A 70,842-nucleotide genomic window follows, 5' to 3' on the forward strand; every position below is an offset into this window, starting at 1 on the left:
TAAGATTTAAATTTAAAACCTTTGATCTATGGTTAATTTTGTATAATAAAAAACATTAAGTTTGACCATGCATTATATCATACGATGGAGGGAGTATTAGATCTTTACGAATAGGAAAAAAGTCCATTTTTGACCATCCAACTCTGGCCTCGGTTTGGTTTTGGTCATCGAACTTTAAAACCGGGTATCTTTAGCCATCCAACCATCAAAATCGTTCAAATTTTATCATCGGGCTGTTTTGGTGGGTGGTTTTATTTTTTTATTTACAATTAAGTCCTTAGATCTTAAAATTATTGTTACTTTTTACCCGTACCTCTGATTTATGTCATTCCTATGGTCACGCGTTTGTAACGGTGAGCTTTATTTTTTAAAATATTCTTTATACTATTTTATCACTATTTGTTATGTTATTCTTATATTATTGTGTAAAAATAACAATATAAGAAAAGTAAAACAAACAATTACAAAATAATACGAACAACATTTTAAAAGATAAAACTCATCGTTACGAACACATGACCACAAGAATCACTTAAATTGGAGATATGAGAAAAAAATAGTAATCATTTTAAGATTCAAGGACTAAACTGTAAATAAAATAGACCTTGGATCTTAAAATGATTATTATTTTTTCTCGTATCTCCGACTTAAGTGATTCTTGTGGTCATACCTTCGTAACGATGAGCTTTATCTTTTAACATATTATTTTTAATTGTTTATTTTACTTTTCTTATATTGTTGTTTTTACACACAATATAAGAATAATATAACAAATAGTGATAAAATATTATGAAGAATATTTTAAAAGATAAAGCTCACCGTTACGAATGCGTGACCGCAAGAATAACCTAAATCGGAGGTATGGGCAAAAAGTAATAATCATTTTAAGATCTAATGACTTAATTGTAAATAAAAAAATTAAAACCACCAACCAAAACAGCTCGATGGTCAAATTTTTGAACGGTTTTAATAGTTGGATGGCCAAAGATATTCGGTTTTGGAGTTCGATGATCAAAACCAAACTGAGGCCAGAATTGGACGGTCAAAATGAATTTTTTCCTTACGAATAAACACATCCCACTAGGTCATATTGTTGCCTACAAAAAATTGCTCCGTGCTAGAATGACACCGCCGTTGCAATTTGGCCCTTCAATCTTCAGCTAAAAATTCCTGCGCATCAGCCTGAATGTTACTTACAAAGTAAGCCGTCGGTAAAGTTAGAGAATTTTAATAATCCCAATCCCAATAATTAAGCTTTAAAGGCTAAAACTTTAAAAGGGTCGCAGTAGCAAGCCACTGTGTATGGACCATTCCCCATAAAAAAATAAATTTTAATATCGAAGTTGGCAATATCCACTGTGTGATGGACCCTTCTCGATAAAAAAATAAATTTAATATCAAAGTGGGCACATGGCTCATGTATCATATATTAAACTGATAAAAACAGATATTATATTTGATTTTAGCTAAAAAGCCGAGAAAGGTACCAGTTGAAATAAGTTGTGCCTGGTCTCATAGGTCCATTTCCCTATAGTATTGAGTACTCCCTATGTCTAAAAAAATAAGTCATCCTAGGAATTTTAGGACAAAAAAAAAGATAAAATGTTTGCTCTTATATATTACTCATATTTGGTACTAATTGGTTCTTATATGCATATGCATTTTCTAAATATGATAAGATGACTTATTTTTTAGATAAATTTTGAATTCTAGAATGACTTATTTTTGAAACGGAGGGAGTAGCTGCTAAGTGTACTCCGCCGAGACTATATCGCCTGCGCTACGGACGACGACGTAGAGACTAATCAATCAACGCTTCGGTTTTTCCTTCTGCATATTTGGCCCAACAGTGCGGTGTGGCCCATTAGCACATAATTGTTTGACTGTTTGTCTTGTTGCTCGATCCTGAGGTGTGCCATGCCATGTAGTCTGGGCTAACAGTGCTGCTGATTTTGACGGAAGAAGAGGTGATCTGTAAGTCTGGTTCTTCCGTTTCTTTATTTTTATTTTCTTTTATTTTGCTTGTGTTGATATTCCTCGTGTTACTTGTTTCATACTCTTCCATATCCTTTTAGCTCATTTCTCTCCTCGTTGCTTGTTTGGTTTTCTTCCATTACTTTTCCTTTTTTATTTTGCTAATTTTTATACTCTTTTTTATTTAGCAAATATATTCGTGTGTTGTTATGAACAAAATTAGTACAAGTATCGGATGTATGTTAATCTATAGGGTTCTACGTGATCGAGTCTTGGACAGATGACTAATCCTACTTGCATACGGGATGGGCTAAGATCCACCTGTCAATGACACAAGCGAACAAAATCAAAAATTTAGATGGAAACGTTATGTGCTTTAGAAACATGTATAGATTTTTATTTTCTATTTATTTCCTCTTATTTTCTTACTTAATTTTAGTATAGATTGTAGTAATATTTTTTCTAATGTAGATGCATTTTTCTTCATACCAACTAATTTGTTCGCAACACCAAATTATTTGTTTGCTTTGTAGATTAAGTTGTTCCATGACTCATTTGTTCGCGACATCCATTTTTCATTATTATCCTATACAGTCAAATATTCGCGATGCGTAATGTTTTGTTTGTTGTATATTATTATTTGTTCTTTATGTTTAATTTTTTATTCATATAAAATAATCAGTTGTTCGTTGTGTTAAAATATTTGTTCCCAGTAGCCGAAATTTATTATTGAGTATTAAAAAATATTTAAAAAAATACCGTGCAAACATAGGCAAATGTGATCTTGTTTTGAAGATCTTGTTACAAGAAAAATAATGGTGCAGCCCAAATTTAATTTTGACGCTCGGTTTAATACTTATAATTTTTTTCGTTACGAATTTACATGTACGTGGGTGACATCATTATTTGTATCTTTTTTTGCATGAACAGAATCTTTTCTCCATATGGAAGCATGCCGCGTACAGCTAATGAGCTTAACTGTAGCCCAAATTGCTATTCAGAGGTACGCTTAAGGTGATAATTCCAGGAAACATCACCTCCAGCAATATATAATCGCACACCCTGTCTCCCCGTGATTGTCGATCTCTATAGCACAAATGGCGTGCTGTGCATTTGGGCCGAATCTTGCAGCCCAATAGGCTGTACCGTACTAGAGCGGAAGCCTTTTTATTTCTCACTCGCCTATCCAATTTACAATGTGATGATCAATATACACACACGCTCCTCCCGCGCGCACACAAAAAAAAAAAAAGAACCCTTAGCCGCTCCGTTGAGGAGCTCCGTTTCCTATATATCGCACGGCTGTTACACACGGCTGTTACACGGAGATCACCGTAGTACTGGTACTGGAATTTGATATATCGATGTGGAGTACATGCAAAGTTCAAAATAGTGATTATTCTGCATTTCAAGATCGCTTGTGTTCTGTCTGGTCTTCGCTCCGTACGATCAGACCTAACTAAACTAATTGTTTCAACCGGAGCCGCTGGTTTCAACTCAACAATCCAGACATTAATAGCTGAGAGCACAAGGTGAAAGACACATTTGAAGATGTTAAACCTTTATCCTAACAATGGAAAGGACACATTGAAGACAAAATTTGTTACATGATTTTGGTTGGGGTGCGCCATGCCAAGGCAATAGTGCAACGCCAAGGCGATGTGGACCCTCCCCAATAACCATGTATCAGATATTAAACTGATAAGAATAGATACTACGCTTGATCTTAGTTAAAAAGCCGAGAAAGGTACGAGTTGTACAGGTGTGCTGCACCTTCTTTTATAGTGCTTTCTTCCCACGCTGCTGTTTAGCTATTCGATGTGGTACTAAAACAATAGGTCGGTTCTTTCTAATACCGCTGCATCCCGTGTCCGATAATGCTTACTTTCCTGGGCCCAATTCAGCGGCCCAACAATCTAATCGATTTCATGCTTTACGCACAAATGTCGGAACATGCTTCGACCAGCCTGACACTGTTCGCTGGTTCACTTACAGAAACGAATGAATGAATTTTTTACATGAAAATTAATGTTTCTGAAATCATTATCTCTCGTAGCTCGCCAAAGATCCTTTATAGAGTAGTCTCGTACAAAAATGTACAGCAAGCATACCTAGGGCTGCAGCCTATCGAGCAACGGAAGGCGTGCAAATCCTCAGAAAATTTACAAACAACTTCTGACAAATTGACCAACCATTTTTTCACTTGCTAGAATGTAATGTGTGTACGGATCATACATTAATATCGTGTCCCATAAAATACATGAATTCACATGTGTCCACAGTATAGAGCTGTGATGCTACCGTCCACAGCGCCTCTAACAAATCATGTATTGTTGGTAAAAAAAAATTGCTATATCTGCTGTATACTAATCACACAACCTTGGGGTTGCAACCATAAATCCCAAAAACATTCCTGTCCCAAAGAATATCTATAGACTAAGAAACATTCCTGTCCCAAAGAATACCTTGGGGTTGCAACCATAAATCCCAAAGAATATATATAGACTAAGAAATTACAGTGTTACCAGCTTACTCTCCCTTGTGTCCCACCGAGGGCATTCAAAGCATTTGTGTATGCTGTATGCATCTAGACTAAAATGTTTCAAAGGTCATACTGCCTTGAAGGATCAAGTTTCAGCTCCACTAACTTGATCCTAATGGCAGAATCCATCGCATCCTATTACTCAGCACTTTGGTCAGATTGTGCTGGAGTATCCCATTTGTTTGGTTCACCTTGTGTAGCATTGTTGCCATCATTGTCAGGGAAAACTCCTGACTGCAGCACCGGCGAAATATTGTTAACTTGAAGCCAGGTTGCTTCCCACAAACTGTTTTCACCGGTTATTGTCTTTGACAGGATGCCACTTGCTTTCATCGCCATCAGTATGTTCTTGATTAGCTCTGGGATAGCCTCCTGTAGCTTCTCTAACCTCCTCCCTCTCAATTTGACTTTCATAAACTTCTCTACCATTGCAAGGACTTCAAGCCAAAGCTTACCGAAACCACTCTGTGCTGCGAGGTCTTCAAGAGACTGCAAGAACACCTTGCATAACAGTTTTACAGCATGCAAGAGGGACATCTCCATGTTTCTAAAATCTTTTGGTGAGCAATTCTGTGCAATCTCCAACAATTCATCAAGCAACTGGAAGATAATGTCAAATGTCATCAACCATGCTGAAGATGAAACTGATATTCCATCAACTACTAAGCATCTATGCAATGACAACAGTGCAAGGTTTCGCACTTCTTCCCTCTGATCTGTGCACACCTTCCGTAGAGCCTGCACAAGACGAAGCCACATCTCAGCAATTCCTTCCAATATCCTGTCCACCTCTCCACCAGCTCCTTTAACCTCACGTGTCCACAGTGTTAGGCAATTCACTGAATCTGCCATTAGGTTCAAAGCATGAATAGATCTTTCTGTAGACCCAAGCCGAGACTCTGCAAACTACCTTGAGGCCTCCACTGAAAGGACAAAGTTGACAGGTGATAGGTGTGATCCCTCTGACATGATAAAAACTAGGCCTTCAAAACCCACATCAGAAGCATCAGGATGGCGGGCGGTGATGCAGATCAAGGAAATGACAGTTCACCAACCCATCTGGGATTTGATGTGGATTGCATTGGCTTTGACAAGCCGTGTGACCTCCAAGGTAATGTTCTCACAGTAAGCATCAGCTACACGAGCATCAAGTTTCAAAATGAGCTGAAGTGACCTCAGTAGGTCATCTACTAGGTTCTCCTTGTAAGGGAGTAACCTCTGACATATGTGCAGGAGCCCAAATACAGCCTTCTCCACCAGATTGCAGGGCATCACTGTGGACTGAACAATATGGGCTATATGTTCATAAACACCCTGCCACAAAAGAACAATCCTGTCTCTGTTCTTCAATGTGATAGTAATTAGAAGCTCTAAGCAGAAGACGGCTGTTCCTTCATCATCAAGTGAGCTGGTGATCTTCTGAGGTCGTCCAGCTGCCTGAATGAGGGCTTTTGCTAGATTTGAGAGTGAATCAGCTTGTAAGAATTTGCTCTCAGTGAAGATGGCACCTATCTGGCACTTCCTTGCAGTCTCCGAAGCATTCCTCTGAGCAACAAGCTGCTCCTCGGTTGGCTGGGACCTAGGTTCTTCAGGATCATAATATAGTAGTTGGCTGAACCTGCCCATCAGTCCATAAGATTTTTTGGGGGCGCTAACTGGGAAAACTGGAGGTGCTGCTGCAGATGAGGAGGCAAACTTGCTGGTTAACAAATCTGAGGAGTCCTGATCATCAGATGTATTGCCAGTGAGGCGAGCAGGAAGAATGCCAATCTTCTGCAATTTTAAAATGCATTCTACTATACTCGCCCATCCACTGCGTATATGATCACCATAAGTAGTTGCCATAGTGAAAACAGCCTCTGTTGCCATTCTAGCCTTTGTATCCTCCCCAAAAGCTGTTACAGGATCATCAGTGTTGGTACTGTTTAACAGAGTTGTGAACTTACATAGTGCCACAACAAGATCATTCAGCACATCATCAAGATGATAGAATGCAGCCAGTTTTGCCACTGACAGAAAACCATCCATGCATCCTGTAAGAACTTCTTCATGCTCAACATTGTCAAAAACCACAGATATTGCAGCGATAGTTGACCCAGCCATGATAGAAAACAAGTCATGATCAAGGAAAGGGCAGGAGTTGCAAACAATGTACGCTGATGTTCTCTTTGACTTCCACATCAGATGAACCCAACAGCTGAAAGACATCTCAGAACAACCAGCTCCTTGCTCTGGAATGGTTTTGATTTCATTCCGGCAAATAGAATAATAAATCTCTGACAAGAACTCCCTTGGAAGATCATTGCCTCCATTTATACGACGATTGTTCCTAATAAAGTCTTCTTCAGTCATCTTCTTCTTAACCCTTACATTGTGTTGATCGGTGTTAAGCAGGATTACTGAATATGATAACACCAATGCAGCATCAATATTGACAAATATTTGTGGTGATTGTTCATAGTATCGCTCAGAAAAAGCCTCAAGAATTCTCTGTATCTTCTGTGACTCACCAGGCAGCCGGAAAGTTTCCAAGAAGAGCCTTAAAGCAGCATCCAAATTCATGTCCTTGAAGTCAAAGGTTCTAGAAAATTCATGAAGGACCTGAATAGAGAACTCATCGTGATTACCCAGGTAGTCCCCAAGAAGATTCTTGTCTAACCCAGGTGTGTACCGGAAGAAAAGAGCAACATTGTGTGGATCAAGTTTTTCGGGCAAGAGATGAGCACCTTGCAAGAACTCAAAACCCTTCTTTTTGTCCCTATTGAAGATTTCAACACCAACCATTAGCTTCCTCTTGATGCCCTTTTGCTGGTTAACAAATTTAACCCATTGATCAGGATCTTTATTGCTCTCACACTTCAACTGCCAAAATGGAAAATATTCACTTATTTCTGGCACTGTTTGATCATGATGCCGAGGTTCACTATTGGTCCGCTCTGCCATGGCCTGAATGACAGCTACCAAACCATCCGAAGCAAGCACATTTAAGGCCGACAAAGGACTGTTCACAGGGAATGCACTTTTAGACAGAAGATTAGCTAGCTCTTCAAAAATATTTGAGCATTGTAAATCGCAATCCATGTTCACATACATCTCAGCCATAAACTCTTTTTGCCGGCAAAAATCCACTAGCGCCTCCAGGGCGACTTCTTGCTGCTGATAACTAGCTCCATATCTACTCTGGGCTAATCTCAATATCACACATGAGAAGAAAGCCTCTATTTGCAGCTTAAGTTCATGATGCAAATGGTAAAAGAGAGTAAAAACAATGCTGCACACTATCGACAAGATCAAGGGGCTCATTGACAAGCCAAAATGCATTAGATTGTGGAACAATTCATCCTGTACAAAAGCCAAAAGTTTTGGGTGTCTGTGTATTGATGAAGCGGACAATTCAATAGCTGAATTAATTAAACCCAGAGCAAAGAGCGGCACATCCTCATCGAAGTCAATCGGATTCATCCTTGGCTTCACCTCAATGTCTTCTGCTATGTTCAAGAGGGAGCACAAGAATTGCAATATCTCTACCATGCAAGGAACCCCAAACAGCTCCATCATGGTTTTGTCCTGCGCAACACTAGATCCACGCCCCACCTCATCACCGGAGCTGTTCAAACACACATAGTCATTCCTTCCATTATCCAACTCCCCAGCACCCAAAACATGGCCCTTCCAACTGGCAATCTGCAGAACAAACACTATCAGCACATTCATACAATTCGCTCGTTCCTAGTAACATAAAACTAGCCTGTAAGTTAACATTGGCAGTATGTGTGAGGTGATCATAAATTTATAATGCTAGAGTGGCAGCTTTTACTTGGAACTAAGATTCCAAAATAAACGGTGAACCTAAAATGACAGTGATCCGTCATTTGTTTAGGCTGCAGACTGGCACGTGTCAGCATAGTAGGTCGAATTTTCACAATAATCAGTCGCACCTGCTCGTCGGCAACCACGGTGGCATCAAGGTCCGGAAGGCGGGCAAAGACGCAGCGGATAACCTCCTGCATGGTCTGGCGGGAGACGCGCTGCAGCAGCTCCCCCTTGGTCCCAGCCTGCTGCACGACGCGGAAGCAGGTGCTGACGATCGCGCAGACGTGGCGGTTGGACAGCGCGGGCGCGGCGCGGCCGCAAACGCAGGCGAGCAGCACCTGCAGGACCCGCGCCAGGACGGCCTCCTCGGACGCCGGGTCGGTGACCTCGAAGCGGCAGCCGGTGACGGCGTCCACGACGGCGCCCATGGCCCCGGCGACGTTGGGCGCGGCGGGGCCGACGAGGTCGAGCGAGAGCATCTTGTGCAGCGACGAGAGCGCGGCGCCCGTGATGGGCGCGCCGGTCTCGTCGGAGCGCACGACGTCGAGGAAGGGGCGGAGGTACAGGAGCGGGTCGACGTCGTCCCGCCACCGGCACGCGCCGCCGCCGCCGCCCCAGCCGGCGGCGCGGCGGCGGAGGGACTTGAGCCCCGCGACTAGCGGGTGGTTGAGATGCTCGTCGGCGCCGCCGCCGCCGCCGTCGTAGAGGACGCCAGCCTAGCGGACGTTGCGGCGCATGACGGCGAGGACCGTGGCGACCTCGGATGCCACCACGCACACCATCGCCACGCGCGCCGGCGCCGGCGCCGTCTGCGGAGGGTCCGGTCCCGCGCCCGTCGGCGGCGGCGACGGCGATGCTGCCCTGAGCCCGCCCATGGATATGAGCGCGCGGGGCGGGGCAAGCAGCTAGCCTACAAGAGGCATTCGAGAATTGGGATCTGAGGGGAAGGGGATGGTGAGATCTGTTCGTGGTCTGGTCAGTGTGGCAACGAAGAACGAACGAGGCAAGACTCGGAAGGAGGCTTCACTCTTTCCACTTTCCTTTCAAATTCAAATCAAATTTGGTTTCGGCTGAAATTGATTTGGATGATTTTTTGTTTTGATTTGGTCTGGATTCTGAACCATTTGGGTGGTTCCTATCGAATCTATATACTGCTTAAAATGTTGCCGCTGGATTCCAACTGAATGTTGCTGCTGGGTTCCAACTGCAACTATGTAGAGATGATTTACTTCGTGTCGTTTGGACTTTGGATCTTGATTGAGCTGGAAGCAAAGTGACCATCCACTTTAAACGGAGGAGGCAGACAACTCATCTAGCACGAGTTGGTGAGACGTTTGACGTTGTTATGGTCCTATAATACAACTTTAGTTTGGTTTGAGATTTGGTTCGCCGCTCGATAGCGAAATCGACAAAGTAGCTACTTTTTTAATCTCAACAAAGCAACAAGTTTAGGAACAATGCTCAAGCAAATTCGTCCTTCTACGACATTGATTGCGATTTGCATTGAACTCTTTTATTACGTGTGTGTTTGGCGAACGAACGTAGGGTGATCATGGTTTTATATTTAATTTGATCTTATTATCTTGCCTACCACTAAAAGAATATCGTCGGTTTAATCCTAGAATAAATTCATAAAATTGCGAGCACCAGTAACGAGTCGAGAATTCAAACCTTAGTAGTAGATTTTAATTCCCTCAATGCCATTAAAATTTTAGCCAATCCCTTGATTGCCATTAACCCCACATGTCATAGACACAAAAAAAATCCCTTCAATGCTATTTAGTGGCATTCAAGGGATTGGCGAAAATTTCAATAGCATTCAGGGAATTAACTCTAGATTTTACCACAAGGAACCTTACCAGCACCATATAACCTTTTGTCACCTAATGGCTGTTTTTATATGGGTTCATTTAGTTGAATGTTAAGGGACAGAAGTTATTATGAAAATACAGTGAAATTGGTAGGATTGAGAAAGATGGAGCAATTTCTGATGAGCCATAATTATTGTGTTAAACCAAAATATCCTAAGAAATTGTGACCTATGTGTTGCTAGCTACCATGGAACCAGACTCTCGTAAATGTATTAGTCTGTCTTGTCGATACAAGAGAATTTCATTGCAAGACAATATTTTCAACAGTACAAGGTTCATAATATTTTTAACTTAACATGACCGCAATGTTATGTGTTATATTGTGCAGGCGTTTTGGGATTTTTCTATGCTGTAAATTCGATGTTTTTACTAATTGGTAAATAATGATTATTCATAAAGTAATTGTTATATTTTTCAGAGTGGTTGTGTATCATAAAAAAGACTACACATAATAATACCTCCATCTAGCCTTTTTGGAATGGGTAAGGGTCCAAATTACTCCCCTCGAATATGGCCAAAATCCAAGTAACCTCTTTTAACTATCTTTTAGTTCAATTTTGTCCCTAAATTATGTCGTTTGATTCAATTTACATTCTAATATAATTTTTTTATTTCTTCACATACAAGTGGAATCTTAATTTGATATTTTTGCATAATTGTAGTGAGCATCAAAATATATATCAAAATAATATATTATACTTTTTTGTTATTACTTTTCTATAAATTTGTATTATAAGAGCATTTTATTATTAATATTATACACTATCAAAATAATGATAAAAAATTCATGACATATTTTTCTAAAATATTATGATGTCAGCTATCATCTTGCAAAATTGCAACTCAAGATTTTGCTTGTGCATGATAAACAAAAATATTAATCATATTAAGTGGTAAATTGGATCAAATAATATAGTTTAGGGGGTAAATAGAACTAATAAATACTTCTAGTCTAAGCGTTTATCCGGACTTTAATGATACTTGAGTGGAGTAATATGTTTTTTTATTTTGGAATTATGACATATATCAAGTGTTTACAATGATAATAATTATGTGACGAGAAATATAGTTGGCAATCACTTCGAAAAAGCAACATGCGTTCAGCAAAAATATTTTGGTCGTTTAGCAAAGTTTTTAGGTTTTTTGAAAAATAATTAGAAATTTCATATTCTGGTACTATAGAATTTGAATGGATTTTCTAAGAACCAAAATCACATCTAAATCTAAATGACTAAACTCAACAGAAAAGAAATTTAAAAAAATTCTGGAAACAAAACCCCTCAAAACCCTACGCTCTCCATGGCATGATTCCCTCCCCCCTCGCCGCCGCCGGAGGGAGGCGGTCAAATGATGCTATCCCTCCCCCCGTGCCGCCGCCACCTCCTCCTCCGCCTCTGGCCTCGCCGGAAGCCTACCCTCCTCCGCCTCGCCCTCGGCGCCTACTCCGCCGCCCTCTCCACCGCCCCAACCGCCACCTCCGCCGGCGCTCGCGCCGCCGCCACTCCCATTTCCGACCGCCTGCGCACCCTCCGCTCCCTACACGCCGTCGACCCCGACCACCTCCTCTCCCACCCTCTCCCCTCCTCCGCCCACGTCTGCCTCGCCGCCCACCTCGCCGCCCGTGCCCGCCTCTTCGCGCACTCCCGCCGCCTCCTCGCCCGCCTGCTCGGCGCCGGCCACCGGCCCCACCTCGCCGCTTCGCTCGTCGACCTTCTCCACCGCGCGGCACTCGCGCTGGGGCCCCGCCGCAGCGCTCTCCCCTCCGTCGCCGACACCCTCCTCTCCCTGCTCGCCGACCGCGGCCTCCTCGACGACGCTGTCCGCGCCGTTACCCGCGTGCGGGAGCTGCGCGTGCCACCCAACACCCGCACCTGCAACCACATTCTCCTCCGCCTTGCCCGCGACCGCCGCGGCGGGCTCGTCAAGCGGCTCTTCGACCAGCTGCCCGCGCCCAACGTGTTCACGTTCAACATCGTGATCGATTTCCTTTGCAAGGAGGGGGAGCTTGCAGAGGCAAGGGCACTCTTGCTTAGGATGAAGGCTATGGGCTGCTCGCCGGACGTCGTCACTTACAATTCTTTGATTGACGGGTATGGCAAGTGCGGGGAGCTGGAGGAGGTGGCGTTGCTGGTGGCGGAGATGAGGAAGTCTGGATGTGCAGCTGATGTTGTCACGTACAATGCGTTGGTCAATTGCTTTTGCAAATTTGGGAGGATGGAGAAGGCATACAGCTACTTTGCGGAGATGAAGAAGCAGGGAGTGATGGCAAATGTGGTCACATTTAGCACTTTTGTTGATGCATTTTGCAAAGAGGGTTTGGTCCGGGAGGCAATGAAGCTGTTTGCACAGATGAGGGTTAGGGGCATGATGCCGAATGAGTTCACTTATACTTCATTAGTTGATGGCACTTGCAAGGCAGGGAGACTTGATGATGCTATTGTATTGCTCGATGAAATGGTACAACAGGGGGTAGCGTTGAATGTGGTCACGTACACTGTTTTGGTTGATGGCCTTTGCAAAGCGGGTAAGGTTGCTGAAGCGGATAGTGTTTTGAGGCTGATGGACAGAGCTGGAATTAAAGCCAACGAATTGTTGTACACTACACTGATCCATGGGCACTTCATGAATAAGAACAGTGAAAGAGCTTTGGATTTGTTAAGTGAGATGAAGAATAAAGGAATGGAACTTGATGTTTCACTCTATGGCACCCTCATTTGGGGTCTCTGTAATGTTCAAAAGGTGGATGAAGCTAAGAAGCTGCTACATAAAATGGATGGCTGTGGTTTGAAACCAAATAATGTCATCTATACGACAATAATGGATGCTTGCTTTAAAGCAGGAAAAGAGTCAGAGGCCATTGCCCTGCTCCACAAGATGCTGAATTCTGGGTTCCAGCCTAATGTTGTAACTTACTGTGCATTAATTGATGGATTGTGCAAAGCAGGATCAATCGCTGAGGCAGTCTCCCATTTTAACAAAATGAGAGACTTAGGTCTAGAACCAAATGTACAGGCTTACACTGCCCTAATTGATGGTTTTTGCAAGAATGGCTCCTTGGATAAGGCTATGCACTTGTTGAATGAAATGGTTGACAAGTGTATGTCTCTTGACAAAGTTGTATACACTTCTCTTATTGATGGGTACCTGAAGCAGGGAAATCTCCAGGATGCCTTTGCACTCAAGGCCAAGATGATCGAAAGTGGTTTGCAACTCGATCATTATACATATACTTGCTTCATTTGGGGCTTCTGTAATATGAATATGATGCAAGAGGCTAGAGAAGTTCTTTCAGAAATGATTGGGAATGGTATTACTCCTGATAAAATGGTTTATAACTGTCTGATAAGCAAATACCAGAAACTGGGGAACATGGAGGAAGCATCAAGTCTTCAGATTGAAATGGAAAGTGTTTTAATCTCTTGTAAAGAAGATGATACTGTTTCTGGTGGTGACACCTGAGCTTGTGCTTGTACAAGGTATAAAGGGATAGTCTTTTCTGTTGATATAGTGTCAATATTTCTGCAATTGAATAACAGACATCATCACTAAACCAAAAGTGCCCTCGCAGCATGGAAGCACATGGCGCTGTGTGATTCAGTATGCTTCTGATACTTTTTATCTCAGTCAATTTGCTCAACAATCTTCATTGGATGCCAAATTTGAAAAGCAGGACAAATATTCCCATTAGCTTGGATACAGAATCTAGCAAACAAGTGAGGGGATTTTGCTGCAGTCAAAGTAGGGACTCAAGTTTTGAAATGGTGCACCGGTAAGATCAACTGAATAGATACAAATATATAAATGTCATCTGACATGCTACAATAATCTTGCTAAATTTCTTACTTTTGGTATATTTTGAGCAAAAAATATCATGACTAGGTTGCATGTATCTTTATTTATTATCATGTATTCTAGGTAAAACTGTAATCTGTTTACTAGCAATATTTGTCATCTTTTATTTGATGTGGTTCTGAGTCATGGTCCATTGATAATCAAACAATGCCATTTGTATTTGATACAGGTTAATACCATTTACCATACTTGCACTGACTGATACCAGTATCAGATGATTTGAGTGTGCAGAGCATGTAAGTTTAACATACTTGTTATTTACAATAGTTGATAATTAGCTGCTTCTTTGGTCTTAACAGGGTGGTCTGTTCACTTCACTGTTTGAAATATTTTAATCATTACTGGCATTAAAATAAAATGTATTGATTTTTTCTTCTGAGGAACTAGATTGTGAATGGACTGATCTTGGCTTGTAACCTAGTTGTTTTCAAGTAGTAAGATGGGTTGAAAATCACTGCCACAGCTCTCATGGCTGAAGTTTTATAGAAAAGTGATCCTATTGAGATGGTTACTCAAACCAAACACCCTAGATACATCCTTTCTTTTGGATGATCCTTATCATATTTACACATAGACATAGGGAAACAAGCAAACAACATTTGTCTGATATTCCTTGTTCATAAGTCCTTTTTCTTCCTCACTCATTAATGTTCATGCTTTGCTGTTTTAATTAGCATCCATTTACAGTATGCGGTATAAAATATATTAACATCCATTATTTCAAGCCCATCTTACTGGAGAAGTTGTATGATTTTGCAGCTATGGTAATTCACAGAAAGTAATTTTTACTCAAGCAGCACATGTCATCAGTAATTGGTTACTGAATATGGACTCAGTTTTCCTATGGCCCCGTGAGGACCTCATTGTAATTTGGTCCAATCAAAAGATGTCAGTTGATTAATGGACTATACACATACGAACCCTTTCTTCATGTTACTAAAGGAGTCTCACACAAACCTAATGAAGATGTAGACTTTGCACCTCCTTATCTCCTGTCACGTGTTCATCCTTCCATTGAGATCCATCCATCATTCCTAATTGAACTGATCGATGCAGCATCAGAAACAGCAGAGATCTAATAACACCATATTCTTCTGCAATCTGCTATTGGAAAACCACAAAATATTGTCAAGAGTACATATACCGAGTTCAAAAGAAATCAGTATTCTAGATGACAGTCTTTTCTTGGTAGTTTGTACTTCAAACAGAAATATGTTGACTCAGTCAGATCCACACGAGCAAATATTCATTATGAATGATAATTTCTCATGGATCAAAATGGTGAAGGTGAAACTCACTCATGGAAGGTTGGTCAGCTCAGATTTGTACTAGTGACTGGAGAGGCCTATTGGGAACTGGAAGAATATCATAGCGGCCTCAGCCAACTGATTTCATCTTGATGTTTACTATATATGGCCTGCAAGTTCGACCATGATCATTCCTTCATCTTTTGGCTAATGGAATTAGTATCCGGCCTCTGCTACCGCAAACAGCCACCAACCATTCCTTCATGCAAACCATCAGGTGAGAAATCCACCAACACAAAGCTGCATGCATTCAATTATTACTTTCTGTAGCAACCTCCTTTGTTTTTTGGAGGACAGAGCTTTAGTTGTTCTGCTGTTTTTGATGTTTCGAGTTAAACTGCTGCTTTGTCTTATCATGATTTTATACCTTACAGCTGCAATCTCATGCTTGCTCAGGACACAGGAGCACTGTGCTTCAAGGAAGGAAACATAGTGATGCTTGACAATGATATGAGAAACTAGGAATGAGATTGAAATACGTTGTTCTGAAGAAGGATAGTGGTCTTTTGGCGATTGAGAAGAACAGGAGTCGTGGGGGACTGGTATACTTAGTCCTGCAGGTTGAGAGGACGATGGAGCCGATTTTTTGTAGGCTGCCATCTCGTTAGATAATATTCTGAATAACATGTCACAAACATTACATAGATCGTGTGAATAGAGGCGCATGGAATCTGTGCACAGATAGGTCTAGCCGTCCAGGTATCTTCAAATATCAGTTTTGCACATAGATTGATTTACTGCATTCAGTTTCCTTACTATTTTTCTGATTTAAACTTTTCCACTGACCTGTGATGTCGCAAACTGAACTATTGATTGACCTGTTCCTTTTTCGAATACTAGGTCCGAGTATTCTTTTTCTGTGAACTTAGCTGCTGTTAATAACTTTTTTTTTTGCGAAGAGCTGTAGTAGTTATTAGTTAATGGCATGAGCATGTGCAAGTCACAACTTATCTTGCGAGCAAATGCATGTCATTGCTTGGCAAAAAAAAAACTACACATAACTGTTTATTTATTGAACAAGTGAAATTCAGCAATCTTCCTTCCACTTGGATGACATGAGCAATTGCATAACACAATTTTATCTTATGAGCTGACAATGTTCATCTCTCCAATATAATATTTATAAAGATAAATATTGTCCTACTCTTAATATTTCATCGTCCCAAATTATTAGCCATTTTGGTTTTTCTATATACATAGTTTTTGTTATGCATCTAGATATATATCATGTCTAAGCTGCATACTCACAAATTCACACGAGCCTTTTCAAAAAGAAAAAAAAACAAATTAACACGAGTGGCTCAGGCAGGCCTCTCAACCCTGAGATCAGCCCAATAGTTAGATGGACATGGACCGCCCATGAACAGAATAAGTCTGGCCGTACAAGTTTGGGCTGGACTGGATTCTGGCCGAGAGCAGCCAAAAAAACTTGGGACACGTGACACGTCGGACCGTCTTGGCGGCAGCCGCGTCCACGTCAACCCATTAAATCCAATCATCACGGTACAGCGCCAGTGCGCCACGCGAGCTCAGGCACAATCTCCCGCGCCCCCCCCCCCACCCCCACCCCCGGCCTCTGCCTGGTGAGCTCCCGCGACCGTGAGAAGCTTCCATGTCCACCACAGCACCGCCGCTCTTTCCTTCTTCTATAGCTTCTCGTACCTTCCAGAACATTCAATTCCCTCCCCATAAATTACACGGCAGCACCCATGTCTCCTGCCAAAACACCAACCCACACGCACTCCTCGATCGCATCACCTGCCGCCCTCTGCCGGATGGGGCACCCCGCGGCCGTCACGGTCAAGCAGGAGGAGGAGGACGACGACGAAGTGGTGGTGGTGGTGCTGGACGCCGACGCCGACACCGGCGGGCGAGCAGCCGCGGCGCCGGCGCCGGAGCCGTGGCAGCCGCCGGCGGCGCCTGCGGTTCCACCGTTCGTGGCGAAGACGTTCGAGCTGGTGGAGGACCCGGCGACGGGGTCCAACTTCACTGACTTGAAGAAGCGAATGCACAACGATGAACAGTGATATGAGTCTGGATGAACAGTGATCCCTACCGTAAATCACTGTAGATGGCACTGTTCACGAAACACTGTTCAAAAGGGTACTGTTTTACACTGTAGCAGGTGTGCTGTAGCAATCAATCCTGTCCATCCATCTCAGATCGGGCGGCCGGAAATACACCGAAAGTCACCGCTACAGTATTCCCTGACTTGCCTTCAGCAAGTCAGGGAATCCCGATTGCGTGTCGTGGGGCGCGGCGCGGAACAGCTTCGTGGTGCGGGACCCGCACGCCTTCGCGGCGGAGCTCCTGCCGCGCCGCTTCAAGCACGCCAACTTCTCCACCTTCCTCCGGCAGCTCAGCACCTACGTGCGTACACGATGATCCCCTTCACCGATGCGGTCACGAACGCGTTGCTCATGTCTGCTGTTCGATCGTGCGTGCGCAGGGATTCCGCAAGGTGAGCCCGGACAGGTGGGAGTGTTGGTGATATGCCCAAGAGCCCATCATCACAATACGGTTTAAAGGCCCAAGTGGATATTGATCCAAGAGGGATTAGGGTTACTAATGGGCCTATGAGATAGAAGCCCATTAATACGCCCTATATATGAGGGAGGGGCTAGGGGGGCGAGGACCTGAGCCGCGCCACCTCCCTAGCCGCCGCCCCTCCCTCTCTCTCGGCCGCCGCCCTTGCCGTGCGTGCGGTGCTAGCACACCGACGCCCGGCGTTTCATCCCCGTACGTGTGGACTCCGTGGAGGCGCTGCTGCGACTGCTGCGCTGATCGGCTGCTGGGATCAAGTACGAGGAGCTCGGTTCGTGGGACGTGATCGACTACTTCCTCTACATCGACGCGCGACTTCTTCCGCTGCGCTGCACGTCTAGTGGTAACGATCTATGATCTTCTACTCGCAAGTATCTTGAGTTTATGCGGTAGTGATGCTAGCGTAGCCTACCCGTTTCCCTACAGTGGTATCAGAGCCATCTTGCGTAGTTTTTGGTCTGGATCTTTTGCATATAGGCGATATGTTGTTGTTGTAGATTGGATCTATTACTTTTGCACGGTTTGATTAGATCAATTGGTCATAAGGGGTTAAAATTGGAGCGAGTTGATTGCGCGGCATATGACAAAAGATTAGTTTGTGTTCTTTCTCTGTTATGCATACGACATGTCCCTACCGGCTGGAATCACCATCGGGACTAACTGTGTGCATAGTCAGCAGATTGAACCAACAGATCAAGGTCATGTGTAGATGCAGTCTTCTCAAGTGCAAAGTTTGCACGGTCAAGGTGATTGACCTAGTGAAAATTGAGGCATTATGAATGGCTCGGATTTGAGGTGATGCGATCACTCTGATGAGATTTTCATAGGGATTCCATAGATGCGATCTGTGTAATTCCGTAAGGTTTTCAGGGACCGCCGTTGCTTTCTCGCTGTAGCGGCTTCTCAAGCGCTACTTTGGTAGAACACGTCGTACGCCTAACTTGTTTTTGCAGGGTGTGATGTGAATGATATGGCCTCAATGTCATGTGATGATGTATGTGATGATTTGTGCGGCCTGCGTGTCGCAAGTTAACACAACCGGGTTGAGGTTGCACCATTATTGTATAACGACCTGCGTGTCAACTTGTGATGTTTGAATCCTCATGTAATTATTTCACTAGCTATTAGATGTAGTAGCTTAGTATCTTTTCATGGAGGCTTCAATCATGATGGCGATGATGATCACCACAAGACAGGACGGATGGCAATGGAGGTCACCTTGGAGCCATGGCGATGGTGCCCATTGTGATGCAAGAGGCCATACTATTCACAATATAATATGATTATATGCTTGTGATGTTTATTTTTCTGTCATACTATTCTTTCATGCTTTTACATATGGTGGATGCTTTAATCATGATAGAATAGCTTCCCTTAGAAAAGATTGAGTTTTTGATGTCTTTTACCAATAGCTGCACCTATAAATTTTGATCGTTGTGTGGTAGGTTTACCAAAGTAGAGTACCCTCAGCTATCACTTTTGTATAGGGTGGATGTCGGACATTCACAAGCATAGTATTGGTTTACTCAGCAAAGCTATCAAAACAGTTTTGGGCTTTAAGGCATAGGGTTGGGGCCGGGGCATTGTATGCCACCCAACAAACAAGAGTCGCATAGAGATGTGGTTAGTAATTTGTTACTTACCTGTATCACTACTTTTCTAGCCGTGATGCTAAAGCTCACTAGAATTTTAGTGATTATGGATCTTGAACCACTATATGTCATTAGAGGGAAGATGACTTTGATATAGTAGGTTGTCTTTTGTTAAATCAGTTAATGAAAGTCTTTACATAAACTTAGTGCTGAAATCTTGCTTTACTTTAATGTTGTAGATCATGTCTGCCAGTAACAATTCCGCTTTCAATTTGCGTTCTGTTCTTGAGAAAGAAAAGTTGAATGGAACAAACTTTATTGATTGGTACCGCAACCTGAGAATTGTTCTCAGGCAAGAGAAAAAGGAGTATGTTCTTGAGCAGCCATATCCTGATGATCTCCCTGACAATGCAACTGCTGCTGATCGCAGAGCTTATGAGAAGCACTGCAATGACTCACTTGATGTCAGCTGTCTGATGCTCGCCACCATGTCCCCTGATCTGCAGAAGCAGTATGAGCATGCGGATGCTCATACCATGATCGAGGGGCTGCGTGGGATGTTTCAGAACCAAGCCAGGACTGAGAGGTTCAATATCTCAAAATCCTTGTTTGCGTGCAAGCTGGCAGAAGGTAGCCCAGTCAGTCCTCATGTGATCAAAATGATTGGTTACATTGAGACTTTGGATAGACTTGGTTCTGAACTTCACCAAGACTTGGCTACTGATGTTATTCTCCAGTCGCTCCCGGCGAGCTATGAGCCTTTTATCATGAACTTTCAGATGAATGGCTTGGATAAAACATTGAGTGAGTTGCATGGGATGCTAAAAACAGCAGAGGAGAACATTAAGAAGAATCCCAATCATGTGATGATGATTCAGAAGGGGAACAAAAAGAGGAAGCGTTGGACGCCTCCTAATCCCAAAGGTAAAGGCAAGGAAAAGAGTTCCAGTGGTGAGTCCTCAGGCTCTAAGCTAAAGCCAGCACCTAAGGCCAAATCTGGCCCTACTTCTGAAGATGAATGCTTCCACTGTCATGAAAAGGGACATTGGTCTAGGAACTGCAAGAAGTACTTGGAAGAAAAGAAGAAGAAGGGAAGTGAGACTTCCACTTCAGGTATAAATGTTATAGAAATAAATATTGCATTATCTTCTAGTGAATCATGGGTATTTGATACTGGATCGATGATTCACACTTGCAAATCGTTGCAGGGTCTAAGTGAGACTAGAAGATTTGCAAGAGGCGAGTTGGACGTTCAGGTCGGCAATGGCGCAAAGGTTGCGGTGTTGGCGGTCGGCACCTACCACTTGTCTCTACCCTCCGGATTAGTTTTGGAATTAAATAATTGTTATTGCATTCCTGCTTTGAGCAAGAACATTATTTCTTCTTCATGTTTGGAAGAAGTTGGTGATTTTAAGATTGTAATTGAGAACAAACGTTGTTCTATCTTTTGCAATGGTATTTTTTATGCTCATTGTCCATTGGTGAATGGATTATATGTTCTTGATCTTGAGGATAAATCTGTCTGTAACATTAATACTAAGAGGCTTAGACCAAATGATTTGAATCCCACTTTTATTTGGCATTGTCGCTTAGGTCATATAAATGAGAAGCGCATTGAACAACTCCATAAAGATGGATTGTTAAGCTCATTTGATTTTGAATCATTTGACACATGTGAGTCTTGTTTGCTTGGAAAGATGACCAAAGCGCCTTTCACTGGTCAGAGTGAGAGGGCGAGTGACTTGTTGGGACTTGTACATACCGATGTATGTGGACCAATGAGCTCAATAGCCAGAGGTGGTTTTCAGTACTTCATTACTTTCACTGATGACTTTAGTAGATATGGCTATATCTACTTAATGAGGCACAGGTCTGAATCGTTTGAAAAGTTCAAAGAATTTCAGAATGAAGTACAAAATCAATTAGGCAAGACAATTAAATTTCTGCGATCTGATCGTGGAGGAGAATATTTGAGCCTTGAATTTGGTGATCATTTGAAGCAATGTGGAATTATTCCGCAGCTAACTCCGCCCGGAACGCCTCAATGGAATGGGGTATCCGAACGGAGGAACCGAACCTTGTTGGACATGGTTAGGTCCATGATGAGCCAAGCTGATCTTCCATTGTCATTTTGGGGTTATGCTCTTGAAGCTGCTGCGTTCACACTGAATAGGGTTCCAAGTAAGTCTGTTGAGAAGACACCATATGAGATATGGACTGGGAAGCGTCCCGGATTATCTTTTCTCAAAGTTCGGGGATGTGAGGCTTATGTCAAACGTTTGATGTCAGATAAGCTCACTCCAAAGTCAGACAAATATTTCCTTGTGGGGTATCCTAGGGAAACCAAAGGATATTATTTTTACAATAAGGCGGAAGGCAAAGTGTTTGTCGCTCGCAATGGTGTTTTCTTAGAAAAGGAGTTTCTCTCAAAAGGATTTAGTGGGAGCAAAGTGCAACTTGAAGAAATTCAGGAAACACCCGAAACTGTTTCAGCACCCACTGAAAATCCACGGGATGTGCAAGATGTTGCACAACCCGTAGTTGAGGCACCAGCCCCACGAAGGTCTATAAGGGCACGTCGCGCTACTGACAAGCTCAACCTCCTTATTACGGAGGAGCGCCATGTATTATTGATGGAAAATGATGAGCCCTTGACCTACAAAGAAGCAATGATGGGACCCGACTCCGACAAATGGCTTGAAGCCATGGAATCCGAGTTAAAATCCATGCATGATAATCAAGTTTGGAACTTGGTCGATCAGATTGACAGTGTAAGACCTGTCGACTGTAAGTGGATTTTTAAGAAAAAATTAGGCATGGATGGAAATGTTCACATCTATAAGGCACGATTGGTGGCGAAAGGTTTCCGACAAATTCAAGGTGTTGACTATGAGGAAACCTTTTCGCCCGTCGCAATGCTAAAGTCTGTTCGGATTCTCCTAGCAATTGCCGCATATTATGACTATGAGATATGGCAAATGGATGTCAAAACCGCTTTTCTTAATGGACATCTAAGTGAGGATGTGTATATGACACAGCTTGAAGGTTTTGTCGATCCTAAAAATGCTGGGAAAATATGTAAGCTTCAGAGGTCCATCTATGGATTGAAGCAAGCATCTCGGAGTTGGAATATTCGTTTTGATGAAGTAGTCAAAGGGTTTGGCTTCATTAAGAATGAAGATGAGCCTTGTGTTTACAAAAAGGCTAGTGGGAGCGCACTTGTGTTTCTGGTCCTATATGTGGATGACATATTACTGATCGGAAATGATATTCCAATGCTTGAAGCCGTTAAAACCTCATTGAAAAAGAGTTTTTCGATGAAGGATTTAGGAGAGGCGGCTTATATTCTGGGTATTAGGATCTATAGAGATAGATCAAAAGGCTAATTGGATTGAGCCAAGACACGTACATTGACAAGATATTGAATCGGTTCAATATGCAAGATTCCAAGAAAGGTTTCTTGCCAATGTCACATGGCATTACTCTAAGCAAGAGTCAGTGTGCTACGACACCTGATGAGCAAAAGAGGATGAGTACGATTCCTTATGCTTCAGCCATAGGGTCGATCATGTATGCTATGCTTTGCACGCGCCCAGATGTTTCCTTTGCTCTAAGTGTTACGAGCAGGTCTCAGTCAGATTTCGGTGAACCTCACTGGACAATTGTAAAGAGTATCCTTAAGTACTTGAGAAGAACTAAGGATATGTTCCTAATATTTGGAGGCGAAGATGAGCTCCTTGTAAAGGGTTACACCGATGCTAGTTTTCAAACAGACAAAGATGACTCCAAATCGCAATCCGGTTTTGTTTTCTGCCTCAATGGTGGGGCAGTGAGCTGGAAGAGTTCCAAGCAAGATACGGTGGCTGATTCGACGACAGAGGCCGAGTATATTGTAGCTTCCGAAGCTACAAAAGAAGCTGTTTGTATCAGAAAGTTTGTTTCTGACTTGGGTGTTGTTCCTAGTGCGTCCAGTCCAATGGACCTCTATTGTGATAATAGTGGTGCCGTTGCACTAGCAAAGGAGCCTAGAACAACTAAGAAGTCCAGACGTATACTGCGAAAGTATCACCTCATCCGTAACTTTGTTGAGAGAGGTGATGTGAAGGTTTGCAAGGTGCACACGGATTCAAACGTTGCTGATCCGTTGACGAAGCCTCTCCCACAACCAAAGCATGAGGCGCACATGAGATCTATGGGTATTAGATACTTACATCAGTGATTCTAGTGTGCGTGGGAGATTTTGTGTCATGAGTATGTTTATGTAATGATAAATAATTGTTATTTGTTCCATGGATGATTATTTTACATTGATTATCAAGTATGTGACTTGTTCGTGAAACTCTTTGTTGAAAATGATATGATTCTAAATTATCCCTAGTTTATGTCGTTGTGTGGGACAACAACGACGTTGAGACTAGCACATGCATTAATTGATGATCATGTTTCACGGATCATGGATATGGAGATATCGGATTAATGATGTGGACACATGTTGGTGAACATGGTGTTGGATTGACCCACTCCAAGACAATGTTGGGATTGTTATTTTGTATGTGCCATCAGTTGTTCTTGAGTGTTATACCTACTGAATCCTTAGACCTGAGATCGCCATTGTTTCTCACTGTGTGTAGTGGTGCATCTTGGGGCTGCTAAACGCTACTCCGTGACTGGGTAGTTACAAAAGCACCTTACAGGTATGTCATGAAACATGGAATGGGTTGTGAGCGGATCAAGATGGAATTTGCCCCTCCTAGATAACGGGAGAGATATCTCCGGGCCCCTCGAGATAGTTGGATTTGAAAGTGCATGGCCATGCCAAAGTGATTAAAGAGTTAATCATGATGACTAAAGGTTAGTTATGAATAGAATCCACTATTAGATCGAGAGAATGGTCGAGCTATCACAAAGGTGGCACGCATCTCGCTTTGAGCTTGACTGGTATCGTGTGGCAAAGGGATCGGTGTATGAGTATATCTATGGTTCGGCCGATATGATCTTTATGTGTATTTGTGAGTCACTATGCCCTGCTAGGTGCTGCTATTGACTTGTGATTCGGAAATGATTTCCGATCACGACCACCTACACATGAACCTAACGGGTCACACACTTAAGGGGTTTGGAATGTTGGAAAGCTTGCATGTATGATTGTCTCTAGTGCAAGTGGGAGATTGTTGGTGATATGCCCAAGAGCCCATCATCACAATACGGTTTAAAAGCCCAAGTGGATATTGATCCAAGAGGGATTAGGGTTACTAATGGGCCTATGAGATAGAAACCCATTAGTACGCCCTATATATATGAGGGAGGGGCTAGGGGGGCGAGGACCTGCGCCGCGCCACCTCCCTAGCCGCCGCCCCTCCCTCTCTCTCGGCCGCCGCCCTTGCCGTGCGTGCGGTGCTAGCACACCGACGCCCGGCGTTTCATCCCCGTACGTGTGGACTCCGTGGAGGCGCTGCTGCGACTGCTGCGTTGATCGGCTGCTGGGATCAAGTACGAGGAGCTCGGTTCGTGGGACGTGATCGACTACTTCCTCTACATCGACGCGCGACTTCTTCCGCTGCGCTGCGCGTCTAGTGGTAACGATCTATGATCTTCTACTCGCAAGTATCTTGGGTTTATGCGGTAGTGATGCTAGCGTAGCCTACCCGTTTCCCTACAGGGAGTTCGCGCACGCCGACTTCCTCGCCGGCCAGCGCCACCTCCTCGCCAACATCCGCCGCCGGCGCCGCGGCGGCGCCGCTGGAGGATCGCCCAGGACGGCGAAGGCCAGCGCGGCAGGCGGCGGCGACCGGGAGAAGGAGGAGGAGCTCGAGAGGCTGTGGCGCGACCGCGAGGCGCTGGCGCGGGAGCTGGCGCGGCTGCGGCGCGAGCAGCAGGAGGCGCGCGCGCAGCTGCTGGACGTGGAGCACCGCGTGCGGGGCACGGAGCGCAGGCAGGCTGCCTTCCTCGCGCGCGCCGTCGGGGAGCCCGTGGAGACCGGCAGGAAGCAGCGGCGGCGGCGGCTCGGCGCCGACGACGCCGCGTCGACGCCGGACGTGGCGGATGTGGTCGCGTTCGTGGAGCTGGCTCTCGCGGCGGGAGCCGAAGCCAAGGCGGCTCACGTCCCGGCCGCGACCGCGGCCCAGAGCACGGGCGCCGCCACCGTGGACATGATGATGTGGAATGGATTGCTGGGGGAGGAGCCGGTGGCGATCGACGCCATGGTGGAGGAGCTCGCCGCTGCCGCCGTGGAGCCGTGGGAGGAGATGGGCGAGGAGGAGGCTCTCGAGCTGGTGCGGCAGATAGATTGCTTGGCGTCACCGAGTTGCTAATGATAACGTAAGCCATGTTGCTGCTGTCACTGTCAGTGTGGAAGTTGTACAATGTATAGGTGTGGAGCGCCATGTTGAGGTCGATGGATTCAGCAGCCTTCGGGGGGCTTGCTGCGTAGAAGGTTCTGAGGAGATTAGTAGAAGTGGCTGTTTCCGGTTCTTGGAATTTATTCTTGCGACGAAAGTTTCTTGGAGTCCTTCTCTTATTGCAAAGAAACACTGGCATGGCAGCTGTCTATTTTAAAACGAGTGGTCAATAAAACGGAGGTATGGATATCTAACTGGCTTCCTTAGGCTAACGCATGCACAGCAGACGCTACCGCGCGAGCGGAGCGGAAGGCAGAGCGTTCGGCGCGCAGAGTTGTTGCGCCTGCTGAAGATGTTATATTGTGATCCAAATTCTGATGGGAGATTGTTGGAATTTGGATTTGGCCCATTAAAGCCCATGTAGTGCAAACTTTTAATCCCACATTGCTAGTAGAAGTTGAGGAGACCACGTGACTCTCCTATATATCTAACCCATAGGCTTCACCGGAGAATATCAATCCTATTATTCCTCTTGTAAGCCGCCGCTAGGCGTTGTACACAAACACCCGATATAGTGAAGTTCTTGCTGGCTGGCGCCCGTGGTTTTTACCCTTCGCATTGGAGGGGTTTTCCACGTTAAATCCTCGTGTCTTTCTACGGTTTGATCTTTCTATTTTTCATCGTTTTGTTCGCCGTCGCTTCTAACAAGTGGTACCAGAGCCGTGGTTTCAAGTTAGGGTTTCGTGATGGCGTCGATGAAGTATGATCTACCGATGTTGGACTACAAGACAAGGTTCTCGCTGTGGCAAGTCAAGATGAGAGCTATTCTGGCGCAAACCAATGATCTTGATGAGGCGCTGGAAAAATTCGGGAAGAAAAAGAAGGATGAGTGGACCGATGAGGAGAAGCGCAAGGACCGTAAGGCTCTTTCTCTTATTCAGCTTCATCTATCTAATGATATTCTACAAGAAGTGCTGCAGGAAAAGACTGCTGCAGAATTGTGGCTAAAACTGGAATCGATCTGCATGTCGAAGGATCTTACCAGTAAATTGCATATGAAGTTGAAGCTGTACACGCTTAAGATGCAGGAGGGTGATTCGGTGATGGGTCACCTATTTGTCTTCAAGGAGATCGTTGCTGACCTAGGGTCGATGGAGGTTAAGTATGAAGATGAGGACTTAGGTCTTCTTTTATTATGCTCTTTGCCAAGTTCTTATGCAAGTTTCCGTGACACCATACTATTAAGCCGTGATGAACTAACCCTTGCGGAAGTTTGTGAGGCACTCCAGTCTATGGAGAAGATGAAAGGCATGGTGCAGACAGATGGCTCATCCTCTAGGGGCGACGCTTTGCATGTCAGAGGCAGATCAGAGCAAAGATCCTCAAGTGATAACAGCGATCGTGGCAAGAGCAATGACGGTAGAGGCCGCTCCCAGTCCAAAGGTCCCAAGAAGAAATTCTGTAAGTATTGCAAGAAGAAATCTCATATGATTGAGGATTGCTGGAAATTGCAGAATAAGGAGAAGAAGAAAAATAAATCTGATGGTAAGGCTAGTGTTGCTTCTGCTGGTGAAAACTCTGAGTCAGATTGTTTGGTTGTCTTTGCTGGTTGTGTTGCTGGTCATGATGAGTGGATTCTTGATTCTGCATGTTCTTTTCATATCTGCACTAATAGAGATTGGTTCAGTTCCTATGAGTCTTTGCAGAACGGTGATTTTGTGCGCATGGGAGATGATAACCCGTGTGAGATTATTGGCATTGGATCTGTTCAGATCAAGACCCATGATGGCATGATTCGCATACTGAAGAATGTAAGGCACATACCAGGGATGAAAAGAAATTTGATCTTGTTGAGCACACTTGATAAAGAAGGACTCAAATACACCGGTTCAGGTGGAGTTGTGAAGGTATCTAAAGGTTCTCTTGTATGTTTGCTGGGTGATCTCAATCCTTCAAATTTATATGTTCTCAGAGGTTGTACTTTGCATGATTCTGTTTCTAATGCTAATGTTGCTAATGCTGAACCTAGTAAGACTGACCTTTGGCATATGCGTCTTGGACACATGAGTGAACTCGGTATGGCAGAATTGATGATGAGAAACCTGCTGGATGGCTGCATTCTGAGTGGCAAGAAGTTCTGTGAGCATTGTGTATTTGGTAAGCATAAGAGAGTCAAATTCAATACCTCTGTTCATACCACAAAAGGTACACTTGATTATGTTCATGCTGATTTGTGGGGTCCTTCACGTAAGCCTTCATATGGTGGTGCTCGTTATATGCTTACCATTATTGATGATTACTCTAGAAGAGTCTGGCCTTATTTTCTGAAAAGCAAAGATGATACTTTTGCTGCTTTTATAGAATGGAAAGTTATGATAGAAAGGCAAACTGAGAAGAAGGTCAAGGTGCTTCGAACTGATAATGGTGGATAGTTCTATTCGGATGCTTTTAATGATTATTGCAGAAAAGAAGGCATTGTTAGGCATCACACCGTACCATACACTCCTCAGCAGAATGGTGTGGCCAAGTGTATGAACAGGACTATCATCTCGAAGGCTCGTTGCATGCTGTTAAATGCCCATATAAACAAGCGTTTTTGGGCTGAGGCTGCTAATACAGCATGTTATTTGATCAACATATCGTTTTCTATTCCACTCAATAAGAAGACTCCTATTGAGGTATGGTCTAGTACACCTGCAGATTATTCACACTTGAAAGTTTTTGGCTGCACTGCTTATGCTCATGTTGATAATGAAAAATTAGAGCCTAGAGCTATTAAATGTCTGTTTCTTGGTTATGGTTCGGGAGTCAAAGGATATAAATTGTGGAATCCTGAAACTAGAAAGACTTTCATGAGCAAAAGTGTTGTTTTCAATGAATCTGTGATGTTTACTGACAGTTTGTCCACAAATGATGCTTTAGTTGAGAAATTACAGTCACAAGTTAGTGTACAGGTGGAGCTTATGGATGACCAGGAAAATGAAGTTGTTGGTAATGATGTTTCAGATAGTGTTCCTAATACTGTTCAGCACTCACCTCCAGTTTCACAGTCTGATTTGCAGCATGAGGAGGATGTAGATTTACCTATTGCTCTTCGCAGATCAAAGAGGAGTTGTGGACCTCCAAACCGTTTAATTGAGGAGTGTAATCTGATTTATTATGCTTTGAGTTGTGCTGAACAGGTGGAGGATGCTAGTGAGCCAGCAACATATTCTGAAGCCATTGATTCTGTTGATAAGGAGAAGTGGATCTCAGCTATGCAGGAGGAGATGCAGTCTCTTGAGAAGAATGGCACATGGGAGATTGTAAGCTTGCCTGAAAAAAAGAAGACTGTTCGCTGCAAATGAGTCTTCAAGAGAAAGGAGGGTTTGTCTTCTAGTGAGCTTCCAAGATTTAAGGCAAGGTTAGTTGCAAAGGGTTTCAGTCAGATTCCTGATGTTGTCTATAATGATGTGTTCTCTCCAGTTGTGAAGCATAGCTCAATTCGGACTTTCTTTAGTATTGTTGTTATGCATGATCTTGAGCTTGAGCAGTTAGATGTGAAGACTGCATTTTTGCATGGAGAGTTTGAGGAGGAAATTTACATGGATCAGCCAGAAGGATTCATAGTGACAAGCAAAGAGAATTATGTTTGCAAATTAAAGAAGTCCTTGTATGGTTTGAAACAGTCTCCTCGTCAGTGGTATAAGAGGTTTGATTCATTTATGTTGTTACATGGTTTTAAAAGATCTGAATATGATAGCTGTGTTTACATTAAGATTGTTGAGGAATCACCTATATACTTGCTGTTATATGTTGATGACATGCTTATTGCTGCCAAGAGCAGAAAAGAAATCACTACAGTAAAGAAATTGTTGAGTAGTGAATTTGATATAAAGGATCTTGGTGTTACTAAGAAAATTCTAGGTATGAAGATTACTAGAGACAAAAAATCTGGTTTATTATTTCTTAATCAGCATAATTACATTAACAAGGTTCTTCAGCGTTTCAATATGCATGATTCAAAGCCAGTTAGTACTCCTATTGCACCTCACTTTAAATTGTCAGCTGCTCAGTGTCCTAGTTCTGAGGAGGATGTTGAATACATGTCAAAAGTCCCATATTCTAGTGCTGTTGGTTCTTTGATGTATGCCATGGTTTGCTCTCGCCCAGATTTATCATATGCTATGGGTTTGGTTAGCAGATACATGTCTAATCCTGGTAAAGAACACTGGAAGACAGTTCAGTGGATTTTCAGGTACCTCAGAGGAACAGCAGATTCTTGTTTGAAGTTTGGGAGAACTGATCAGGGACTCATTGGTTATGTGGATTCAGATTATGCTGCTGATTTGGATAGGCGCAGGTCACTCACAGGTTATGTGTTCACTATTAGCAGTTGTGCTGTGAGTTGGAAGGCTACTTTGCAGCCTGTTGTTGCTATGTCTACCACAGAAACAGAATATATGGCTATTGCTGAAGCGTGCAAGGAGTCAGTTTGGCTGAAAGGTTTGTTTGCTGAGCTGTGTGGAGTTGATTCTTGCATTGATCTATTCTGTGACAGTCAAAGTGCTATTTGCCTCACTAAAGATCGGATGTTTCATGAAAGGACAAAGCATATTGATGTCAAGTATTATTATGTGTCGTGATGTTATTTCACAAGGTAAATTGAAGGTATGCAAGATCAGTATTCATGATAATCCAGCTGATATGATGACTAAACCAGTTCCTGTAGCTAAGTTTGAGTTTTGCTCAAGTTTAGTTGGTTTGACAGTTTAGCCCAAGAGGTTATTTGGCGCCAGAAGTTCTGTTCTTTGTTGTGTTCAGGTGATGATTTTGATATGCTACAAGAAAGAATTTGTCTCAAGGTGGAATATGTTATATTGTGATCCAAATTCTGATGGGAGATTGTTGGAATTTGGGCTTGGCCCATTAAGGCCCATGTGGTGCAAACTTTTAATCTCACATTGCTAGTAGAAGTTAAGGAGATCATGTGACTCTCCTATATATCTAACCCATAGACTTCACCGGAGAATATCAATCCTATTATTCTTTTTGTAAGCCGCCGCTAACCCATAGGCTTCACCGGAGAATATCAATCCTATTATTCTTTTTGTAAGCCGACGCTAGACGTTGTACACAAACACCCGATATAGTGAAGTTCTTGCTGGCTGGCGTCTGTGGTTTTTACCCTTCGCATTGGAGGGGTTTTCCATGTTAAATCCTCGTGTCTTTCTACGATTTGATCTTTCTATTTTTCATCGTTCTGTTCGCCGTCGCTTCTAACAGAAGAAACGAACGCGTCAAGTTCCGTGGAAGGCACGGTTCCTCTCGTACTCGGATTGCTATATCTGACACAGCTTGTGCAGCAGGAAAGGAAGCAACCGAAAAAGCACAGAGAAGAGAGAGAGAGGGAGAGATGCAGTCCGCGCTGCGCCTTGCCTCCCGGCGCGGCGTCGCCAGCAAGGCCGCCGCCACCGGCGCGGCAGTATGACCTCTTGTGTGCTTTTGGATGCGCTACCGTCTTTGTTAAGTTAATCCTCGCGCATCGGATAGATGAATGCTTCGATGAATAAAGTCTTATCCCTTTTGATGTGGTTGGTGAAATGCCTGTGATCCTCCGTGCGTGTTCACCCAAGCGCCGGCCGCCTTGCATTGCACACGAGGCATTTGCCGAAATGCTTATGGCTCATCTGCTCGTTCTAACCTGCTACATTTTTTTTGAGGGGGTCTAACCTGCTACATTTGTGTAGGCATACAAGGCGTTGGATTAAATCTAATGAGGGCAAGTACATTGCTACATGTCAGCGGTCTCATAACTTATCTCATGCAATGCCACGTAGGATTTCGATGATGTCTAAGAGAGAGAGCGAGGTGAGAGAAAGAGGTTGTCGTTTTGCGAGACAACCGCCTCATATAAGCTAAATTTTAGGACTATAAGACAACTAGATCACCATTGTATGAGTTTTAGTTGTCATCCAACATACACATTTTTTTTATTTACACAAATTAAGAAATTAAGAGTTTCTATGAGATAAGCTATAAGACAACCTATTATATGAGTTGTCTAATAAATCCTCTCAAAATTACGTGTCATGTATGAAACTACCTATTAGACAATACCAATGTACTTGCCCTAAGTGGCATCTAAACAGTTGTCTCGCTCGTGTGCAAGAACCAGAACATCAAAGTGGGATAGGTGGGCCGCGACCCACCCTAAGATCCGGGCCAACAAACTCATCCACTATATTTTCCTCTCTCTCTTTTTTTGAAAGAAATTGACTGTATTTTCAGCCTTAAAAAAAGAATTATGTTTGCATTTGACCACCGTAACATTGACATCTGGATTCGCCACTACATCAAGATGATCATATATTTTTTCAAGAAACATGTATAATAATAAGAATGATAGTTAGGTTTGTTCCTTAAGTAATTTTTCATTACATTGATCTATAATCTATTTTTTATGCGATCTTCTACTTTTGTTCAATTTAAAAGGATAAAAATTAGTTTAATTTCTTATAGCATGCCACATATTAATAAGAATGCCAAATTCTAGTGAAGTATTGCTCGTATGTGTAAAATATCAAACTTTGAAGAAAGGTTTCGTGACAGAACACTTGATTTAAATTACTTATATTTTCCCAAAATTTTATATCATGTATTTAATTTGTTCAATTTACCTTTCGATTTCAGAAAACTACTTCACTTCTATAAATCAATGAAGAAATTAGAAAAATAGCCTTTTGCACACATTATCCTTGTTCCGGACTGTAACTCTAACCTTCCTTTTTTTTGCGGGTAACTAGTAACAAACCAGTTGTGAGGAGGCCGATTCTCAAATGTTTCTCTCATTTCAACGGTGAGGTGGCATTTGGGCGAACAAAGGGATCAATTCTAAACCCAAATAAAAATGTGAGGACCGAGAAGGTGGTGAATTACCCCAATCCTCGAATCAGAAATGGATCCCCGGCCACAAGCGCCCAACTCCCCGGCGCATCGCAGCGGTCCATCTCGACGAATCCAACGGCTCTGATCGAGCGTCTAGCAAACGTGGAAGCCACGGCACCTCCCCCCCATCAGATTCCTATGTCTGCCAGCGGGTGCCGGTGCCAGTCCTCCCAGGCCCGCAACTGAAAAAACATTCCACCAGAGAGCCAGCGAGCGAGCGAGCGAGCGAGAGAGAGAGAGAGAGAGAGAGATGCAGTCTGCGCTGCGCCAAGCCTCCCGCCGCGCGGCGAGCGCCGCCGGCCGCCGCGGCGTCGCCACCGAGGCCGAGAGGGAGCGGATCGCGCTGCTGGTCCAGCAGGAGGTGCGCGCCCAGATGCGCCGCGCGGCCAGGGAGGCGGAGGAGGCGCTCGCCTTCCTGCGCGCGAGGGCGGAGGCGGAGGTCGTCGCCGCCATCTACCTGAAGGAGGGCGTCAAGATGGGCTTCGCCTTCCTGGGCGGCGCGTACGCCACGATGCTCTACGCCTTGTACCGCGCCGCCGCCTGATCGGGGAGATCTCACCACTCACACTCGCGCACCAGTGTTTCTGCCCTCGTTGTTTGGATCGGATCGGTAGTACTATCTAGGGAGTAGTAGTATCTGTCAACTCAAACCTATCTAGATTTTGGAGTAGAACCGTAGTGCTCGCCGTCTTTGTTGATCGTGTCTGGAAGATGAACCGCGTGGTCTTCGCGATGCCGAATTAATGGATGTTGATGAGCATGTGTTTTTGGGAGCCAAACTGTTGCCCTGGTTCGCTCATGCGAGCTGTTTGATGAATTGCTTGTGAGCATGCGTTTTGCCCAGTCCAATCCCTGGCTCCCTGCACGCGGGGTGTTCGGTGAAATGCTTGCTGGTCTATGTCTGTTTGCGTGCCCTTTGTTCCACTCGTGCGCGCGAGGTGTGATGCTGATGAAGTTTTTGGTGTGATGCTGTTTGATGAAATGCTTGTGGTTGTGACTTGTGAGCATTCGTCCTGCCCAGTCCAATCCCTGTCTCCCTGCACGCTCGGGGTGTTTGGTGAAATGCTCCTTGCTGGTCATGTCTGTTTGCGTCCCCTTTGTTCCACTCATGCGCACGAGGTGCTTGGTTAATTAACTGGTTCGCACAGACTAAATTACCATCCGCGCAATGCCGATGAGGTTTTTGGTGGGATGCTGCTTGTGAGCTTGCGTTGGAAATCCATGGAGGTGAATTCGTCTCCCGAGAAGAGAGGCAAGGCCGTGGCGCCCTGCCCTCTTGTGCTTAGATAGCCTGCCAGGCTGCCTAACTCCAAGCACGGAAGCTCCAGGCTGCCAGGCCGTGGCCGGGGCTTGCCATCACCCATCGTCAGTATTCAGTGCACGAGCCTAGGCGGTGCCGACACGCCGTTCGACGGCGACGAGCTTGACGCCGTGCCTGAAGCTGAGGACGATCCCGAACTGGAGCTCGGGCGGCGACTCCATCCGCGGCGACCGCCGGAAGACGAAGCGCTGGTACAGGTGCACCACGGACAGCTTCACCTCCTGCAGCGCGAACCGCTGCCCGACGCACGCCCGGGGCCGACGCCGAAGGGGATGTGCGCGCACGGGTGCCACCGCCGCTGCTCCTCGCTCGCCGGGTCGAACCGCTCCGGCCGGAACGCGCCGGGGTCCGGGAAGCTGGCGGCGTCGCGCGCCAGGGCGCCCGGCGCCATCCACAGCCACGTGCCCTGGCCGCCGCTGTGATCCGTGAGCAGGACGAACGCCAAGGATCTCTGCTTGGTGTGAAGTGGAAATGGGTTTTGTATACTACCTTTGGGAGCTTGCAGCCTGAGAGCTCTACCTGTTGTGACGTCACCCTGGCGATCAGTGGCGAGACGGTGTAAAATCTCATCGCCTCCTTTATCACCTGCAAAGATGCAAATGGAAGCTGGAAAGTTCATGGCCGGATCACAGCTTCTTGCACTGCACGATGGTTACAGAGATTGAGCAGTAGCACGATGTGTGCTTGCCTGATCAAGGTAGGGGAACCGGTACTGCAGGTCGTCGGCGGTGGGCACGGAGCCAGGCGGCCCGAACGCATCGACCTCCGCGAGCAGCTTGGCCTCGACCTCCGGGTGGCCGGCGACGAGGTACAGGGCGGAGGACAGCGTGAACGCCGTCGTGGCCGACCCGGCGAGGAGGTGCTCGTAGGTGAGCGCGCTCACGTGCTCCGGCGTCAGGCGCCGCGCTGCGGTCTCGCGCGTCGAGCACCGCCGACAGGAAGTCCCTCCTCGCCCCCACGCCGTCGCCGTCGCGGCCGCGTTCACGGTGGCGCGCCGGCACTATCTCGTCGACGCGCGCGCGCAGACGCTCGTTGGTCCGGGCGACCCTCCGGTCGGTCGTCCCCGGGACGCGGAGCAGCAGGCGCCGCGCCGGCCCCTGCAGCGCCGGCACGACGGAGAGCGGCGCGGACAGGCCCATCCTGAGGGTGGTGGTGGAGTGGACGTGCTCCCTGACGAACTCCGCGGCCTCGCCGCCGCCGCTCGTCACCGTGAGGCCGAAGTCGACGCCGAACGCCGCCTGCCCGATGACGTCGGTGGCCAGCTTGAGGAAGAGGTCCGAGAGGTCCACGTCGCCGTGCTCCTGAGCCGCCGCCGCCGGGATGGCGTCCGCGGCGCGCTCGATGCAGCGCTGCATGGTGGGGATGAGGAAGGCGAGGTGCGACGGCTGGTACAGCGAGATGATCGTGTTCCTCATCGCCGACCACCGTTCATCCCTGATGAGATGCAACGCAAGTGTTGGTAATTTCAAAATTGAAGTGCATCGCGGCGGAGAGTGTCACCTAGTGAAGAAGAGCCCCTTCTGGTGGAGAGGGGAGCCGGCGATGGGCGCCGGCAAGCTCCTGTTGGGGATGCTCTTGAACTGCCGGACGCCGACCTCCCTGCAGAGCTCCGGGTCAGCGACGATCACCAGGGGCTGCCTCCCCAAATGGAACCTGCAGCCATCGCAAAACCTCACTCACGCACAAATCCTACTTCCAGACAGATCAAAACAAACTCAAAAGAACACTCAAACTTGCAAATTAATTAATGCTTTGCTACCGGAAGATTGGGCCGTATTTCTTGGCGAGGAGGCAGAAGACGTCAGGGCCGTGGCGGGCGAGCAGCGGCAGGTGCCCCACGACGGGCAAGGCTGGCGGCGCCGGGACGTCCCTGACACCCCAGTGTGGCGCGTAGAAGTACAGCAGGAAGAAGACGACGCCGACGACGCAGGACGCCACCGTGGTGTCACCAGGGTTCACCAAACCGGTGGGAACCGGTCCGGTTTGGGCCGGTACCAAACCGGACTAAATTCAAAATTTCAATTTGAATTAAAAAAATGAAAAATTCTCAAAAAATTCCTAAAAATACTTAAAGGTGCGACGAATCTAATGGTGTCCAATTTTCTCAAAAATTCATTCATTTAGTATAGTTTGCAGGGATTTGAAATTAAACAAAAAAAAAACGTGCATATAAAAGTATACAAATACAATGTAAAAATAGTACAAAAAGGGTTGGAGGGTTCATTTAGGCTAAAATATGTTATACAAATATTTATTTAGTATACTTTGTGGGCATTTGAATTTAAACCAAAAAAGAAAAAAAATTGAATTTAGCCGGTTACCAGTCAAACCGACCGGTTACCAGTCAAACCGACCGGTAAACCGGCCCAACCGACCGGTATACCGGTCCGAACCGGTTGAACGGCGAAATTTGAATTCCACCGGTTCCGACCGGTAACCGGCCAAACCGAACCGGTATACCGGTACCGGAGCCCGACGGTTTGGCCGGACCGGTCGGAAATTAAAACCCTGGGTGCCACACGGCAGCCACGGTTCCGTTCCGACGGCGCCTGCCATCTCCATGGATGATGGATCCCCAAGCTTAATTTCGGTTGCTAGGTGCTGTGCTCTTGCTCGCCTGCGACTGGGGATTCGCAGCTTGGTCTCTTCTCTTGGGGATTGTCGGATGTTTGCAGGGCTCATTCGTGGCCCTTGGTAGTGCTGGGATGTTTGCAGTAAACAAAGAAAGGAGAGGAACCTTGGCGTTGGTGGCTCTGACTGACAGCCATTGTCGACCACATTCCTGCAAGTGGGGAAAAAGTTGGAATCCACAAGGGTTCTTTTTCGCAAAAAGAAGTTGGGAAAGAGGAATGATCTCAGAAGCTGGTCAAGCCAAGAATCATGATATCAACATTGTGTGCAAGAAAGCACATCAACAAGATCATGCATTGTTTTTATTCTTTTTTTAAGTTTTCTAAAAAATAAATAAAACATGTTGGTCCCTAACTAATATTTTGAGCCATGCAAAAATTACGCAACTTGAAAGCTTTGTTCCTTAAATACATTATTATTAATTTGAACCATAGTTTCATTTTCCCATACAATCTTCTCCTCCCATTTAATTTTAAAGGATACAGATTAGTTTAATTTCTCATAGCATGGCATATTGAAAAGGATGCCAAATTGTGAACAAAGTCCGGCTCGTATTTATCATTTAATTTATTTTTAAATTTAAAATTCGAGACATTCATCCCTTTGAAATTCTTGAAGAAACTAGAGAGGAAAGAGCCTTGCCCCACCTTCCAATTCTATGTCATAAATTGGGCATGGCCGATAAAAGGAACATAATTAATTAATTATACTTCAACACCGAGTATCATGCATGGTCAGTATGCTCAGCAAGTCAGCATGAAGAATATCTCAAACATGCATATTTGATATGGAAGATCTCACATGCACACAGAAGTTAATATCAACACATGTAGGAAGAATTTTCCCTTAATAAGTGATTATTAAATAATTAGTTTTCTGCGATGAAGTCGACTATAAAGAAAATACAATATCAACTTGTTTAACGAAATATGTTCAGCTAAAACAAGGTGCCCATCGACTCTTATTCAACTCATATATTGTCTATATATCTCTCCATTTCAAATTATAATTTATTTGATTTTTTTTAAACTTGACCACTGGTCTTATTCAAAAAAATTATACAAATATAGTTAAATTTAAGTCATTCTTGAAGAATTTTTATTACTAAGGCAAGCCATAACAAATGAAGTGATAATTTGTATAATTTTTTGAATAAAATGAGTAGTCAAACTTGTGGTAAAAAAGTTGAACAAATTATAATTTGGAACGGAAGGAGTAGTTCTATCACTCAAAACCATTTGTTTGAATGCTTGTGGAACTAAAAACAGTGCACAGCTAGAAGCTGCATTTAAATACAATCATTAATTTTTCTCGCAAGAGCTGCAACAAGTGATACTCCATCCGTTTCAAAATGTAAGTCGTTTTGGCTTTTCTAGATTCATAGTGTTTGCTATGTCTAGATACATAGCAAAATATATAAATATAGAAAAATCAAAACGACCTTACATTTTTGAACGGGGGAGTATTATTTTAGAACTGTCGCATTATTGCTACCAAAAGAAGTTGCAGGTCGTCGTTGTCCCGTGGTACCCTTCCATTCCATATGCGGCGGCGGCGTCATGGCAGCTGCCGTCGTCTCCAATGTCGTAGCCGTAGCAGGCGAGTTGGTTGTGGTGAGAGCCGTAGTTGAAAGGCGGCGGCGGAAGATAAGGAGGCATCGTCGGAGCAAAAGGCATCGATGCATGGTTGGCGTCGCCGCCCATCAGCATCTGCGTGTAAAAGACCCCCTGATGGCTGCTGCTGCTGCTGGCGCCGCCGTCAGCCGCGAAAGCGCCTGCGCCGGCGGCGCAGTAGAAGGCGCCGCCGGCGTCGCCGGAGACCGCCGCCGCGCACTCCTGCATCGTCATCTCCTCGACCATGGCCTCATGCATGCGCACGCGCTGCATCGCCTCGGCCCGGACCTGCTCGAGCGCGGCGAGCGTGGCGAGGAGGTCCGGCATCCCCGCGCGGCGCACGTCGTCGCCGTCCGGCACGCCGGCCGCGCGCGCCGCCGCGATGAGCGCCTCCCGCCTGCGCGCCTCCGCCGCGATGGCCTTGTCCAGGCGCTCCTTCTCGCTCTCGAACTCCTCCAGGACCGCCGGGTCCGCGCTGCCTGCTGGCGCGGCCCCGGTGGCGGCGGCGGCGGAGGCCGGGTCGAGGTAGCGGTCGATGACGGCGTCCACGGAGGGGTGGCCGAGCGAGTAGGGCTTGTCGGCGCGGGAGAACACGACGACGGCGACGTGCGCGCCGCAGAGCGCGGCGAGCTCGGCGGCCTTCTTGAAGAGGCCGCTGCGGCGCTTGGAGAAGCACACGTGCCGCGCCGCGACGCCCTCGATGCGCTTGATCTCGATCTTCTGCCGCCCCAGCGTCTTCTTCCTCTTCCGCTGCTCCCCGCCAGCCTCGCCGCGGCGCCTCTCCGCCTCCTCCGCCATCTGCACCTTGGAACGGCCGCGCAATGGCGATAGCATGCACGCGTGAGAGGTGGATATATAGGGGAACAGCAAACAATGCGTGCAAGGAAAGTGAGGGCTCGGCATCGGAGATATTTCGTGACTGTTGATTGATTGATTGATTAGGAAGAAATTTGAATTTGTTTTTCAGGTGACCTGTCAATCTTTCTCTCTGTGCGTCGCGCTCCCGATACATCGGTTCGTGTCGATAACATCCTGGGGCCAGCAGTAGCAGCCAGCTGCAGGTTCACCGAGTTTGACGCTGAATGGTCAGGTACTCGATCAGGTGTCCTGCTTCCTGACCATGGCAAGTACTAGCAAGGAAGGATGATGTTTCTTGGGCCATGGTACCAAGCCTGTGCCTACGTCCAAATATCTGAAAACAAGTTAGTTCATTACTCATCAGGCTTTGTTTGTTTTGTCCATCATGAATGTGACCGTTCGTTCTAACTTTGCTTTTAACTAGGTGAGCAAAAATATATTTTTAATATATGTTATTGTATATATGATCTATATTTTTTTTTGAGATTACACAATACAACTCAGACACTCACAACGCATGCACACTCACGGCCCTATGAACACATGTACGCAAACCCTACTTCTATGAGCATTTTCGAAAACTAAACCGGCAAATCCTCAAAATTGACGAAGTCACCACATGCATCTCGTTGTCGACAGGAACGTTGCCTACCACTTAATACACAACGCCGTTAAATCTCAGAATATTCGCTCCCATACATGAGGAGTCGAACCCAGGATCTCAGATGCTACCGAAGCTCTTATAACCACTAGGCTATAGGCTTCGGGACCTATATTTATGCTACATAATTATATGAATTGATGAAACTCGTTACAAGCTGTCTCGTAAAAAAATTATAATCTAATATCTCGTCGTACTATAATTTATTAAGTGGTGCTTGCAATCTTGGAATAGTTGTACTCCATATGCGTGGCAAAACTGTGCTGAGCTGATGAGATAATATATGCTGACTATTCACGGTGAATGTCTTACTACATTCTGAATGTTGCTGACCAGTACTCCTGCGAGGACCTAATCAACAATAGTAAATAAAGTGTGTATTATTTGAAAATCCTAACTTATCTATGCAGTATTTTGTCAAATGAAGCTAGATCATAATTTATTAAGTGGTTTATGAACACTTGGAATAGTTGTACTTCATATGCATGGGTATATTAGGAGTATAAATTTCGTCACCCGCAGCAACACACGGGCACACACCTAGTCCTCTATATTAACATTGTGGCTATCCAAAAAAATAAAAATAAAACAAATAACTGAAGATAAAAATTGTATGCTTAAGGAAAAGGAATACACGGTGGCACATTGCCTCAAATATACTGTCTCACAAATGGGCATGATTAATAAATTAACCTGCTTGGGTGAGCGTTGACGATCCAAACTATATTTGCAATCTTTTTTCTTCTTTATTTATTTTCAACATGTACAAGAATTTCCACACATATATACTAGAGAGAGAGAGCGTGTGTATCCACATATGCAGACAAACTGACTTATGTTTAAGAAGAAAAGGAGAAAATAAATAAATAAAGAATATATACACACTCTTAATCACGCATTAGTAACTGCACAAATAATATAATAACATGCATGTTCCCGCACTACTCCATAAACAACGTGTACACCTACTTCTTGGCGCCCCCTGACACGACACCTTCATTCCCAGCCAGCATCATGTACTTGTCCTTCCTGGTGAGCCCGGTGAGCTCGAATCCTAGTGCCTCGCCAAGCACGCGCTGCACCCGGCCGGTTGGCCGCTCGGATGCTGTGGCCATGTCCGCCCGCAGCCTCGTCGCCTTCCGCCGCCGGGGCGGTGGCCACGCGCTCCAGGAACTCGACGCGGTACTCCGGCGAGTTCATCATGAAGTACAAGGGGTCGAGCCACTTGGCCCCGGGCTTGGTGGACGTGCCGTAGAACATGTCGACGCGGGTGTCGAGGGCGACGGGGGCCACCTCGCCGGCGAGCTCGGCGAACAGCGGGCTGAACCGGAGCAGGTAGGGCTCGCGGCACGTCGTGCCATCGGGGCACACCACGAGGTCGCCGCGCGCCAGCAGCGCCTCCATGCGCCGGCGGTCCTCGTCCCGGTCCCGCGTCAGCCGCGCCGTGCGGATGGGCGCGAGCAGCTCCGAGACCGGGCTCACGCTGTACGTCACCGCCGCCACGGGCCTGTTCAGGCCGGCGGCGACCGCGATCGGGTCGAGGAGGGTGCGGTGGTTGCAGACGCAGAGGCGCCCACCTGCTGCCAGCAGCTTGTTCTTCTCTCGGCTGCAGGCGGCGGCGTCCGGGTCCGGGGACGGGCCGGCGACGAGGCGGGAGCGCATGCCGGTGACCGCGGTCAGCGGGACGGGGACGCGGTAGGGTAGCATGCCAAATGCGAGGCAGCGTAGGGCGGCGAGGATGATTCCCAAGGGGAGGTAGGTGTACATGGCGAGCGCGGCGAAGAAGGTCGGCCTGAAGGCGAGGCGGCCGTCGTGGAAAACCAACTTGGTGGGGTGCTTGTCCCTCGGCAATGGCTGCCACGCCTTCTTGTCGGCTTCGCTTAGGACATAGGTCTCCTGTAACCAGACCATCATTGTGGATTATTAGTACATCGATTGAAGAAAGATTTCCGTTTTCACCTGACTCATCATCTAAGACTTGAGAGGGCTGGAATTTGTTAACTTTCGAATAATACTAGAATATAATGTTCCAGGTGTGGCGATATTATTAATAGATGTACCATTAACTTTTTTAATTAAGAGGAACTGCGGCGACGAGTATATACATTCTTTGCTTGAAAATCTAACTTACATTAACTCCACACGGCACAGGAATATTGGTTGGTAATCGTTGCCACCTAACTTCAGCCGGAGGTAATCGTTGTCCGGATGTGTAAGGACATCTGGACATGCGTGTGTGAGACACGGCCCTGATACTTCAGCGAATCCAAGCTTACGCCTAAACTTGGGCGAGGCTAAGGGGGTGTTTGCTTGGTTATTTGAGGCTTATAAATGGGGCTGTCTCTATTTTTTATTTCAAATTTATACTTCAACTCCAACAATAGTCCTCAAAATTCTAATATTCAATAAAGGGCTCCCTAGAGACCACCTAGGAATAAAGGGTATAGTAGTAATTTGCTGGAGTGTAATTCGTCGAGATTGTGCACCTTTTCTTATTTATCTAGAAAAATACTTAAAAATATTCTAAAGTGTCATGGTAATAACACTCAGCTCTCATCTCATGAAACTTCTCCTCTTCTTTCCTTATACATGACTCTGCAATGTCAGCAAATTTGATGATGTGGCATGATATTTAATGCTCATAACACTCCTATGATACTCCCATTTAGATTGGCCAAAAAAGGTTGGTCATGTGTATAAGCATCCACCAAGGTTTACGCCTTGGATGTCACCATACTTCTATGAGCATTTCACACTATTGTAAGAGGAGGTTTCTACTTTTCTTATTACTAAATTGAAGTTATGATTTATTGATAATAGATAACTTATTAATTGGTTTTGTTCCCATCATAATATATACTCAATATATTATACACACTATGCAGTCCATACTCATAATTAAAATCATAGTTTAATGATCCATTATTCCCACTATTATATTATAGATAGATGCTACTCCCTCCGTTTCAAATTATAAGACATTCCAACAATCTTGGAGAGTCAACATTTTTTATATTTGACCAAATTTATATAATAGAATAATGACATTTATTAGAGTGAATTGCACCCATCATACACCAACTTGTGCGGTGGTATCACTTTAATCCAACAAATTGTAAAACACACGAATAGATGCATGAACTTGTCAAAAGTGTGCATCTACGGTCACACGTACACCACAGAGCGTATTTAGGTCACAAGTTTTAATGTGGAGAAGAGGGAGGGTCCTAATGCAAATATCTCTTTGCTGATGTTGGTCTCCGCCATGTGATGATGCTCGCGCTATCCAGTTCGATCCATCGATCGCTTGTTACACATGATCATATATCTGTTGTTTGCTTTTTTTGCCACTCTTGATAGTGTGACATCAAAATTTAATGTTTTGAATTCTCGAGGCCTAGAATATTATAAGCAAATGCACAATGAGTTGAAAAAAAATAAACAAGAATATTGTAGTCCGAACAAAAACTAGTGACAAACTAGAGATTCAAGTCTGATCCATAACAATCACACGATAAAAAAAGGATATTATTTAAAAAAACAAAAAAGACTCGTAATGGCCTGGGTGCCTGCCTTGAGTTGGCGCTTAACATATTCTGTAGCAGAAATAAATTAGATACTACTCGCATTCACTTCTGCACTATTAAAAATGAGTTAGTGCAAGTAAAAAGGTACAAACCTCGTTCATCAAATTGAAGACCATGCTCTCCAGATGTTTTACTCGGATCATTTGAAGGCCACCGATTAAAGGGGAATACATATTTGCGTTATGGTCCTCCCTCTTCTCCACATTAATGTTTGTGACCTAAATACGCTATGTGATGTATGTGTGACAGTAGATGCACACTTTTGACAAGTTCATGCATCGGCTTGTGTATTTTATAATTTGTTGGACTAAAGTGATACAACCACACAAGTTGATGCATGATGGGTGCAATTTACTCTATTTATTATATAAACTAAGTACCATTAAATTCTTTGTTAGTTATATTTTCATAGTACATCAAGTTGATATCATAAATCTTTACTCTATAATCTTGATCAAACTTGAGATTGCTTTGACTCTCCAAGATTCTTGGGATGTCTTATAATTTGGAATGGAGTAATATGGAACATTCCATCTATTTTTTTTTCACAATATCAGTAAAACCTCAACTCACAAATTACGACGATGATTTTTTTTCTCATTGTATTAAGAAGATGATGAAAAACAGAGTTTCTTACAACGACGCGGAGCGACTAGCACTCACGCAACATACTAGAGCACGCGGTTGTGATTTACATCAAACATAAATCAACCTAAAAGGGGTAGAGAAGCAGAAGAGCTACTACTACTCAATCATCCCTATATGCAGCCAGCTGGAGTTGCGAAAGCGTCCCATTCTGCAGGGAAGGGAAGAGCTCTCTAGCTGCCTCCAAGTATTTGACGCTAAAGTTAGCATCAAAATACTCAGCAACCATCTTCTTTGCTGGTTCTGAGGGCTCGTCCTGCGCAGGGACACCATCAAAACGCTGCCTGAGTAACACCTCAGCTCTCTTGGACGAAGCAATATTGGCCAATGGTTGATTGGCAATCCGCCGGCTTCTCTTGGGGAGGGATGGCGCAGGCAATTCACCTGCACTCACGCAATGGTTCTTTGGACTTAATACAACGACGATGATTATTAAAAAAAATGTTTTCTGCATACTTATTAGTCTGAGTCAATCACTTGAGTTTTAATATTAGTTAGTCTTCATATCATGGGCTTAAAAATTGTTATCATGGAATTAACTGGCGCGCGGTATAGCTTAATAATCACACATACAAATGTGCAATTATATTCCTCTAGCATGTAGCTACAGTAAGTCCAAAGAAGACATTTCTTCTAGCTACCGTACTGTACCTAATGTTTATCATCGTATTTTCAGAGCGAGCTCTCGTTTTATCGTTTATTACAAGGTTATTATGCAGCAGAGTTAGTTCTTGCATATATAACCTTTTTGCACAACAAAACTATATCTATATACGTGGAGTAAAGTAATTAATAAAGGCTCATCACCTTGCAATAGCGCGAGGCCACGCGGTGCACAGGCCTGCCGACTGCGCCAAGCAGCCCCACAACAGCTCCATCACCTTTGCTCCTCGTCTCCTCCATTTCCTCGAGGAAGGCTCCAACCCTCTCCACGCCCGCGTGCCCCCCCTCCAGGAAACCAACGTAACAGCCAGCTGCCACGGCGACCTCCCGCCCGACGACGGCATGGACGCCGAGGTACTCCTTGAGGAAGCCCTCCACCATGGCCCTCGGGAGCGCCGCGGCCACCGCGACGACGGTGCCCGCCTTCTCAAAAGCCTCCAGCCTTCCACGGTCACGTCCTCCAGGAAGAACTTGGGCAGCACCGCCTTGGAGACCCTGGCCACCTCTCTCTCCCTCAGCCCGAAGAGGGACACCGTGGCCATGGCCTCGAGACGCAGGTCGAGGCCGACGAAGGCCAGGAGGCACAGGGCCGGGTACGCCAGCAGCAGGAGGAGGCCGCGGAGGAAGCTGCCGGCCTCGACGGCGACGGCCATGAAGTAGGGAAAGGCGGCGAGCGGCGAGCGCAGGAGCCATCCCTCCACGTCGACCAGCACCGTCTGGTCTCTCAGCTTGTCTTGTGCCGGAGCCGCCCTAATAATCCCCGTCGCCGACGACGACGTGGCGCGGCGGTAGTGATGCCGTTGCCGCCCGGAGATGCTTCGCCGGAGGAGGCGGCGAAGGGAGAGGAAGGGCCTGGGGAGGGCGGAAGGCTTCTTCACCATGGCTCTATCTCATGCACGTTAGCGTGTTCCGGTGATGCCGCGCTTGTCGTTCTGGCCTTGTTGGTTTTGGTTGCGAGGCTTCTTCTTCGATAGATCGGGTACGGGATGCTTCTACTTATATAGCTAGGAAAGGAAGCGCTTGGATGAGTTTGACTTAGTCGATGTATGTTGGCCTGTTGGGTGGGGTTTTGGGGAGCGCGCGAATAAATGACAAGGGAACGAATGTAGACAGACATGCCATGGTTGTCAAGAAAGCGTATGTCATGACGTGTCCAGGTAACAAAGCCATGCATGTGCAGCGGCTTCAAAGCCATCGAGCGATTTATTAATTTGATGCACGTCTTGTTTATTTAGACAACTCTAACTCAACCTTAACTCGAAGTGTCATTGTATACTGCGATGTATAATTTCTGTATACAGTCGCTCACCCTAACGACGAAATTGAAGTGATTTGCTGTCCCTGGATACACAATAACACGTCACAAATAAAACCGTTCGCTTTTGACTCTCGACGACACGAAACGAACGCGGTGGATCGAATATCTGACTGTCACTTTCCTCTTTAACTTGACAATAACGACGCAAAGCATATTTATATTTATATTTGTATTCCCACTTGCTACACGCAGAGCCCTCTCCATTTAGCACTAACTGGAGAGCCCTCTTGTTACATTATGAAATACACACAGAAAGTAACAAAACGGAGAGAAAAAGTAACTCTACTACATCTTCTTCTCCGGAGACGGGATGGGCGGGAGGTGGGTGGGGCGGTCGGCGGCGGGGTCGCCGCCGGCCGGGGTGGCGGCGGAGGTGGGCGGGGTTAGGGTTCTAGGGTTTCTGGGGTTGGGATTGGGGGGAGAGCTCCATGACTGGCGGGCCTTAGAGGGATGGCCGTGGGCGGCGGCCGGGCCGACGGAGGAGGGGGGTTGTGGGCGGCGAGGTCGGCGGCGATGGTGCCGCCGGCCGGGTGGTGGTGGACAACCGGTGGGCGGGGTCCGCGGCGGGGCAAGCGGTGGAGGTGGCCGGGATGGGGGAGGGGAGGAGAGGGGGAGGGGGAGGGGAAGGGGTTTGACCCTGGCGGTCCTCGCCGGCATCGGAGGCGACGCCGGCGAGGGGGTGGTCGGCGGCGGGCCGAAGGGAGGCAGAGTAGAGGTGGCCGGGATGGGAAAGGGGGAAGGAGAAGGGTAAGGGGTTGGACCCGGGCGGGCCTCGCTGGCGTCGGGCCATGCCGGCGAGGGGGAGGTTGGTGGCGGGGGCGGGGGCGGAGGGGCGGCGAGGCGTGAGAAGTCGGGCGGAGAAGACGAGAGAGGAAGGAAAACACGAACCTCGTTTTTTTTAACCAGCGATGATGTGGAGGAGAGGGGTCTCGATGGAAGTTTATTTGGAGACCCCTCTCCCGTAGAAGTGTCCATTTGTATTATCCCACTAGTAGGGACGGGAATTCCTGCAGGGATGGGAGCTGACAGCTGAGGGCTGGCTACCGATAACCATTAGCGTGATTCGGTCAATTATATTTGGGATGGGTCGGATGGGGATAGCTGAACCATGCATGGCGTCTTGGTGGCCTAACACATCTAAAACCCTGTTTGGTTTGAGGGACTTTTGCATAAGTCTCTAGGACTTTTGGGACTAAACAGCCAAACGGGAGAGACTTTTTGGGGCTAAAAGTCTGTTGGGGACTAAATCTTGAGAAGTCCCTCGAGAGGTGCTTTTTGGGACTTATTCCACCCTGCCCCTAGTCCACGCACGATTCCCAGCTCAGCCTGACCCCCCACCCCGCGCCGCAAGGCCCCGTGACCCTCCCGCTCCCAGTGCCCCCCTCCCACTCCCCTCTCCCAGTCCGCGCCGCCGGCGCAAGGGCCGCCGCCGGCGACCACGCTCCACCCGCTCGTGCCTGCCGCGCCCGCAGATCCACGCTGGTCCAGCGGCAACGGCGGCGCTCCGAGCTCAGGCCCGTGGCCATGGCGCCCCGCGGAGCTCCCTTCCCCTCCCTCGCCGGCGCTCCCTTCCCCTCCATGGTGCTCCGAGCTCGGCCGGCTCCCTCCCCCTCCCTCGTTCCGGCGCTGTTCCGGTCGGCCTCGAGTGGATCTGCGGCGGCGGAGCTCGGCCGGCCTCCTTCTCGAGCTCGGAGGCCATGGCGGCGGCGGCCATGGCGGGCCTCGAGCTCGGGCCGTGGAGGGAGGCACGCCATGGCCTCCGAGCTGAGGCGAGCCGTGCACCCGGGCAAGGGCTGTCGGCTGCACCACCCGCGCAAGGGCCGCCGGCAACGCCGGCCACGCAATCCCACCACCGGCGACCCCGCTCCAGCCGTGCCTGCAGATCCACCCGCAACCGCCCACCCGCTGCCCACGCATCCCACCTCGACCACGCACCCACCTCGCCCGCGCCCGCAGATCCCGGCGCCGCGAGCCGTGCGTCCGCCATGGCTGTAGTCCCCGTGGCCTCTCGGGCCTTCTCCGCCGCGGCCTGCGCGCCGCGTGCGCTGGCGCCCTTGGCCTCGGTGCTTCTCCACCGCGGCGCGCGCCCTCCGCGTCCGGCCTCCCCATCTCCTCCTGTCGCGTCAGATGGACGCGGGCTTGGCCGCCACCCTCATACGGAGACGCGCGGGTGGCGCCGCCCGCCGGCGCGTGGGCGGCCGGGCTCGTCCCCATGGCATGGCTGATCGCCGCCACTGTTGTGAAGCATGGGTGTGACGGGGCCGCCATTGTGTTCGACAAAATGCCTCACCCGGTGGACGGCTTGTGTTTGGTGAGGTCTAGGAGGAGGGGTGGAGCTGGACCCATGCATGCAGGGGTAATTTGGTCTTTTCTGCACCTCATTGGGACTTTTTGTATCTCAAACCAAACAGGAAGAGACTTTTTGTTTTAGCTCAGAGATTAAAATTAGCTCAGGGACTTTTGAGAACCAAACATGGCCTAACTCATTCGCCGGCCTGCTGCCATATCTATCGTCGCCCATCTCTCGACGGCACAGCAAGCCTGACTTCAGGTTAGTGGAAGGTGGAACCTTCCAGCCTTCCCTCTTCACGTCCTCTGGAAATATTTTTTAAAATACATGCATGCCTTTGCACCCAAGGCACCGCGTGTGCGTCTTCGGACCATTTGATTAAGGGTGCGGAATGAACATGTGGCGGCTCCTCCGAGCTCGGCCACGAACGGTACATTGCATCCGCGCGCCGAGCAAGGTCTGTCCGTACGCATGGCATATTTTGAATTAAAACTTTGCTATGTATATAAAGCAAATAATCTTGTCTTGGTCCATCAATCGGAATTCTAATCGGAATCCGAACAAATCAATCAGAATTCTAATCGGAATCCGAACAAAGCACTACTATAGAAATAGCCTTTCATCCTTTACATTTGCCCCAGCCGGTTTTGAACCCGGGACTAATGTGGACATTAGTCCCGGTTCCAACGGCTAGGGGACAAAAGGGACTTTTAGTCCCGGTTGGTCCAACCGGGACTAAAGACTCAACCCTTCACCGAGTTGGTGATACCACCCGGGACCAAAGAACCATTTAATCCTGGTTGGTGGTACCAACCCGGACCAAAGGGCTCTTTATGGGTCAGTACAAAAAAGAAGACATCCCATACAGAGTCACATGTGCTACATAGGTGAGATGGTAAGAAAGTTGTGTGCGAGGCAAGAGATCTTGGGTTTAATTCCCACTGAGTGCAAAAAAAAATTTTACGTCACGGAACCCTTTGGTCCAAGTTATAGCAACCGAGACTAAAACCTAAGACCTTTAGTCCCGGCTTTGTAGTCCCGGTTGCTACAACCGGGACAAGAAGGGGTTGGAAACCGGGATAAAAGGGCATCTATGTAGTAGTGAAACAATCGGAATTCCAATCGGAACACAGACAATCAATGTCTCTGACGAAACTCATTAGGGTTTGTTCCTGATCTTTCGATGAGAGTGGGGGATAACTCGATTTGAGGAGGATCGACGTTGTGCTGCCCGACTACAACACCACAAGAGCTGCACTGCGCCTTAGTAGTAGTTACACCGCCTCCGATTTGTGTTGTTCTTGATGTGCCAAGAACAACCTTGAACCTGCAAGCAAATCGAAGAACAAGTAACAACAAGTGGACAAGGAAATAACACACAGACCTTGCCCCAAGGATGAATCCGATACACACAAGTTTGGGGGTTCTTAATCAAGCAAATGGGTGGTCTAATCAACACATGGGCTCACCAGGAAGTAGCAGAAGCTAAACTTACAACAAAACAAAACCCGAGTGCTTCATGGTGGCTGCTACTTATTTATATAGGTGGGAGAGCATCCAGAAGGGTACTTAGGTCAAAACCCTAAATTAGAATAGGCCCCTAGTGGGCTGGATGAGGTACAAGTGACTCAACTCATGTTTGGAAGTCCGACCGTCATTTTGGCGATTATTCTTAGCTCTGGAAGAACCAAATGATGAGGTTGGATCCGTCTGAAAGTAGACTTCAAGTGCTTTCCAACGAGTATTCATGGGCCTCAATCCACGTCCGGAGGGAAGAGTTACGCTTGATGGAAATTTCTGTTGTGTGGGAGGTCCGAAACGGGACGAACAGCTCCGTCCGCTCCTCCTCTGTTTCTGCTGCGCGAAAGGTCGAAAACAGAATGAAGTGCTCCAAAAGCCCCTCCTCCATTGCTGCTGCGTGGAAGGTAAAAAATGGAACGAGAAACTCCATTTGCTCCTCATTCATTGCTGCCATGCGGAAGGTCTGAAACGGAACGAGCAGCTCCTTTTGCTCCGCAAATGATGTCGTGGTCGAATCCAGACCATGCAGATCCTATTCCGTTCTTATCATGTCCATCATTCCTAAGAAAAAAAAGAGCACGCACGTTTCCATTGTCTAAATATAATGGACAAGAACTTAAGAATGAATTTACCTGATAATTAAGCATGTAAGCTTGATCTCTAGTCATGTCAGCTTGTTGTCCCATAGGTGTGGTTGTATCTATTGCAGGAATGTCCATATCATCATCCCCTTTTTGCATTTGAGTCATCCTCGACTCAAGCTCTTGCTGATTTTTTTGCTTGTGGCATAAAATCAGCCACACCACCAATACCTCCAATAGCCTTGAAAGGAGGAGGCCAGGGGGACACTCAAAAACACACTAAGTGATAGACCTGTGCAGAGTTTGGGCTCATTATTCCAAACTATATGGGAAGAGGTTGATGTAGAGCATGTCGAGGTTGTTGGAGCCAAGTTGCTGTTGAAAGCAAACATGGTGAAGTTGTCATGCTACTGTAATGGTGATCTTGTGCGTGCAGCCATGGTGTACATGATCCCATCAATCTCTCACAATCACAGCACGACCTATATTTGAAGTGAACGGACACAAAATTGATGATATTACATAGGTCTATTACCCGTAATAAAGGCACTATACTAATGTGTGTATATATATCGTGTATCTGCTCTACACTCATATGCGCACAGCTCATTCATAATGTGCACAACCACCTGACACGCCTCCAAGATTATCTCCCACCAAATAGATGCGAGGTCAGTTGCAACTTTGATAAAAAGCTCATTTGCAGCCTGGTGTACATCATAATTGCGATATATAATGGTTCCATATCCCGAGCGCCGCCGTGCACCAAGGAGGAGTGGGAGAGCAGCTCTTTGGAACTTTCGTCCTTGCGATCCTGCACCGGGAGAGGGCGAATACGATTTTTTCGAAAGTGCCTAGCAGGCTAGTACAGCTGCTCAAAGATTCTCACCACGGCTCGTCCTCCGTCCAAGTTATGTGTTGCGGCATACCGTCGTCTTCAACGCTATTTGCTGTGCTCCATCCGCAACACCACCATCACCCTGTCTGCACCGCTGGTGATCTTCATATGTAAAATCTAAGTAAGTGCGTCATGATCTAATTATTTCATTAATCATGTTTTCTGAGAACATAATTATGTTATATTTGGTTGCTAATATGATAGAGCTGTTCATGCCAGATCTTGTTATGTTCATAATTTATTTCATTTAGAATTTAATCATACAATTGTCTAACTTTTCAACATCGCCCACGTAGACCTCGAGCCTAGTTTTGCTGGAGCGCACTCAAGATATTTATCCACGTATATTCACTTGCTGAACTATTGTCTAAATTCTATTGGTGTAACATCCCTAGAATAATTATAGGTTCATCATGACATCATATGCATCATCAAATAATTTCAAGGAAGGGTTATCCGGTTGAACTCGGAGTTTCTGGGCCTATACCCGGAGTTTCCGGGCTAGCAACCTAAACCCGGAGTTTCCGGGCTTATACCCGGAGTTTCCAGGCTTGGCAGGACAGGTGCGTGTCAAATGCGCAGAAACTTAGCGCCACGTGCCCCCACTCAGGCCCACGCGTCAGCCCGAGCCTTACCTACACCAGGGCACCCTCCACAACTCTCTCTCTCACACACACTCTCTCTACTCCAAGCCATGGAGGAGCTTCACCCTCTCCTCCACCATTGAAGCACCCGCCTCGCCGGAGGACGCCGGAGAATGACACTGATGAGCTGCACCACCTCTACTTCCTCTTCCTTCTTGGAGCTAGGAGCTTTCCCAAGCTTCACCTCCATCTTCTTCTTCCTCTTCCTCAAGCTTCAAGCAAGAAGGACAACCTCGAGCTTCACCAAGCCCTCCACACCATCTTGAAGTCTTTGCCGGTGTTCCACTCCTTGCCGGTGAGCTCATCCCCTCCCCGATCCATCACCAATGCCCTAGATTTGGCAGCCATGAAGAGCCCTCTAGAGCATTTTCACCATGGGTGACCTAGATCTTTGAAACCCTCATGCATGCACGTTTTAGCTACCAAGATAGACTCCCCACACTCCCAACAACCTCTAGAACAAACCCCACCCCAAACCGTGGCCGGAATCACCAGCAATGGTCGTTTTCCCTTTTCTACATAGAGAAACGCAGAAAAACCTGGAGTATCCCGGGCTATACCTGGAGTATACAGGCTAGCAACCTAAACCCGGAGTTTCCGGGCTTTAACTGTCCAGACTATCCGAACACATATCCAGAGTATCCAGGCGCCCATAGAGCACAACCCACTTTTAGTTGTTGAATTGCCTTGCATTTACCTATGCCTATACTATATTTCTAGCCTCTTTTAGCATAGTTAACACAAACTTTCTCATATCATTTTCATAGCATTGCAATCATTCATGGCATAATTATTTATCAAGCATCATTGCACTCGTGTAGAGACCATGACGCCGAAGCAAGAGGAGGTTGAGCCGGAGATCGTGAGAGACGATACTTCCATTGTGAATCAAGGCAGGCACCTATGTATTTCAAATCCTACTTTTGAATCTTAATTTGCTATTATAAAGTATTGCTTGTGCATGGGCTTAACCCCACCTAGTTCATGTGACATGTGTAGAACTCACTTGGCATGTTTTCCCTTCCAGCTCTAGAATAACTTATACTAGGTGAAGTATGCATGTTTAGGCTTCTTGAATTAATTTGCTTAGCCATGCTTAGCTTACGGTAAAAGTCGAGAGATGGCAAGGTCACCATCACTCGCGAGCTATAGGATGTTGATTAATTTTACATGATTAGTCGACGATGGATAAAAATGGAGCAACTAAGAATGATGATTCGGACTTGAGCAAGAATGGTAGGATCATGTTGGGAGAGGAATCCAAATGGTTAGTCTTGCTTGGATTGGTTAAGGACCGGTTGTTATCGCTGTGATACTTGAGCACTTTTCCATACAAACCACATGTTTAATAATGGGACGGTAAGCTAACTAGCATGAGTCACACCTTGCCTTGATCGGATTCGATGCGAGTTGTGATGGAATGTGATCGGCGGTTCCAGTGCACTTGTCCTTCCCGGCCGTTCGATCATAGCCGGTTGTGTTTGTGTGAAAGGTTGAGGCATGAATCAACACTTATCCTTGGCCGTGGGTATGGTCGTTGGTCTTGTTCTCGTGCGAGAAAAGTTGTACACCTCTGCAGGGTTTTAGTTTATTGCAATAGCCGCGCTCTTGGTCATTGAGCACGCTCCTGTACTTGGACTTTAACTTAGAGTCTCGTGAAAGGCTTATGGAAGATTGAGCTCATGATTACATGATCATTTTACTTATGTAATTGTATCGATACTTGGTATAGAAATATTAGAGGCATGTCTTTTGCTTATTCACTTGATCAATTATGCTCGCATTTTTTATATATAAATGTTAAAATTTGACAAGCCTCATGCATCCACCAAATATATAGTATTATGGATAAGCCTTGCAAGTACGAAATGTACTTACGGTGTTGCCGTTAAGTTGTTTTGCAGGTTTTCTTCTAAGGAGTGATGGCCACGTTCATCCCGCCGGAGTCGGCAATGTGGAAAGATGGTGAAAGTTGCTCAAAACTTATGCAAATAGTATCTTGGGCAAGGACATCATTATTGCTACTTAATGCTCTCTAATTTTCCGCTGCATTTTAGCTCTGAGAACTAAGAGAAACATGATAGGATATCCACTTAAATCAAGGATACATCTTAGTTTGTAAAGAAAGTTTAATTGCTGAAAATATGCATGTATGGTTACCTAGGTTATAGTTAAGTTCATGAGTTTTTGTAAAATAATAAAGACTTGTAATCAAAGTTTAAATTTTCTGCTCTCATATATCCTTGTGATGGTTGCTATGATGTGAACAAATGGTATGCGAGTTGTTTTTGGGCGATGCTCGAAGCGCATACCGGGGACTACCAGGATTATTTCGCTTAAGTTGGGTTAATCAATGGATGATAACCCGGTTTAGTTGAGATAATTTGGACGGTTTCTCACAGCGTGGCATCAGAGATATGATTACATTTCATGCATGGTTATCACTAAACTTTTGGTGTGAGGCACGTTTAGGAACAAAATAGTGATCACTAATAATCAAGTACTTGTAAAATTTTTATTTTTCTTAAGGCTATATTTCTTCTATTGTGTATATATCTCTTATCTTCCATAGAGCTATTTTTTTATTTTGGGCTGCACATTAAATATCCTAAGTATGTTCATTAACTTATCTTGTCTTGCTCATGATAGATGAACGGGAACTTAGGCCAATTGGTCATGGTGACTTAGGCTGAGGAGGCTGTAAGGAACATGGCCCTATCTAGGCCATTGTTTGTGATTTTGGTGATTGAGTGACAACATAATCAATGGGACTAACGAGTTTGTGAGATCACACTTGTAGGATTTTTAGGTCGCATGAATATGATTCAACACGTCTAATTCATCATCAAGACGCAATGTTCAATCTATCGTCAAGACACTATGTCTAATCCACCATCAAGATGACAAGTCCAATCAGTCGTAGAGGTGCCAAAGAATAGTGAAAATTCAGAGATAGAATATATTTCAAGGATCCAAATGATCGCCGCGATGAATTGAACGAGAAGACGCAGAGTCAGCTGCACCGGTTAAACCGATGCCCCACCATCGGTGCATCCGATGGTTGCCGGATACACCGACGCCCTTGCATCGGTGCATTTGATCGTGCATACTGAGCCAAGTGAGGAAAATTCAGTAGCACCGGCTTAACCGACGGGTCAAAGATAGACATCGGTGCAATCAAATACTATTGTCCAGAGACGATGTCAAGTGCCCAGAAGCCAAGCCTTCAGCACCGGAAGAACCGATGCTCCATTGGAGTATAGCATCGGTGCAATGATGTCAGCAAGAAGAGAAGAGTGCAACGGCTATGTATTTGGTCCAATGTTACTGGTTTAACCGATGGCTAAGCATCGGTTTAACCGATGGTACTGAGTCAACAGCAGACAGTGCGTCAGAAACTCAACGGCTACTTTCGGTCTGAGAGAGACCGGTTAAACCGACGCTACCTCATACAGAGGCATTGGTTCAACCGATGGTATGCTGATTTCAGTTAGCCGTTTGAGCAACGGCTTTATGGACTTGTTGGACTATATATATGTCTCACCCCGGGTCATTTGAGTTTGCTGGAGTTCCTAGAAGCCTCATACACATCCAAGAACACCTCCAAGCCATCCAAGTGCAAATAGTTCAAATTCTTAGGCTTAGCACAAGCTTTGTGAGTGTTAGTGCTAGGATTAGCTCTTTAGAGAGTGTGAGAGCAAGGTGTTGTGTCTTGTGGCTGGTTCTAGAGTGAATCATACTTGTATTTCGGTGCGCCGGCCTCCTTGGAGTCTTGGTGGCTCGCCGGCACGTCTTCGACCCTCCGGCTTGGTGTGGAGCGGCGTCGACGACTTTGTGCGGAGGACGTGGAGACCCCACCCTTTGTGGAGAAGCTCCTTAGTGGCCGTGATTGTGTTCACGGAAGAGACTTGATTGCCGGGAAGCAATACTCTTCGTGAGTGCTTCAACAACGTGGATGTAGGAGCGCCTTTGTGGCAATCCGAACGACGGGTTAAATCCTCGTGTTGAGAGTTTGCTTCCTCTCATCCATTATTCAAGCTTCCGCATTTCATATTGTAATTTTTGTGCCTTTACTTTCATAGAGTAGTATCTTGATATGATTGGCTATAGGTTGCTAAACTCTTTTTGGGATGAAGGTTTCACACTAGAAGAACCATAGTTGCACATCTAAATAGCTTGTTTTAGTTTTAGTTTTTGTGCAAACTAGTTGGAGCCATAGGTTAGTATTTTAGAGAGCCTAATTCACACCCTCCCCCTCTTAGGCTAGAGCACCCGATCACTTTCAGAGGCGGAAGGCTTTTCTTCCCTCCTTGCCGAGATGTTTTGGAGAGGCAACTTCTCGCGGAGGCCGGAGTATTCGGTCTTTGCGAGGGGACTTGGGCCGGGCATGGTGGACTATGTTGCCATCGTGTTTATGCCAAGACGCTTTGTGGAAGAGGTCACGGAAGCTCATAACATTTCAGCTCATGAAACTTCAATTGAGATGGCAATTCAAGAAGTGGCATACAAGGCCATAGCAATTCTCCGCCAAAAAGTGATCGAGTTGAAGCGTCACCCATTTACTCACTTTCCAATTCAAGAACCATTGCAAAGTGCTAGAAGGGATCGAGTTGAGATGTGTTTGCATCTACTTTATTTCTCTTTCGTTTTCTTCCCGTCGTTGCTTCAACGCAATAACAGTCCCGGCAGCTCGATTATATGTATAATGTATTGTTTCATTTTAGCTCTATACACCATAGAACTTCAAGGAGTAATAACGTGTGCTGGTTGCTTTCGTGTCTGCCTAAATTTTTTTATCTGTTCAAATTAAGTTAACACAACTATATTAATATGCCATGCTAAAATTTTCAAGTTTTAGTTAAAATTCAGCATTATCCTACTATCGCTCTTATTTGGATGGGTTAGTGCTACAGTTTAGCAGTTTCGACCATTACTACTAGAAGATCTAGATGGTCCTAAGTTTCTGGACGCTGAAAACTTCTCGCGCCATACAAAAATATTGCAAGATTTGTCCATCGATCAAACCAAAGGTGCAAAACTAAAAATATTTTTTGCGTCTCCACAACTCACGATGCTGCAGCTGCAGCGCACCCCATCGCCATATCGGACCGGCGGCCATCCGTTTGGGCCGGATCGCTCTGGATCGCATTAAGATGGGCCCGATTAGCACCACCTAATACCAGCTCCCGATCGAGGCCAGCCAGCTCACGTCCAAAACCAACCAGATCCAAATGATTCTGGCGGACTGGCACAGGGTTTTTCTAACCGACCGGAACCGGTCGGTTACCGCGCTAACCGGTCAAATCGGTCCGGGCCGGTTTCGGTACCAGACGGTTACAAATCGGGCCAAATTTAAAATACAAATTTAAATAAAAAAATTAAAAATTTCAAAAAATACTTCAAGTTGCGACGAATCTAATAGTGTTAAATTTTTTCAAATATTCGTTCATTTAGTATACTTTGCGGGTATTTGAAGTTAAATAAAAAAACATGCATACAAAGTATACAAATACAATATAAACAATGTTATACATTGTATTAATGTAAAAGTAGTACAAAAGAGGATTGGAGGGTTCATTTAGGCTAAAACATGTTATACAAACATTCAAATTTTGAACTAAAGTCGGTTTTTTTTTCAACAGACCGGTTACTGGTCAAACCGGACCGGTTTACTGAACAAACCGGTCGGTTTACCAGCAGAAACCGTTTGAATTGGCATCTTAGTTTGAAATTTGAATTTATCCGGTTTCAACCGATAACCGACCAAACTAATCCGGTAAATCGAAATTGGAGGATGGAGCTTTGATTGGACCGGTCGGTAAAAAAATCCTGACTGATAAGGGTGGCCACTCCCATCCCCATCAATCAAATCAAACGATCCCCAAAGGAGAAGAGAAAAAAAAATTCAAATCCAATGATCGCGCGACGCGCCACGGCGGCCGCAAAACTATGGCCTTTTGGCAATGCTAGAATTCTAGCACACACATCCCGAAAAAAGAATCTTGCATACATGAAGCACTAAATGAAATATATTTGCAAAATATTTTTAGGGATGAGTGTAACTTTTCGCGACGAATCTAATGACAGTAATTAATCAGTAATTAGCTATAGTGATGCTACAGTAATCATCCTCTAATCGCGTAGTCAAATATCTCATTAGATTCTTCAGGGCCATTAGCACGGGGTTCTGAAGTTAGTTTTGTAAACTGACTTTATTTGACATTATAATTAATAGTTAAAGTTTGTTACTATTCACAAGCGCTACCATTCTTCCCAAAGCCTATCTCGCGGCCCCGGCGTCCCGCGAGCTCTAGCGCCCCTGAGAAGCTTCCAAGTTCCAACCAAAATATCCGACGCAGCTCCTGCTCCACCATCCCTTCCTTCTCGTACTTTCCAGAACGTTCCACCCGACACCCGTTCCCTATAAGTACCAGGAGTCCAGGACACCGCCCAGCATGTCTCCCGCCAGAGCACCGACCCGCGCACCCGCCGCCTGCCCGACGCAGCGAACTCCGCCGGATGGAGCACCCCGCGGCCGTGACGGTCAAGCAGGAGGAGCGGGAGGACGACGAAGTGGTGGTGGTGCTGGACGCCGACGGCGACGCCGGCGGGCGAGCAGCCGCGGCGCCGGCGCCGGAGCCCTGGAGGACGCCGCCGCCGGCGTCTCAGGTTCCGCCGTTCCTGGCGAAGACATTCGAGCTGGTGGAGGACCCGGCGACGGACGGCGTGGTGTCGTGGGGCGCGGCGCGGAACAGCTTCGTGGTGTGGGACCCGCACGCCTTGGCGGCGGGGCTCCTCCCGCGCCGCTTCAAGCACGCCAACTTCTCCACCTTCCTCCGCCAGCTCAACACCTACGTCAGTATTTAATCGCATTTACAGTTCGTAATTACCCCTCTCCAAATGTTAGTGTTACTGTTCTTTTGCTAATCAAATCATTTTGCTGATTCTATTTGCTCATTGCTGTGTTCTTCTCGTACCTGTGCACGCGATAATGCGGTGCAGGGATTCCGCAAGGTGAGCCCGGACAGGTGGGAGTTTGCGCACGCCGACTTCCTCGCCGGCCAGCGCCACCTCCTCGCCAACATCCGCCGTCGGCACGGCGCCGCGGGAGGAGGGTCCGCGGCGTCATCGGGCGCGAATAAGACCGGCGCGAGCGGGAGCGGCGGCGGCTGCGAGAGGCTGCGGCGGGACCAGGAGGCGCTGGCGCGGCTGCGGCGCGGGCAGCAGGAAGCGCGCGCGCAGCTGCTGGACATGGAGCGCCGCCTGCGGGGCACGGAAAGCCGGCAGGAGCAGTGCACGGCCTTCCTGGCGCGCGCCGTGGGGAGCCCGGGTTTCCTGGACGGCCTGCTGGCGCGCCGCAGCCACGCCGCGCCGCCCGTGGGGGCTGGCAGGAAGCGGCGGCTGTTCGACGCCGCTGCCGCGGCCGCGCCGGACGTCCTCGCCTTCGAGGAGCTAGCGCTTGCGGCGGGCGCCGAGGTCGAGGCGGCGCCCGTCCCGACCACGGCGGCGGCGAGCCAGGGCTCCAACAGCGCCGCTACCGCCACGGACATGATATGGTACGAGCTGCTCGGGGAGGAGCAGGTGGAGATCGATGCCGCGGTGGAGGAGCTCGTCGCGGCTGCGGCCGCCGCGGAGGCGGCCGAGCCGTGGGGGGAGATGGGCGACGAGGAGGTGGAGGAGCTGGTGCAGCAGATTGGCTACCTGGGTTCGCCGAGCCCTTGGTCACCATGATCGCAGACCGTTCAGCAATCAGCACTCAGCAGCTACTCTATCTTAGCGGCACTGGAACTGTTGGTAGTTGGTACTGTCCTCCAGCAGCGAGCAGTGTGCCTGTGGATTGGACCATAATGGTCGTGTCTTGTGTATTAGTATCGTCGGCCTTCCTATTTGATCGTTTAGTAATTGGTTACTGATTAAGTCTGTAAACGGTCTGCTAATTCGGATTCTACTTCTGTTTTGTAGGATCCGATCCGATGTTGGATGCAGCACCCTGCTCCCGGTGGTTGATGTACTTAGAGCATCTCCAGTGGGCCTCTCAAAATCAGCCCTCTATTTCTCCAAATAGGAGCCCATCTGTAAAAATTGAGGGTCTAAATCAGAGCTCAACTCCAGTAGACCTCTCAAATTTCGCCCTGCAAACTTGTGGGACCCGCTGGCAGCCTGATAGTTCTCGTTCTCCCCTGATGGCTTGGCTGTCCTGCGGCCGCCAAGCACGACGCCCCCGACATCTTCCCGTCGCGTCGTCCCCGACCGCCGAGCCCGGTGCCCCCGATGCCTTGCCCATCGCGCCATCGCCCGGCCGCCGAGCCCGCCGCCCCCGATGTCTTGCCCAGCCCCCGACTGCCGACCCTGCCGTAGGCGCAAAGCAGTAGCAGCGCCGCCGCAGGCCCCCACGAGACTCGTCATCCACTACACAGGTTTGTGTGATTTTGTTTGGTCTTTAATGAGTTGACATTCTTCACATTCTTCTGTACCTAAAGATCGTGAGCATAAATGTTTGTGTGGTGCTTTTCGTATTAGGCTAGCATCAGTATAGAGGATCAAATGAGCCATTAACTTTATGTTCACTGTAAATGAGAAAGCTGGAAAGGAAGAGCATCGTAGGAATTCCATGTCACTCGTGTGGAAATAATTTTAGTGCATAGCTTTGAATTTCGAATTTACAGTAAATTCAGTTTCCTTTGTGTTAAGATTTTGAATTACTGCCTCATGAACTGAGGAGGTGGAAATTGGACTTCATGCCCAGAGATTGTAACAGGCAATCGAAACTTTTGATGGATGATATAAAAGTGGGCTATTATTTCCAAATGCTTTATGCTTAACAACAACAATAAAAATTGATGATTTATGGTTGATGTCATCAATTTACAAATGCTTACATAAAAAAAGGGCTATTACTTACCGTCGACAAGCTCAGTTTTAGGAAACCACACTACTTTGAAGCTTACATCACATTCTGTAATGAGGGGATTTCACATTCTCAGCTCATGCATCCAATGGCTCCCATTCAGCACGTGAGTGAGAGTGAACTAAAGAGCCGCTGATATGGGTCCGCGATGCTACGCTGCGAGTTTCTTTCGACCAGAACATTTACATAAGCGAAGAGCAATAAAAACATCACGGGTCTGAAATTGCTGACAAGACAACAACTACAGTTACCATTTCTGGGAAAACTTATGGTGGAGTTCTGCATGGGTTTCTCTCCTAGACATGGGGCTAACAAGCCTAACAAACAGATAAAAACAGCAAAAGGAATTTGTCTTTAGGTTAGTGCTGCTGGTATTCCCCCTAAGCTGGGCCAAGGACGCTTTGCTTCCTTTAAGGCATGGCATGAACTTGCTGCTGGTTGCGAAAGAAAACAATCTCGTAGGAGAAATGTTGATATCCTGATACTAAAATGTTGGTACAAGCTATGTGTATAACTTATGTGTTTTGTTTCTATGGCAGATGTCAAGGTTTGGAAAAAAGTCTTCATCAGCGGTGGGATGAAGACGACGAATCTAATGACGATGACCTCCTAATTCTTGCTGGTCTTATTGAGGGCTCAAAGAGGAACAAGCGGAAGAAGAACTTTCGTGGATCTTTGCCTGGTCGTCATAGCGTGCAGAGGGGCATCTTGGGGGGTCATGATGGTATATTCCGGGACTACTTCGCGGACCCGTGCATATACAACAACAAGCATTTCATAAGGAGGTTCCGGATGTCCAAGTCTCTCTTCCTGCGGATCGTTGCTGCAGTGGAGTCTCACGATGACTACTTCCATCAGAAGCCCAATGCCGTCAGAAGCATTTTATGAAAGCTGTTTTGTGAAAGCTGTCGTTGAAGTTTTCAGTGAACAATACCTGAGGGCCCCCAATGCCGAGGACACAGCTAGATTGATGGCCATTAATCATGCAAGAGGGCGGCTAGGCATGCTTAGCTCCATTGACTATAGTTTCTATGGGCAAGTTATAGTGCTAAGTAGTTGTAGTGAAAATGGCCTCTCATGCCATATTTCAACATAATGTTTTGGCGATTGATGACACACACAACACTTGGACTAATATGATTGTTAAGATGACCATTCTCAGGCTTTTAGGTTCAAGTGATGACAAAGAGAAGATAGACGTAGCTAGGCCCGAAGGGACAAGAATTGTACTATCACCGTGACAAGAATTGAAGAGACCGTGAAGAAATCCAAGTCGAAAAAATCAAAACAGAGACAATTTACTATCACTGGTTGAACCGACGATAGGAAAATTGTACTCACCGGTGCAACAGACTTAGAGAAGGCCAAATCAGCAGAGTACACCGGTTGAACCGACGTTGGTTTCTGAAGCGTCGGTGCAGTTGTCCAGAGACTCCATTTTTGGGGGTTTCTGAGATTACATGCACCGGTTGAACCGACGTTAGTTTTGAGAGCGTCGGTCGATTGATCAAAGTAGCCGTTGGAAGCTGTAACGGCTAGAAGAAGGGAAAGTATACCCACCGGTTGAACCGGTGTTGGCAAACCTGGAGCGTCGGTTTAACCGACGTTAAGAGTTTTTGTCAGCCTTTCCCAATGGCTCTTTTGGGGTGTGTGGCCTATATATACCCCCAAGGCCGGGTCATTTGAGCTAGCTGGAGTTGCTGAAGCCTACTACACTCGAAGAACACCTCCAACCACCATAGAGCATCATTGTACATCATAGAGGCTTAAGCACACTTGTGAGAGTGCTTAGTGCTTGTAATAGGGATTAGTTCTTGTGAGAGCTCCCTTGAGAGAAGTCTTGCTGCGGTAAGCATCTTGTGTACTCATCGTGTGACCCTCCGACTTGGTGTGGAGAGGCAACGACACTTTGTGCGGGGAAGTAGACCCCTCTTGGTAAGAAGCTCCGATAGTGAAGACAGTGCCGTGGGTGACGCTTCGAAAGAGACGGTGGCGGTGGCCTTGTCTTGGTGACTTGGGGTCACTTAGCCTTTGCTTGCCGGGAGCCTTGGTGGCGAACGCAAGACGGTGATCAAGCGGAGAGACTCGGCATCACACTTGTTCGTGTTGGACAAGTGGCCGTGGACGTAGGGAGGGACTTGGTGTCCTAACCGAACCACGTTAAATCGTGTGTCTTGGTGTCTTCACGGGAGTTTGCATATTCTCTCCCTTACCTCTTTACTTACCGTATTACGTTTCCACATTTACTCTATCTTGCGTGCCTTTACTTTCCTAGTTAGTTTGATTAGGATTGACTATATATTGCAAGTCTTTTAGGGGTAAGTAGAGAGTAGCATAGATAAACCTTAGTCATAACTAGTATGTGTAGGACGTGTTAGGTTTATCTCATGCAAATAGTTTGAGCCCTAGGATAGAAAGCGATTAGTGACCCTATTCACCCCCTCCCCCTCTAGGGTCGGACACCCCGGTGATCCTTACAGTAGTTCCCATGTAATTTATAGCTTAATGTGTTGGTGGTGGGTGTGTGAGTTGTCAGCTACACAATCTGAAAATGTTGGGTGCTAGGTAGTTTTTAGATGTAAATGAAGTGTTTTAATTTTTCTGATTAATGAGAATATTTTTATTATCTACTCAGTTTGAAGTGCTGAATGCAGGAAAATGTGACTGAAAATGACCATCAGTTTTGGCTGCTGCTGCTGATTTCACATTAGAGTGGGCTCGCTCAGGCAATTAGCTGAATTCTAAGAGTTCAAATTGATCTACTTCACTTTTCGTTGCCTCCTTAACCTACACATGCATTTGAAAGGACACACACTTCACATTCACATTTACATTAGACAAGAAGCTTAATTCTAATAGCATGCACATACAAACAGACACAACAATAAAATATAAGTAAGAATTATATATATGCATAAAAAGACAGACAAGAGCTACAATACTTCCAGGCCAATGCAGAGGTTTTGCAAGTAGTACAAATCATTCATCACATTGCACAATTGTTCCTATTCTTTCTTACTAGATGCTAGATTAGAGTCTCACTTAATAGTAGCTTGTTTTCTCAGGCCACACAAAAAAGTACCGACCAAACAAAAAACAAGAGAGAGGTGCATTGCCTACTTCTTGTTGATATATGAAGTAGCATAACATAACTGAGCAAGAAAATTGGGGAAAATACATACATCTGCCGAGCAGTCTAGTGTCGAATCAAAGATCGGCTCCGAGGTGCCGGCGCGGGAAGATCGCCATCAGCATGATCACGAGAAGGAAATAACCATCATCTGAAGCTCATTAATCATACGACAAACTCCAATTCAATCACCCAAAGTTCAGGAGCGTGAACAAAGAAATCCTCGTCACTAAAAGCCTCCCAACTAGTTGTATCATTCAGAAAAGAGCAGATGGAACTGAAATGTAAGATAATATGAATAGGAGTTCGTTCTTACATTCATACCGCATGCGACATATCCTTAGAGCATCTCTAGCCCACCTCCTATTTGGGCCTGAAAGCATCTAGGCCCCTAATTCGAGTTTTGGTAATTAATGACAACAATTTGTGGATTAACAATTTCATTCGAGATAATGAGCATAGGTTGATCCACGGATGAAAGGAATTTGGTTGTGAACGTGTGAAGTTTGGAGATGATATGCAAAGCTCGGGCTCAAGACAAAGATATAAAATAGGGCTTTTGTATTTTGCCGGTCACAAGGCGTTTAGTGGATGAAAAGTGACCGGATTTGTTGGATAGATAGCCGTACTATCAAGAGGGGTTGTGTACTCATGCTTGATGGGTCTTTAGTGCCATTTTGCTCAAAATGTCTAGGTGCATGCATGAGGGCTAACGACGCTTTGACAAGATTTGAAAAGGAACAAGTTTGAGAGCTAACTGCACAAGCGCTGACAGTCCGCTCCATGGAGCGTGGACGGTCCGCACCCGTACCAGAGAGCATGTTTGATTCTGGTGGAAATTAGATGTGACTGGGGGACAGTCCGGCCCAGGTGGGCGGACGGTCCGGCGCTCTAACTCAAAATGTACCAGAGAGGGTGTTTTTCTAGTTGGGCTTATGATCTGTGCTGAGGAAGGTCCGCCCCTGGGGCGCGGACGGTCCGCTGACTATTTGACAATTTGTACCAGAGACATTGTTATCTCTGGTGGATTTCAAGGATGAACTGCGGACGGTCCGCTCCTGGGGCGCGGACGGTCTGCCGGCTAATTTCAAAGTTGTACCAGAGACGATATTCGTCTCTGGTGGTGTGGAACACTTAACTGCGGACGGTCCTCCAGGGCTGTAATGGCTAGTTCTGACACGCATTAAATGCACTCTGACTCACTGGCTTATAACGGCGTACGGTCCGGTTTTTGAACAGCGGACGGTCCGCCACTTCGCAGAAAAGAGTGTAACGGCTAGTTTTTTAGGGGATGTCTATATATACCCAATGCCCGGCCATTGGGTCTTTCTCTTGGCCATTTGGACTGCATACTTGACACTATAGAGCTAAGGCATCCCTCCCACACACACACACACACACACACACACACACACACACACACACACACACACACACTTGTTTAGAGATTGCATTCTTGAGAGTGTGAGGTCTTCCTAGTGCATTGCATCAAGAGTTTGAGCTTTGTGGCACTAGGAAAACTTCAAGCAAGCGTCATCGACTTGTTACTCTTGGGAGTCGTCGCTCCCTAGACGGCTTGGAGAAGAGGATTTCGTGGAGGTCCTCCAAGGAGATTATTGAGGAGCCCCGATTTCGGTTGTGAGATGTCTTGTGCTCACCTCACCAGAGTGGTGAAGAGCAACTCTAGTGGAATTGAGATGTGGAGCGGTTCCTTGATTCAAGCCGGCTCAAGATCAAGAGGTTCTTGATAGAGGAGCGGTTGATTCTTGGAATCCACCTCAACGTGGATTAGGGGTGACCGGCAAGTCATCGACACCATGGGATAAATTCGTGTGTCAAGCTTGGTTACCTCTCTTGCTCACTTTAATTCTTGTTTTTACTTTGAGCAATTTACTTTTCTAGAACTTGATTTGTATCTTGTCACCCTAGGTTGCAAACCCATATAGAGATAGTAGTAGCATGACATAGGGCTTTCCTTTGTTACTAATTAAATTTCTCTAGTGTTATTGGTTTTAGATTTTAAACCGCCTATTCACCCCCCGTCTAGTCGGTGTTCTTGATCCTACAAGTGGTACCAGAGCTAAGTACTCCATTAATTGTGGATTTAATTATCTTAGAGTAGAACAATGACTAGTGATAATGGGATTCATGTTGGGAAGCCACCGTTCTTTGATGGGAACAATTATGATTATTGGAAGACTAGGATGTCGGCTCATCTCAAAGCCATGAGTAGAAAGCTATGGAGAGTAGTAAGTGATGGATATGTCATTTTGGACTCAATGAAATTGACACCCCTAGATGAGGAAAATGAGATACTAAATGATCAAGGGGTTAATGTGCTCTTTAGTGCTCTTGATGTGACTGAATTTAATAGAGTCAAGAGCCTCACAAATGCAAATGACATATGGAAGAAGCTCATGGAAATTAATGAGGGCACATCAAGTGTGAAGGAGGCCAAGTTATATTTGCTTAAGGGCAATTTTAGTGAATTTATCATGAAGAAGGATGCGAGTATAGCCGAGATGTTCAACCGGCTAAATGACATTGTGAATGACCTCAAGGGACTTGGATTTGAGGTACCGGATGCGAATTTCAACCACAAGTTTCTTAGATGTCTTCCGGAAAGATATGACACAATTGTGACCTTACTTGTAAGGTCAAATGTGAAGACCGCAACTCCCACACAAATATTGGGAGAAGTTCTCACCCATGACATGTTCAAGAAATCTCAAGATGAAGCTCATGGGGGAGAAATTGATATGAAAAAGAAAAGTGTGGCATTCAAAGCTCAAGATAGCAAAAATGAAGAAGAAAGTGGGTGCCAAGAAGAAGAATCGGATGAGAAGATGGCTCTCTTTGTCAAGAGATTCAATAGAATGATGAGCAAGAAGAACTTTGGCAAGAGATGTCAATCATCAAGAAAAAATCCTTTTGTGGACAAGATTTGCTTCCAATGTGGTGAAGTAGGTCATATCATTATCAATTGTCCAAACAAGAAAGATGACAAGAACAGGAAGGACAAGAAAAATGATGAAAAGAAGAAGAAGAAGTTCACCAAGAAGAAGAAGAATGGCCAAGCTTATTTTGTTGAATGGGATTCCGATGCAAGCTCCGATGATGATGATGATGATGACAAGCCATCCAAGGGAGTTGCCGGGATCGCCATCAAGGAGGCTCCATCACTCTTCTCTACACCACATTGTCTTATGGCAAAGGGTGGTGCAAAGGTACAACAAGATGATGAACTTGATGAACTTTCATATGATGATTTTATTGAAATGCTCAATGATGCCGATGAATTCATGACTACGGAAAAGGCTAAGTTAAAGGATTTGAAGTTGAAGTTTACTTCTCTTCAAGATTCCTATGAGGAGCTAAAGACTTCTCCTTAGAATCTAAAAAAACTCATGAGAAGCTTGAGGAAGCTCACAATACCTTGCTTAATCATGAAAGAAAAGCAACATTGAGCATTGGTGTTAGTTGTGATTTAATTGATGATAAACCTTGTGGCTCTAGCTCTACTAGTTCTTCTTGCACCAAAATTGATAACCCATCTTGCAATGAATCTCTCATTATCGAAAATTATTTGTTAAAGAAAGAGATTACTTGCTTGACTAATGATTTGAGAAAGTGCTATGATAGTAGAGCCAAGTTTAATCATTGTTGGGCAAGCCAAAAGTTCACCTTGAACAAGCAAGGGTTTGGATACATTCCTAAGAAAGGGAAGAAGGCTTTTGTGCAAACCAAAACTACTTTTGTGAAGAGTAGTGGTAAGTCATATTGTGAAAAATACAAGAAGGTTGGTCATGTTGAGAAGAATTGCATCAACAAGAAAGTCATATCCTTTGATTCAAGTTACATTCTTATGAGAAATTCAAATGGCAATGTTAGTGCAAAATTTGTTGGGATACCTATAGATGGTGCTAAAAAGAATGCCATTTGGGTGCCAAAAGTCTTGGTCACTAACGTTCAAGGACCCAAAAAAGTTTGGGTACCTAAAAGAGTTACTTCTTTTTTTAGGTGAATTACAAATCCGGAGGAAGACATTGGGTGCATGATAGTGGGTGCACTCAACACATGACTGGAGATCCAATGATGTTTTCCTCTCTAGATGAGAATGTGGTTGGCTATAGTGACATCATCTTTGGTGACAATAGCCGGGGCAAAGTCAAAGGAGTTAGTACAATTCCTATCTCAAGTGATTATTCTCTTTCAAAAGTATTGTTGGTTGATTCTCTCAAGTTTAATCTCTTAGCGGTCACTCAACTTTGTGATTTTGGATATAAGTGTAGTTTCACTAAAGATGTTGTTGTAGTGACTAGCTTGGAAGGAAAAGATCACATCTTTACGGGATTTAGACATGAGGATGTATATCTTGTGGATTTTGCTACTAAAGAGGCAAACTTGTCTACTTGCTTGTTCACTCAATCATCATTGGGTTGGTTATGGCATAGAAGGCTTGGTCATGTTGGTATGAAGCAACTCAACCGATTTTTGAAGCATGATTTAGTAGTTGGCTTGAAGAATGTGAAGTTTGAAAAAGATAAGTTATGTAGTGCATGTCAAGCCGGAAAACAAGTTGCAAATACTCATTCCACTAAGAGTGTCATGTCAACCGAGAGACCATTGGAATTATTGTATATGGATTTATTTGGTCCTACAACATATAGAAGTATTGGTGGGAATTGCTATTGTCTTGTGGTAGTGGATGATTACACAAGATATACATGAGTTTTCTTTCTTCATGACAAGGCCGATACATATGACACATTCAAGAAATTCTTGACAAGGGCTGAAAATGAATTTGAGCTCAAGGTGAATAAAGTTAGGAGTGACAATGGAAGTGAGTTTAGAAACACAAGAGTTGAGGAATGGTGTGATGAGAAAGGAATCAAGCATGAATTCTCAACCAAGTACACTCCGGAACAAAATGGTCTTGTTGAGAGTAAAAATAGAACCTTGATTGATATGGCAAGATCAATGCTCTCCGAATACAATATTTCGGATAGCTTTTGGGCCGAAGCAATCAACACGGCTTGTCATGCCTCTAATAGATTGTATTGACATAGATTTCATAACAAGACCCCATATGAGTTGCTCTTTGGAAGGAAGCCGAATATCTCATATTTTAGAGTGTTTGGCTGCAAATGCTATATTCTCAAGAAGGGAACTCGATTATTAAAGTTTCAAAGCAAATGTGATGAGGGTTTTCTTCTTGGGTATTCATCTTGTAGCAAGGCTTATTGGGTCTACAACAAAATACATGGCATTGTTGAAGAAGCATATGATGTTGAGTTTGATGAAACCAATGGGTCTCATAATGAACAAGAAAATCCTGATGATGTGAGAAGTGATGGTTTGAGAAATACAATGAAAAATATGTCAATTAGTGATATTAGACCAAGAGAAGAAGATGAAGATGAAGATGGTCCTTCTATCTCTGTTAGAGTTAATCCCTCAACTTCTATCTCAAATGATCAAGCACAACCAATTGTACAAGATTTAAGTAATGATGATTCTCAAGTACAAGATCAAGTTAGTTCATCTAGTGCACATTCTCCATCAACTCAAGAACCCATTGTTCCTCAAAGAATTCATCATGTTCTTGCAAAGGATCACCCGGTGGATCAAATCATGGGTAATATTAGTAAGGTTGTCCAAACTCGATCTCGCATTGCTTCATTTTGTGAACATTATTCTTTTGTATCTTTTCTTGAACCTAACCGTGTAGATGAAGCATTGAGAGATCCGGATTGGGTGAATGCTATGCATGAAGAATTAAATAATTTCACCCGGAATCAAGTTTGGGATCTAGTTGAGAGGCCCAAGAATTATAATGTCATTGGCACTAAATGAGTCTTTAGAAACAAGCAAAATAAAGATGAAATGGTTGTGAGAAACAAGGCAAGATTGGTGGCTCAAAGGTTCACTCAAGTCGAATGTTTGGATTTCGGTGAAACTTTTGCCCCCGTTGCTAGACTAGAAGCTATTAGAATCTTATTAGCTTATGCTTGCTCTCACAACATTAGTTTATGCTTGCTCTCACAACTTTTTCAAATGGATATGAAAAGTGCTTTCTTGAATGGCAAGATTAGTGAACTATTTTTGTTGTGCAACCTCCCAGTTTTGAAGATCCCAAGAAGCCAAATCATGTATACAAGCTCTCTAAAGCTCTTTATGGTCTTAATCAAGCTCCACGAGCTTGGTATGAAAGATTGAGGAATTTTCTTATCTTTAAGGGCTTCAAAATTGGTAAGGTTGACACTACTTTGTTCACTAAATCAATTGGTAAAGATTTGTTTATTTGTCAAATTTATGTTGATGATATTATCTTTAGTTCAACTAACCCAAGTTTTTGTGAGGAATTTGGTGAAATGATGTCTAGGGAATTTGAGATGTCCATGATTGGTGAATTGAGTTTCTTTCTTGGACTTCAAATCAAGCAACTCAAGGAAGGCACCTTTGTGTGTCAATCAAAATATGTGAAGGATATCTTGAAAAAATTTGGTATGGAAGATGCAAAACCAATCAAGACTCCTATGGCCACGAATGGGCATCTCGACCTAGATAAGGGAGGTAACCCGGTTGACCAAAAGCTTTACCGTTCTATGATTGGTAGTTTGCTTTATTTGACCGCATCTAGGCCCGACATCATGTTTAGTATTTGCATGTGTGCACGATTTCAAGCCACACGTAGAGAATGTCATTTGACCGCTGTCAAAAGGATCTTGAGATACTTGAAATATACTCCTAATATTGGCTTATGGTATCCCAAGGGTGCTCATTTTGATTTGGTTGGATTCTCAGATTCGG

The 70,842-nt window shown here is 45.7% G+C and overlaps 4 protein-coding genes and 5 pseudogenes across 7 annotated transcripts; 3 read left to right on the forward strand and 6 right to left on the reverse strand.

Moving 5' to 3' along the window:
• Window positions 1–1,339: 1,339 nt before the first annotated feature.
• LOC120705391 lies at window positions 1,340–1,487 on the reverse strand (annotated as a pseudogene).
• A 2,104-nt stretch (window positions 1,488–3,591) lies between these two features.
• LOC120705380 lies at window positions 3,592–3,725 on the reverse strand (annotated as a pseudogene).
• A 432-nt stretch (window positions 3,726–4,157) lies between these two features.
• LOC120704880 lies at window positions 4,158–9,575 on the reverse strand (annotated as a pseudogene).
• Window positions 9,576–11,511: 1,936 nt separating this feature from the next.
• Window positions 11,512–16,223, forward strand: LOC120704881 (putative pentatricopeptide repeat-containing protein At2g02150). 3 transcript variants are annotated; one of them, XM_039989419.1, is made up of 5 exons: window positions 11,512–13,676; window positions 13,769–13,969; window positions 14,222–14,288; window positions 14,812–15,576; window positions 15,756–16,223. In XM_039989419.1, exon 1 carries the CDS (start codon window positions 11,548–11,550, stop codon window positions 13,657–13,659), a length of 2,112 nt encoding a protein of 703 aa, XP_039845353.1. In that variant the 5' UTR covers window positions 11,512–11,547; the 3' UTR covers window positions 13,660–13,676; window positions 13,769–13,969; window positions 14,222–14,288; window positions 14,812–15,576; window positions 15,756–16,223. The 3 variants fall into 3 exon arrangements, with proteins under 3 accessions (XP_039845353.1, XP_039845354.1, XP_039845352.1); XM_039989420.1 differs by having other exon boundaries at window positions 11,512–13,969; window positions 15,734–16,223; XM_039989418.1 differs by having other exon boundaries at window positions 11,512–13,969.
• A 736-nt stretch (window positions 16,224–16,959) lies between these two features.
• On the forward strand, window positions 16,960–26,013 carry LOC120704882 (putative heat stress transcription factor A-6a). The gene is made up of 4 exons (XM_039989421.1): window positions 16,960–17,337; window positions 17,582–17,736; window positions 17,777–17,840; window positions 25,155–26,013. The coding sequence occupies exons 1-4, from the start codon at window positions 17,069–17,071 to the stop codon at window positions 25,804–25,806; spliced, it is 1,140 nt and encodes a 379-aa protein (XP_039845355.1). The 5' UTR covers window positions 16,960–17,068; the 3' UTR covers window positions 25,807–26,013.
• Window positions 26,014–32,072: 6,059 nt separating this feature from the next.
• Window positions 32,073–36,040, reverse strand: LOC120702167 (annotated as a pseudogene). The gene is made up of 5 exons (XR_005686303.1): window positions 35,841–36,040; window positions 35,582–35,734; window positions 34,770–35,515; window positions 34,571–34,666; window positions 32,073–34,487 (listed from the first exon to the last, which is right to left on the reverse strand). The product of XR_005686303.1 is annotated as a cytochrome P450 711A1-like (transcript).
• Window positions 36,041–37,967: 1,927 nt separating this feature from the next.
• On the reverse strand, window positions 37,968–39,212 carry LOC120704883 (agamous-like MADS-box protein AGL6). The gene has a single exon (XM_039989422.1). The coding sequence runs from the start codon at window positions 39,157–39,159 to the stop codon at window positions 38,203–38,205; it is 957 nt and encodes a 318-aa protein (XP_039845356.1). The 5' UTR covers window positions 39,160–39,212; the 3' UTR covers window positions 37,968–38,202.
• A 1,416-nt stretch (window positions 39,213–40,628) lies between these two features.
• Window positions 40,629–45,620, reverse strand: LOC120702168 (annotated as a pseudogene).
• A 12,708-nt stretch (window positions 45,621–58,328) lies between these two features.
• Window positions 58,329–60,102, forward strand: LOC120704884 (putative heat stress transcription factor A-6a). Its single transcript, XM_039989423.1, has 2 exons — window positions 58,329–58,846; window positions 58,994–60,102. Exons 1-2 carry the CDS (start codon window positions 58,511–58,513, stop codon window positions 59,720–59,722), a joined length of 1,065 nt encoding a protein of 354 aa, XP_039845357.1. The 5' UTR covers window positions 58,329–58,510; the 3' UTR covers window positions 59,723–60,102.
• The last annotated feature ends 10,740 nt before the right edge of the window (window positions 60,103–70,842 follow it).

This window comes from Panicum virgatum, chromosome 4K (assembly GCF_016808335.1).
Source record: "Panicum virgatum strain AP13 chromosome 4K, P.virgatum_v5, whole genome shotgun sequence".
In the NCBI taxonomy this organism is placed as follows: domain Eukaryota; kingdom Viridiplantae; phylum Streptophyta; class Magnoliopsida; order Poales; family Poaceae; genus Panicum; species Panicum virgatum.

Coding starts and splice junctions, on each gene's coding strand:
- LOC120704883 (XM_039989422.1), bottom strand. CDS start 39,159: ATGCTATCGCCATTGCGCGGCCGTTCCAAGGTGCAGATGGCGGAGGAG.
- LOC120704881 (XM_039989420.1), top strand. CDS start 11,548: ATGATGCTATCCCTCCCCCCGTGCCGCCGCCACCTCCTCCTCCGCCTC.
- LOC120704884 (XM_039989423.1), top strand. CDS start 58,511: ATGGAGCACCCCGCGGCCGTGACGGTCAAGCAGGAGGAGCGGGAGGAC. Junction 58,847..58,993: donor TCCGCCAGCTCAACACCTAC/GTCAGTATTTAA, acceptor AATGCGGTGCAG/GGATTCCGCAAGGTGAGCCC.
- LOC120704882 (XM_039989421.1), top strand. CDS start 17,069: ATGTCTCCTGCCAAAACACCAACCCACACGCACTCCTCGATCGCATCA. Junction 17,737..17,776: donor GCTCAGCACCTACGTGCGTA/CACGATGATCCC, acceptor ACGAACGCGTTG/CTCATGTCTGCTGTTCGATC. Junction 17,841..25,154: donor GTGAGCCCGGACAGGTGGGA/GTGTTGGTGATA, acceptor GTTTCCCTACAG/GGAGTTCGCGCACGCCGACT.